Source organism: Thalassophryne amazonica, chromosome 15 (genome assembly GCF_902500255.1).
Source record: "Thalassophryne amazonica chromosome 15, fThaAma1.1, whole genome shotgun sequence".
NCBI classification, from domain to species: domain Eukaryota; kingdom Metazoa; phylum Chordata; class Actinopteri; order Batrachoidiformes; family Batrachoididae; genus Thalassophryne; species Thalassophryne amazonica.
Window position 1 is genome coordinate 77475608 of NC_047117.1, and position 60948 is coordinate 77536555.

Genomic DNA, 60948 nt, shown 5'->3' on the forward strand with positions numbered 1-60948 from the left:
GCTCCATACTGAGTGTGGTATTTGTCATCACGTGGATGGAAGCTGTCAGCATGGTAATGAAAGGAATCATCAAGGTGAGGCCGGTGCTTCACATTGGGCAGATTGAATGTAACACCACGAGAAGTTCTGTAGTTGTCAACAGGGTGACCATGAACAGCTCCAGATGTAGGGCAGCTACTATCTTGACAATGTAGTGGCAACGGTGACCTAGGCTTTGAGCCTTATAACTGAAAGGAGTCGCCATCTTCTGGTATTTCAGGAGCGCAGTCTGTGTAGTGAGGAAAGGATCCACCTGTATTACCTGCTGGTAATAGTGAAACATGCTGATTGTACAGCCTGCTCTCTGTAGACTGTCGCAAAGCTCTACAATAGGGTCGCATTGGCTGCATAGTGAGTGTGGAGACCCATCACCCACTGGCACCTGTGGCACTTTCACACTGACATGGGTCCTGATGACCACTGAATGGCATCAACTTACTAGTGTGTGCAGATATGGGTGGCGTCTTCTTCTCATTGCATCTGAGCTGTGACGTAGCATATGGTGATACTAGTACAGGAGAACTAGACATCATCTTTGTAAGGCATTGCACATCAAGTCTCAGTTGCTCATTTTGTTCACTCATGCTATAAAGACATTGGAGAACAGCAGTGGTAGTAGTCTGTCTGGCATGCTCATCAACTGGGCTGTGGTGCCTCCTACAGTAATTGACCTCGTAGTCCTGGAGGTAGTTGCGGTGGGTGGCTACGTCTGCATGGATGGGCCACATCTCCTTCCAGGTCTCTCTGTTCTGACCTGAGCATCTTGGACCGAAGTGGTTGTTTATATCTGGCTCGAAGGACCAGAATTATTTGGAAGAATGTGACGAATCACTAGGTGTGGCAGCAAACACTTCAGGGTATCGGGTCAGGGCACTAATTGCGAAGGTTCAGGTAAGAGTATGAAGAAGAAGATGCAGACTCTCTTTAGACAGTTGACTGTTTACATAGCCATATGTGTAATTTTGTGTGGTTCTGCAACAACAGAAAAGAAAATACAGAGTGATTAACAACTACAATCCAGCATAAACCTCAATCGGCCACAAAACACAAGTACACACAACTTATATCGGAACTGAAAGCTATTAATATTAGCATAAAGATATGATATGCAATACTGAATAAATGCACAATAATATTTAACAAGTTCATAGTGTACAAGCAAATAAACAGCGCACAGATGTACAACAGATTTAGCTAGCTTAGAGATGAGTCGGCAGAATGAATCAATTAACTCCCTGTATTGCACTCATAGTGACAACAAACTATCATAGAACATAACAACCTTGTAGAACTTTGTAACTTACATAGTCATGGACGCACACAACAAAGAAACATCCGTCCAACGTCACTATGATAAGAAAGTCAAATCTTGACGTAATCACTCTTGTCTGTATTGCTCTACATGTGCAGGCACAGAGGGAGTGATGCATTCACGTACACACGGAGGTGATGGACATCAGAGAATCAATTGAACGGTGCACAGCAGCACAGTCTTTTATACAACAGTGATAGAAGAGATATCCTGGTAACAGGACGTGCAGGAAGCGAGTCATGGAGAAGATAAGAAGGCCCAGACTGATCTGTCATACAAAAAGAGACAGTCTAAACTAGCAAATTAAACGTCTTCATAAAATATTATTCCTTTACAGTTGGTCATTCAGTCAAAATTAACTGGAGTTTTTAAAACAGGCAAATGGCTTCTTCATTCTAAACTGAACTGATGCAGTAAAGTTACCCTCCAAAGGGCCACTACTGAAAACCAAACATGGTCTTTCAGGTCAATAACAGACTCTATGTTAATGTGGTTCTGGAGAGTAGCTAAGGCCAACTCATTTTTAGTGGTCAGAAAACACTAGTTTCACATTTTTCTGACCTCTAATGACAGGCAGTAGGCTGCCAGTTGCTACAAGGGCACATTTCCTTACTAACAGCTCACAACACCAACATGTTAAGCTATAATACTTCATAACATACACTTTTCAGTGACAGATGCATTGCCTAGTGCTGTACATTTAGCTTGGCCAGTCATCTTTCTAGGTGACTTGTCTTTGTTATTTCACAATCAGAATCAAATTTATTGCCAAATAAGTTCTCACATACAAGGAATTTGATCTGGTGTCATTGGTGCATAAACAACAATAAAAAGAAAAAGGAAAATATTTCTGTAAGAGTAGTTGCATAAACAACAATAAAAAGGAAAAAATATACTCCTTTATAAGTAAAGGAGTCAAATAGACAAAACATATAACATATAAAGTGGAATGGGGCTGTGCAAAGGCATGCAGTTTAGTCCTGATGGACCTCAGGAAGGTTATGTGGGCTTGTCCCTCATCAGGGTGCCAAAAAGTTTGTGTCCTGGGATTGGCCACTATCTATCTGTTTGCCGTGACAGCCCTCAGTAACTCTACAGCAATGAGGCTGATTGCGCTCCTGCAAAGCCCCCCCCACCCCCGTTACGAACAAATACACAGCGATCAAGGATCACCTTCTCAAACCAGCAGGATCTTCTCTCTGCATGGCTGAAGGACAGCAAGTCCTGGACAGAATGCTGCAGCTCTTGAGAGGACACCAGCCGGACTTTTTGTGCGGCAACTCTCTCCTCAGATGCGTGCAGTGCTGGCCAACACCACAATCACGGACTGTCGGGTGCTGGCAGAGGAGGCTGATAAATTCTTCCTGGCCGGCCAGCACCACGGCATGACAGCAGCTGCACTCGCCCCATCATACGCAGCACTCACAAACCAGCTTCTGTACTGTATGAAAACATTCAGCTGGGCAAGCGAACTCAAACTAAACGCTAATGTTACAAAAACTGAGCAAACAATAAGAAAACGCCAAGAACAACAACAAAACAAAATACGTTCAAATTTTTTCGACAGTTCAAAAATCCTGACGAAGCACCAGCTGCAGGAATGAAGCCATGCAAGGTTAAACGATGCCTATGAAGTCAACAAAAGTCCAGATTTCTAGTTTCTTTTGGGCTTCGTTGTCCGTTAGTGATGTGTCAAAACTAAGGCCCGGTCACACGTTGGTTTTTAAAAAATGGGTGATGTGGTGCTATTTAAAAAAAAAAAAATCAGAAATTTAGAAATTCAGAATTTAAAACTCTATACTTGTATTTTTGGGAAAAGTCTCAGTTATTGTCCGAGTGTGTGTGTATGATTTGCGGGTGGGGGGAGAGGGGTTAGGGAGGCCCAACAACTTGAACATAGCTGCATATTTTTATTGATGTATTAAATATCATACTAGCGTGTTGCCCGTGGGGATCAACGGGCTCTCCATTGAGTTGTTGTTGTCCATTTGGCTGCTCCCATTTGGTTTGGGGTCGCCACAGTGGATACAGCCAGATCTGCATTGGTATTTGGCACAAGATTTACGTCGGATTCCCTTCCTGACACAACTCCAGTATAACCTGGAGAAACACACATTTTTCTGCCTTAAAATTCTTCACACAATACCCCATAATGACAATGTGAAAAAACTTTTAAGATTTTTGCAAATTTATAAAAAAAAACAAAAAACAAACAAACAAACAAAAAAAACAATGAAAAAAGCACATGTACATAAGTCTTCACACCCTTTGTCATGAAGCTCAAACTTGAGCTCAGGGGCATCCTGTTTCCACTTATCATCCTTGTGATGTTTCTGGAGTATAAGTGGAGTCCACCTGGGGCAAATTAATTTGATTTGATATGATATGGAAAGACATACACCTGCCTACATATGAGGTCCCACAGTTGACAGTGCATGTCAGAGCACAAACCAAGCATGAAGTCAAAGGAATTGTCTGTAGAACTCTAAGACGGGGTTGACTCGAGGCACAAATCTGGGGAAGGGTACAGAAACATTTCTGCTGCTTTGAAGGTCCCAATGGCCACAGTGGCCTCCATCATCTGTAAATGGGAGAACTTTGGATCCACCAGGACTCTTCCTAGAGCTGTCCGCCCGTCTAAACTGAGCAATCGGGTGAGAAGGGCCTTAGTCAGGGACGTGACCAAGAACCCAATGGTCACTCTGTCAGAGCTCCAGCATTCCTTTGTGGAGAACCTTCCAGAAGGACAACCATCTCTGCAACAACCCATCAATCAGACCTGGCCAGATGGAAGCCATTCCTTCATAAAATGCACATGGCAGCCCACCTGGAGTTTGCCAAAAGGTACCTGGAGAACTCTCAGACACAAGAAAAAAAAATTCTCTGGTCTGATGAGACCAGAGAATTCACATTCAGGGCCGTTTCAAGACATTTGGAGGCCCCCCACACCTCACCACCTCGAGCTGTATTTTGAGAATACACTTCTCACCTACTAACTTTATCACTCCAAATACACCTAACCTGAAGCTGCCTGATTTTTAATAAAAACCCCTTTAGTTTTACACACAGAAGCCCTGTGCCCTTGCGTTCGCAGGGCATCTGTGTATTCCGAGGGTGAACAAGAGGTCCGACTCTTTGGAACGATCTACCTGCAGTTATTAGGCAGTCTGACACGGTGGAGACTTTTAAATCAAGACTGAAGACCCACTTTTTTAGAGTGTCTTATCATTAATCTAATTTGTTTTTATGTTTGGTTTGTAATTTCTTTTTATTTTACTGTTTATCTTTTTATTGTTTTTTTATTTTAAATTACTTTGTGTTATGAATTGTGTGAAGCGCCTTGGGGCGACTTTGTCGTGAGTTGGCGCTATATAAATTAATAAATTGAAATAAAAAATGTTTATATATATATTTATATATATATATATATATATGTCACTGCAATGCAATATCTTGCTCACTAGCCCCACCATGTGGTGAAATATGCTTAATGTTAGTAATTTGGCTGGCTGTTGAGAATAAAGATGTTCAAGTGCTTTTGTGTCCCTCAAAACAGATTTTCATTTCTTCACGGCAGAAACATTGCAGATTTTGGGTGTAGGTGTGTAGCAGACAGCCTGAGAATGGCAATCTAAACACAAAATTAACCTGAGGTTTCTGTTAAGTCTATGATTTCATTGGCTGTTTCCTTCCACTAAGTCATAGTGCAGGTCATCAGTGAAATTACCATCAGAAGTGATCAGCAGGAATTGACCCTACTGAAACATTTAAAATGATCAATACTGAGTTCTAATGAGGCAGAATGGAATCCAGGTGCTGAGTATTACGACTGAACGGGTGAAGAAAACACACGGCATAAAGCAGAAAGTAAAAACATTGACACTTTGATCCACTTTCTTAAAATCCTCAAATCATGAAATTTAACCTTTTGGCTCATGTGCAGAGAAACACACTGTGAATCTCAGGGGATGATTAATGTGATAAAAGCCTAAAGTCTGATTAAACATTGTGTTTTTATGAATTATGTGCTGCTTTACATTGAATGCATCAAGACACGGTGCACAAGCTTCCAACTCAAACTTTATTTAAACAGGAAATCAGTCAAGAACACTTTTCCCACTTGTAGTGATGGTCTGGAATGAAGCTAAAGACTTCTCTTCCTCACTGATAACAATAATAATAATAATAGTAGTGAGGAAACTGTCTGTGTACACAAAATGCTGCTGAAAAGTCTCAACAAATAAATACAAAGCCATTGCTAACAAAATGCATCCATTCAAGAAAATATTTCAAAATAAAAAGCCTCATTCCTCAAAAATGAGGGATAACTGTGACCAGCAAAGAATATATATATATATATATATATATATATATATATATATATATATATATATATATATATATACACACACACACACACGTGTGTGTGTAAAAATTCTTCACTGTGATCCTAAATAACAATGAGGAATAAACAACATATTACAGCAGCAGCAGTGACTAAAGTAAAGCTATATCTTTGTGTGTGTGTGTGTGTGTGTGTGTGTGGGGGGGGCCTGTGGTTTTATTGACCAATTGTGAATTTAAAATTGTGTCTATGATGCTCACAAAACTGACTGCAACATTCGAAAGGCATGTGTTTTTTTTTTAAACTTTGAATTTACATTTCTGGTAAATGGCCACATCTCCAAAATGCTAATTTTATTTCAAAATGCCTATTTAAAAATAATAATAACAAAAACAGCGAAATAGCTAAAATAAACATATTCAAAAATGTGAAACAGGTTTCTAAAAAATTTAAACTGAATTTAAAAAATAAGTGTGTGCAAAGAAAACCAATACAGTACTTTAAAGCCTTACTCAGAAGAACTATGAATCCATTCTGTCATGTTACACAGGCTGCATGTACAAACCGATATCTAATTAAACGTAAACCTGAGTAAATGAGTGGGGAAATACAACAAACGCAGAAGCTTCCACACAAGTCCACTACGTGCTATAGTTAACTAAGAGCCAGTCGTGCCCTGTGGAGTGTATTAAAACACAAACATCAGGACTTAAAAACCTGAAACCTACAGGAGGTTTTGGGCCGATGCGTTAGACCACGCTCATCGCCAGCATCACCAAAAAACAAATGAGGGACAGTCTTTTGGAATAACTGTTCAACACCTCCAGCGGTATTCTGTTGTTGTAGCAGTTAGTGCATTTGTTTCTAAAAAAGGTTCCCAGGTCAAATTTAGGAGCACTAATACAAGGAAGGGCATCCAGCATAAAACTTGTTCCAAATCAAAATGCAAATTCAAACTGGCTCCACACAAAAAAAAAAAAAAAAATATATATATATATATATACACACACACACACACAAGACTTAATGCCAAGGTGCACTCTTAAGACCTTTTACATTTCCTTTAAGTTGTTACCCATCTGTCAACCTTTATCATGTTCATGCTACGATCTGACAACTGTCACAGGTGTGACTCGTAATGTCTTCCTGAAATTATTACTAATAATAACAATACCACTTCCCCATAGCCAATAATCAAGCTTTTTGTTCAGTCAAGTTAACCATACTAGTAATTATGCTTAAACCCTCCAATTAGCTCCTTACTAAGGATTGGATGCAAACGTTACTAAAGCAGTGCAGAATTTGACAGGACTGTTTTGGATTACTTCCTTTTTCCCTACTGTGTTTCCATGTCATTGATTGTCTTTATAAAGAGACGATCAAATGGGAAGTGAGCAGTTGTTGCAACATAACTAATGACCCCATATGAATTAGTGTAGACTGGATTTCTGATCAATCAATCAATCAATCAATTTTTTTATATAGCGCCAAATCACAACAAACAGTTGCCCCAAGGCGCTTTATATTGTAAGGCAAGGCCATACAATAATTATGTAAAACCCCAACGGTCAAAACGACCCCCTGTGAGCAAGCACTTGGCTACAGTGGGAAGGAAAAACTCCCTTTTAACAGGAAGAAACCTCCAGCAGAACCAGGCTCAGGGAGGGGCAGTCTTCTGCTGGGACTGGTTGGGGCTGAGGGAGAGAACCAGGAAAAAGACATGCTGTGGAGGGGAGCAGAGATCGATCACTAATGATTAAATGCAGAGTGGTGCATACAGAGCAAAAAGAGAAAGAAACAGTGCATCATGGGAACCCCCAGCAGTCTACGTCTATAGCAGCATAACTAAGGGATGGTTCAGGGTCACCTGATCCAGCCCTAACTATAAGCTTTAGCAAAAAGGAAAGTTTTAAGCCTAATCTTAAAAGTAGAGAGGGTGTCTGTCTCCCTGATCTGAATTGGGAGCTGGTTCCACAGGAGAGGAGCCTGAAAGCTGAAGGCTCTGCCTCCCATTCTACTCTTACAAACCCTAGGAACTACAAGTAAGCCTGCAGTCTGAGAGCGAATTAACAGGAAGCCAATGAAGAGAGGCCAATATGGGTGAGATATGCTCTCTCCTTCTAGTCCCCGTCAGTACTCTAGCTGCAGCATTTTGAATTAACTGAAGGCTTTTTAGGGAACTTTTAGGACAACCTGATAATAATGAATTACAATAGTCCAGCCTAGAGGAAATAAATGCATGAATTAGTTTTTCAGCATCACTCTGAGACAAGACCTTTCTGATTTTAGAGATATTGCGTAAATGCAGTCCTACATATTTGTTTAATATGCGCTTTGAATGACATATCCTGATCAAAAATGACTCCAAGATTTCTCACAGTATTACTAGAGGTCAGGGTAATGCCATCCAGAGTAAGGATCTGGTTAGACACCATGTTTCTAAGATTTGTGGGGCCAAGTACAATAACTTCAGTTTTATCTGAGTTTAAAAGCAGGAAATTAGAGGTCATCCATGTCTTTATGTCTGTAAGACAATCCTGCAGTTTAGCTAATTGGTGTGTGTCCTCTGGCTTCATGGATAGATAAAGCTGGGTATCATCTGCGTAACAATGAAAATTTAAGCAATGCCGTCTAATAATACTGCCTAAGGGAAGCATGTATAAAGTGAATAAAATTGGTCCTAGCACAGAACCTTGTGGAACTCCATAATTAACTTTAGTCTGTGAAGAAGATTCCCCATTTACATGAACAAATTGTAATCTATTAGACAAATATGATTCAAACCACCGCAGCGCAGTGCCTTTAATACCTATGGCATGATCAGGATTCATTGCCTTATTTCCCAACAGGTATGTGGCCTCTCAGTTTAGAAATTATATACGAGTGGCGCTGCGTGAGCAACTGACAAACAGATGTTGGCATACGGCCCTGTGACTCTTAACTGGAATAATCAGATTTAGAGAATAAATGAAGTTGCTCACACTTGAAGAATTTCTCCCGTGTTTATTTTTGTTTCATTTTACCAAACAAGTTCCTAACAATGTCATCTAGTGGCGAGGATGCAAACTGCATTATACCATCACTGGTCACAATATTGTTTCATGTTTTCACTTCTTTGGCGACAGGAATTTGTGCACACTTGTCCTTCTCTTGTCATAATCAATATATGTATGATCCTCCCATTTCATATAGATGAGGGTTCATAAACTAGTGAGCCTGCACAAGCAACCAGTAGACAGTGTACAGGGAAGCAATCAATTCCACTACTATTTTCTTCAGTTTTCTGGTCATTCTGCAAAACACAGAGCATGCATGTCCTTTTTACATTATCAACCTGGTGCTACAACATGGTGGCCTCCATGAGGGGGCGCATTCTCATGTAGATATAAAGTGTACAGGGAAGCAATCAATTCCACTACTATTTTCTTCAGTTTTCTGGTCATTCTGCAAAACACAGAGCATGCATGTCCTTTTAACATTATCAACCTGGTGCTACAACATGGTGGCCTCCATGAGGGGGCGCATTCTCATGTAGATATAAAGGGCTCATTGTGAGGTCATGAAAAAATAAGGGATTAATTCTTGCAGGTATACACTCATGAACAGACGGTTATAAATGCCATATCCCATTTCTGCACATAAACACTCCTAAATCCTTCACACTGCAGCTTTAAATGCATGAAATACAAGGCAAAGACTCCAAATACAAAAGAACAAATGAGGATAAATGGCAGAATGCTAAAGTGATACCTATATAGTCAGTCATATGTCAGGAAGGGCTGCAGGAATGACATTACACCAATATGGGAAGTATCCCAACTGGTTCCAAATGGTGCACTGAAATACAGAGCTGTGTCGGAAATTGAAAAGTGGACAGCAAGTGAAATGGGATTTCTGTGATTAATTTTGTGAGGGAGGCAGAGGATGGAAAGCTGAAAGATTGTGCCTGCTGTTACACGCAAACAACTGAACACAGCTTTGAGGAAAGTTGTTTGATATTAAAAAGGGAACTGAATGGAGCCATTTATAAAGGCTACTTCTGAAATGAACAAAATTTATAGACAGAAAACATTTTTCAGTGTTGTCACAGTAATCTGAAAGAGCTGCGGTTTCAGGTTCATTCAGTATGTGTTACTGCTGTTTGTTGAAATGCACTGGCTGTGTTCTTCATGACACACTGAATAAAAGTGGCCTCCCACTGCAGATTTTTGGCCCCAATTGCTTCCCCAATTCCAAAAATGAGGAAATCTGGCCTGATTTACTATCATAGCAGTGTGTCATATTATTATAAAAGAGGTTAATGCAGACTACACAAACCTGAACTCAGCCCCGTGACACGAGAGCTTCAGGGCATGTGCACAACGGTACTCATCACAGTCTGTGTGTAACGCTAAAATGCATTAATTAACATCTCAACGCTGTCCTGCTGAAGAGTGCAACATGCTTTTAATGTGATTATGGATGTATATTGTATTTGATTTAAAGAGGTGAATGAACAATGCGTCTCTGACCGCACAGCAGACACACACACACTGACTGCTCGTACCGCTCACGTCCTGATTTTTACTAAATATTACCCCCCGTTATCTGCACAGAATGCATCTAACTATTCAATGTTTTGGATCATGATGTGTCCCCACATCACAAATTCTTTGAACATGTCTCAAAATAACCTACAACACCACTTTTATCACCTATTAAAGCCTATTACACCCCATTTCAGGCTGTGATTGGAATTTTTTGTGCCACAAATTTTAATTGTGTTAAAAATCTGCAATGAGAACCCATCTTAAGAAAAGTGCTGTGGGTTTTTTTAAAACTACATTTTAAAAAACAGCTAATGGTCATAACCTGCAAACATAAATACAAGTATAAAATGTCATATCAAATATTTTAAAGGAAAATCAATGCAATCAGTTGCAAGTTTAGCGTGATGGCTTATATCCCATTATGGTGATTCTGCAATGATGTTGACTGAACAAAGTTAAGGAATATTCAGACAAAACCAGCTTTCCAAATGCTTCATCAAACTACAAATCAAGATGATTTTAGGCCCTGATTTTGCAGTTGCAGACAACTAAATGCACTTTGGGACCAAGTGACAGACAGGAGACACTTCACAGCTGAGTAAGTTGTTCTTCAGAAGCACATAATTGCAATAAGGCTCAATTTCCACTCATGTTTTTGATGCATTGACATGCATTCTGAATATGACTTGCTGACAACCTCATTTCAGAGGATAAATGTTTTGTGCATTTGTTATATCTACAAGGAAACTAACAAAACCTCCTGAACAGACTGACATGTTTTTGCAATGCAGCGATATGACAATGTCTGATTAGTGTTTTGTACATTTGATGAACTGGTTTCATAATTTGTGACTTACAGTAAGAGTGTGGGAATTAGAGATATATGTGTGGTTGTTTGGACGTTTTTTTTTTTTTTTGGCCAATCACTTCAATTTATAGCCACAAAATATTATCTCAAACCTGCTGTTGAATAATGTTTCACAAACCAGGAAGGATGTAATTTTTCCAATTTAAACTGCAAGTGCATTAAGTTGAGTATCTACAGGACTATAGTTAAATGCGCAAACTATGAGCAATATGTTGTGTAAAATTAAGCAACATCTTTGCAATTGACAGAGATATGCTTTTTTTTTTTTTTAAAAAGTCAGTTTTAATATTGCAATTTCTGTTGGCTTCTTAGTTCACTGTGTTCATGTGAAGATGAGCATTCTCCCTTTTCTTTACTACTTTAATTGATTTATGTCCATCTCAAGTAACCGAGGTAGGAGCTGATTGTTTTACCTTCTTATGGTTTATGCTTTTATACTTTCAGTGGCTGCTTTTATATTGTAGCACAACAGACAGCAGTTATTTATATTTGTGCTACCTTCGAAGTGTCCACATGTATCATAAAAGTTGCTCCAATTCAATTTTTTTGCCACTAGATGTCACAACAGCTTTATTTTTAGAACAAAGATTCTGCCACTCCTCCTCAACCCTTCCTTTTCAACAAGAAGGAATGGCAGCTGGAGCCCTTAAACAGGTCAAACAGCTCTCTTTATGGGAAAAGCCAGATGTATGTGGACTTTCGCCGAACCACGTCCTTAGCCAGATGCATTTTTAACCTCAAAATGTTACAGTTTGTCTTGTTTTTGACATATTTCTGCGACGTCACTGACATCCACACTCATGAAAAGAATTTAACAGCTAAGTGGTGAGTAGTGAGTACTACTGTTTGTTTATATATAGAAGAGTAATGGTTTCACAGGGCAGACCGCACATGTACGAAATGTGCACATGCTGACATCAGATGGACTAAACATGCATACAAAGCCAGACTGGGAATGTAAACCATGGACATAAAAAAATTATAATAATTACATTTTCTGCACAGGACACTTTGAAGCCTCTAATTCTTTACACAGAAAATAGTTGTTGGCTATAATATTAATATGTAAAATGCCATATAAGACAACTTAAAGGAAAATCCTTGTTTTTTTTTATGTCCCCTGCTACAAGGACATTTTCTTGTCAATGTTAATAAATAAAGCCAGAACTTCTCCATTCATAAATCTTACACAATGCATGCTGTATGGATTTCTACTCAGCCTGGGTCTCTTTCTTACATAAATAAAGATTCATCTTCTTAACAAGAAGAAGGTTGACCAGATACATAAACCACACAGGGAAAATATCAATGGAATGAAGATAAATTGCTGCCTCAGACCTTTCTAAAATGAACTGTTACACACAGCACCTCTTATTAAACCGATTGTCTTTTGGTGAAACATTGCACTCTTTCGCTCTTTCTTTAAAGCTTCTCAGCAAAGTATGTCTGTGTTTGTTTCTTGTTTCTGTAAATCTTCCCACCTCCAGCTCACATACACCCATTCTCCTCTGCATGTTGTTTGCCACCACTGGATCTTGCGTTATCTTTTCACTACGGTTTGCCTTTGACCCCCCTGTCACTCTGTTCACTACATTCCACTCTTCCTGTTATGGATTTACTCCCATCACTCCCAGAAGATGTTGGTAATATCAGAGTCCAAACTGAAGATCCAGAACAACAGTGGTGCAGCTATCAGGACGAACGCCCAGGACACACCCTTTACTGCCAGACGCAGCTTCATCGTCAATGCGTTGATAAAGCCCAAACTGGCCATCGCATGTCTCCTTTCCAGATCGTCTTCAAATATCTGTTTAGGAGGGAAAGTAATAACAAGGGTTACACGCAGATCAAAATCTGATACAAATAAATAACTTCTGCAGAAGCAGTTCAAGAGAAAATATTTGAACATCTTCGAAGTTTATCTCAAAATAGATAATGATCAAAGCGTAATGATTATTATTATACACAAAATAGCACTCTTTGGACAAAATCTGGATGAACATGAAGATAAATCAAGGCTTGGGTGGAATAATCAGCATCTCCCCAATCGGTCACATTCTCTCTCTCCTTCAGTGAGGCTGTCACAGGGCAACCTGATGAAAGCAGCTCATTAAAGTTTTCCAAGGAAATAAACATCATCAGGATGGTTCACAGTGGTAACCACAGGTAGAAGATAAGTGTCACTTCACACGCATGTTTGGACACTGCGAGTGACAAGTACAAGCTTGTCTCTGACAACACTGAAGTCAGTCCAATTAAGACGGCAACTGTGTCTTTCCTCTGGTGGCAACACATAAATACACCATTAAAGTGCAACCAAAAACAGATGATATTATACAACCCCTGGCAAAAATTATGGAATCACCCGCCTCGGAGGATGTTCATTCAGTTGTTTAATTTTGTAGAAAAAAGCAGATCACAGACATGACACAAAACTAAAGTCGTTTCAAATGGCAACTTTCTGGCTTTAAGAAACACTATAAGAAATCAGGAAAAAAAATTGTGGCAGTCAGTAACGGTTACTTTTTTAGACCAAGCAGAGGGGAAAAAAAAAAAAAAAAAATATGGAATCACTCAATTCTGAGGAAAAAATTATGGAATCATGAAAAACAAAAGAAAGCTCCAACACATCACTAGTATTTTGTTGCACCACCTCTGGCTTTTATAACAGCTTGCAGTCTCAGGCATGGACTTAATGAGTGACAAACAGTACTCTTCATCAATCTGGCTCCAACTTTCTCTGATTGCTGTTTCCAGATCAGCTTTGCAGGTTGGAGCCTTGTCATGGACCATTTTCTTCAACTTCCACCAAAGATTTTCAATTGGATTAAGATCCGGACTATTTGCAGGCCATGACATTGACCCTATGTGTCTTTTTGCAAGGAATGTTTTCACAGTTTTTGCTCTATGGCAAGATGCATTATCATCTTGAAAAATGATTTCATCATCCCCAAACATCCTTTCAACTGATGGGATAAGAAAAGTGTCCAAAATATCAACGTAAACTTGTGCATTTATTGATGATGTAATGACAGCCATCTCCCCAATGCTTTTACCTGACATGCAGCCCCATATCATCAATGACTGTGGACATTTACATTTCTCTTCAGGCAGTCATCTTATAAATCTCATTGGAACGGCACCAAACAAAGTTCCAGCATCATCACCTTGCCCAATGCAGATTCGAGATTCATCACTGAATATGACTTTCATCCAGTCATCCACAGTCCACGATTGCTTTTCCTTAGCCCATTGTAACCTTGTTTTTTCTGTTTAGGTGTTAATGATGGCTTTCGTTTAGCTTTTCTGTATGTAAATCCCATTTCCTTTAGGCGGTTTCTTACAGTTCGGTCACAGATGTTGACTCCAGTTTCCTCCCATTCGTTCCTCATTTGTTTTGTTGTGCATTTTCGATTTTTGAGACATATTGCTTTAAGTTTTCTGTCTTGACGCTGTGATGTCTACCTTGGTCTACCAGTATGTTTGCCTTTAACAACCTTCCCATGTTGTTTGTATTTGGTCCAGAGTTTAGACACAGCTGACTGTGAACAACCAACATCTTTTGCAACATTGCGTGATGATTTACCCTCTTTTAAGAGTTTGATAATCCTCTCCTTTGTTTCAAATGACATCTCTCGTGTTGGAGCCATGATTCATGTCAGTCCACTTGGTGCAACAGCTCTCCAAGGTATGATCACTCCTTTTTAGATGCAGACTAACGAGCAGATCTGATTCGATGCAGGTGTTAGTTTTGGGGATGAAAATGTACAGGGTGATTCCACAATTTATTCCTCAGAATTGAGTGATTCCATATTTTTTCCATCTGCTTGGTCTAAAAAAGTAACCGTTACTGACTGCCACAATTTTTATTCTTGATTTCTTATAGTGTTTCTTAAAGCCAGAAAGTTGCCATTTGAAATGACTTTAGTTTTGTGTGATGTCTGTGATCTGCTTTTTTTCTACAAAATTAAACAACTGAATGAACATCCTCCAAGGCCGGTGATTCCATAATTATTGCCAGGGGTTGTAATATGTCTATATTTTAATCCACTGTACCCGAAGATGTTACACCTCAGAAAATATTCACGGTTTTCGTTTCCATTTTTTTTACTTGCTGGAAATTCAGTTGTGTCAGCCTTCCTGACTTTTTAGTTTTATTAGGTAATAAGATCATCCAGACCTGGGTTTGGTTTCCTGGCTCGATGTAGTTGCGGGCGAAGAACTTGAGGACCTCGTCCAACAAGATAACAGGCAATGACATCTTCAACACCACGACCCACTGAGGCCATGACAGAGGACGTATCTGAAATATGACCTGAAAAGACAAGAAGCAGAAATTTGTTTATGTTTGTATAGCAGTTCTCTTTAAAACATTTGAATTTCTTCATTCATTCATTCACTTTCTGCCGCTTATCTGGGTTCAGGTTGTGGTGGCAGCAAATTAAATGGCTCGTCCCATGCTTCCCTTTCCTTATTCAAGTCCTATAACATTTTCCAGGAGATTCCAAGGTGTTCCCATGTGAGATGGCAAATATAATCTCTCTAATGTGTTACGGGGCTTCCGAGGGGCTTCCTTCCAGCTGGAAATGCCTGGAAGACCTCCCTAGGAAGATGACCAGGAGACATCCTCACCAGATGCCCGAATCACCTCAACTGGCTCCTTTCTATGCAAAGAAGCAGCAGCTCTACTCGAGTCTCTCTCTCAGATAGTCAAGCTTCTTAGCCTGTTGAATTTCTTGCATTTTCTTAATCCTGACTGGACTTTTATTGTTTTTGTGTTTCCAAAGTTGAATAAATCCCTTGGATGAGTCGAGAAAAAGCCTTGAAGATTAATAAGAAGTCTAGTTGCTTTAGAGGAAACCTCTTGATTTCTACAACCTGAATAACTGAAAACCTTCACCAGCAAACTATTATTACAACAATCTTTTTCTACATTAGGAGAAAGGTTGTAGGGTGAACAACTTATATGAATTTTTAGCAATTTTAGTGCAGATTGTAAACTAATTTCAGTGGAATATATAAAGCACAACAAACATGTTCATTGAGAACACACACACACAGTCTTACCGGCAGTGGCTCCACATATAGAATAAGAAAGTGCAGAGCCATAGATAAACAAATGGCCCCAACCAACCAGGGATTTGACCACGGAGGCATTTTCAGCAGGGACTGGTTCTCTGAAAGACTAGAGAGCAAACAAAAGTCACAACAAGCTATTCTATATTTAACATGTACACATTAAACATTTAATCCTGCTTAAGGGCCAGTGCAATTTCCTTCCTACTGTGAATAAACAGCCTCCAAAAACCCTGCTTCAATGAGTTCACAGACAGATGGAGATATAGCATAAAAAAAAAACAAAAGTAGCTTAACCCCAATTGTTTCTTTCCTCACACAAACTACTGTATAAGATGCTCAACCCAGTCTCACAGATTGTCGTGATTCAGCAGCACGACATAAACATTAATCTGTTGGTTCATATATTGTCATGAAAAGTGCACAATTTTTGTCATGGCAGCACAAATTAATTCTAATTCATTCCATGATGGCTGCATGTAATTAAAAGTGCGGGGGGGGGGGGGTCGTTATGGTTAGGGGAAGGAGCAGAGTTAGGTTATGGCTAAGGTTAGGGTTGTGGGTAGGAGTAGGGTTAGTAATAGTGAGTTAAAAAACCCCCGTCATGAAAATTTTAATCATTTCCTGACGGGAGGACGAAAAAAAAACAAAACAAAAAACGTGAGACTGGGCTGAATATCCTTGTGACTGCCAAACTATTTATTCACATCCAGTCGAGGAGAATCATATGTTGTGCAGTTAGTGTAGAAGTGGTTTTGTTATCACACTGTTCAACGGCGTTACACATCTCTATGGGTACCAGAACAGACAGGGCCATAGTCATTGGATGAGGGACTCAAAGACGGAGCACTGAAACCAGCAAACTCACCATGCCCCTCACTGCACTGCAGGTAATGGGACTGTGGAGAAAGCAGAATGCAAAATAAAATACCTTCTACCAATGAGTCTCATTCTTCACACTCAAACGGTGATGAACAGGAACATACTTGTACCTCATCTAAACTGTTTTCAAGTAGGTGCAATAAATCTCAGATTTATTTCAACAGAACAAGTCGTAAAACCCACTGAGACATTCTTATGTTTTGGACTACATACAGAATAGAAAAAAAAAAGCTAAAATGCAAATACTTTGTTTATAACGTTGACACACATATCAGCAGATAGTGAAAAGGTTTGCACAACTGCAACTTAGTTAAACCTATAAAGCTGGGGGTTTTTGTTTAAATGGACAGTCTTCACATTACTAATAAAATTACCTTAAGTCATGACTGTTCACAAAGTTACTCTGTGAATGTTAAGTTTCTGCTGAATTCTCTCTTCATTTTGAACTTGGCAGTTAGTTGTGCAGTATTGCCACTTTTACCACTCGACCTTATTAATGCAATGTTACAAATAAAGACATAAAATTAAAAAAAAACAAAACTTTCATTATGTGGTGTCAATAAATATAACAGAATTTACTGGTATTTGTTTTTACACACACACACACACACACACACCACACACACACACACACACACACACACACACACACACCCACACACACACACACACACACACACACACACACACACACACACACACACATAGTGTGCACAGTACTGGCATGGAAATACACAAGTGGCCTTGTCTGGAGTTCAGGCCTGGCCTGAAAAGAGCATTTGTGTAAATAATATTCAAAGTCATAAAAAAAACTGTCATGTAACAACTACTGATATGAGAGTCTGAAGTACTCATGTACTAAAGACATAATTCCCGTTGTCACTTTTATGGACATGCCTCTCGGAAGGTCACGTTCTATAACCATGACAAAGGTTGCAGCTCTGTGCTCCTTTATAAATAAATAATGATTCAGCAACTACTTTAATGAAAAACATGGCAACAAGTAAAAATCAATAGTTGTGAAGTTGCTTGTGGCAAAACCTTTGAGTACTTACATATTTTTTTACTACATATGATAAGTCATATGCAGAAAGTAAAACTGAAGTGACATTCATTACAAGATGATTTGTTAAAACATTTCAAAATGCACCTCCATTGTTTTGAATTTTATGTTTCATATAAAAGGCTATTTTTTTCCAGTCATACATTTCATCATCAAAGTTTTCATAAAAATAGTGTTTAACACTATTTTTATATCATCTTGTCTCATATCGTGAACCCAAGATCTTGTATCGTCTAGTCTTGTGAGCCAAGCGTATTGTCACATCCCACACATACACAGCACCAAAAATAACCACATATGAGTGATGAGGCGGCTTCATGATGTCGAGCTCCAGCATTACCAGTTGATAGAAGGAAACTTTTGGTCCATCGTGGGCTGCCATGAACCACCAGGCAGCAGCTCCAACAGTGGCTGCTCCAACGTAACCTACAGAGAAGCAGAGGTACAATTTGACAATGAACTGGACCTTTTGATAAAACCTTCTGAGAATATATATAAATAAAAGTCATTAAAAGGGTATAAAAATGATACATTTATAGCCATGCTCAACATCCCCAATTGCAGAAACTATTAGAGTTGCTTGACATACACGCTTAGATTTGCTTGCATTAAGTAATGAATGTGAATCAATATGGAATTTCATTTGCAACCTACAGCTTCAATTCAGGATCTCATTAACACAGATGCTGATAATGAACGATGAAGGACTACATCTGTCTGCTGTAGTAATAATTATAATCACAAATCATAATTATAGCTATTATCCATGTCTTAGGTTGATGACTCACATCCAATGATGAGGTAGCGACAAAACAGCCAGTTGGAGATTAGAGGCTCTTTGGGAGAGCGAGGGGGGCGGGACATGATGTCCAGGTCAGGAGGGTTGAATCCCAGTGCAGTTGCCGGGAAACCATCTGTGATCTAGGTTGACCCATAACAGCTGGACTGGAATCAATGCTTCAGGCATTCCCAGTGCAGCTGTCAGGAAAATACATAAGGAAAGAAAAGAAAAAAGGGGATATGGAAGAGAGGGAGGGGTGTAAGTCGTCCTATAAACATTGTGGACAACTGCAGTTTCTAGTATAATTTAAAAGTATACAAAAAATTACTGGATTATCAGATTATCAGTGACAACTAATAAAATACACTCAATCACCAGATAAATGACACATAAGTGATTCAGCGTTATATGATGTCATTTTGGGAAGCTCTACTTTGAATAAAATAAGGGGTTTGGACTGCATCTTGGTAGGCTGTTCCTATTTTTTGTACACTTCATTGACTTTTACAGGTATGTGTAGGAGCTGATTATTAAATTAAATATTGCAATATGTTGCGATGATATAGCAGCATATAGGTATTCGATAAGGCGCAAAAAGCTGTCCAATACAATATCATACCATAAAATCGCCAATTTATATCAGCACGTTTCAACCATTCCGAATTTTTGCAGGAAAGGCTGATGAATTGCATAAGATTTGGATTAACACAAAGGAAGATCAAAAAAAGCGCACATACAGAAATAATCTGACATATATGTGTTGGATTTTATTTTTAAAATTGTTATTTCAGTCCACACTCTGTGCTTACTAGTTAATTACCCCCTGCAGATCCTGAGCAGCCGGGAAAAGCTGCTCGGGATCTGGGTGACTGTGAGGAGGAAGCGTAGCCCTAAACAGAAGCCCGTGTACACCGCAACCCGTTCACATCTCTAACCGTTTTTCCCCACTCGACGACACACTACCCGCCGAGGATCAAACTCTGGTTATTGGCGACTCTGTTTTGAGGAAATGTAAGTTAGCGACACCAGCAACCCTAGTCAATTGCTTCCGGGGGCCAGAGCAGGCGACATTGAAGGAAATTTGAAACTGTGGCTAAGGCTAAGCGTAAATTTGGTAAGATTGTAATTCACATTGGCAGTAATGACCTACACCGGTTACGCCATCGGAGGTCACTAAATTAACATAAATCGGTGTGTAACTTTGCAAAAACAATGGTCGGGACTCTGTAGTTTTCTCGGGCCCCCTCCCAATCCAGACCGGGAGTGACATGTTAGCCGCATGTTCTCCTTGAATTGCTGGCTGTCTGAGTGGTGTCCAAAAAAATGAGGTGGGCTTCATAGATAATTGGCAAAGCTTCTGGGGAAAACCTGGTCTTGTTAGGAGAGACGGCATCCATCCCACTTTGGATGGAGCAGCTCTCATTTTCTAGAAATCTGGCCAATTTTCTTAGATCCTCCAAACCGTGACTATCCAGGGTTGGGACCAGGAAGCAGAGTTGTAGTCTTACACACCTCTCTGCAGCTTCTCTCCCCCTGCCATCCCCTCATTACCCACCATCCCCGTAGAGACGGTGCCTGCTCCCAGACCACCATAACCAGCAAAAATCTATTTAAGCTAAAATTCAAAAAGAAAAAATAATATAGCACATTCAACTGCACCACATACTAAAACAGTTAAATGTGTCTATTAAACATTAGGTCTCTCTCTTCTAAGTCCTGTTGGTAAATGATATAATAATTGATCAACATATGATTTATTCTGCCTTACAGAAACCTGTTACAGCAGATGAATATGTTATTTAAATGAGTCAACACCCCCGAGTCACACTAACTGCAGAATGCTCGTAGCACGGGCCGGGGCGGAGGATTAGCAGCAATCTTCCATTCCATCTTATTATTAATCAAAACCCAGACAGAGCTTTAATTCATTTGAAAGCTTGACTCTTAGTCTTGTCCATCCAAATTGGAAGTCCCAAAAACCAGTTTTATTTGTTATTATCTATCGTCCACCTGGTCGTTACTGTGAGTTCTCTGTGAATTTTCAGACCTTTTGTCTGACTTAGTGCTTAGCTCAGATAAGATAATTATAGTGGGCGATTTTAACATCCACACAGATGCTGAGAATGACAGCCTCAACACTGCATTTAATCTATTATTAGACTCTATTGGCTTTGCTCAAAAAGTAAATGAGTCCACCCACCACTTTAATCATATCTTAGATCTTGTTTCTGACTTATGGTATGGAAATAGAAGACTTAACAGTATTCCCTGAAAACTCCCTTCTGTCTGATCATTTCTTAATAACATTTACATTTACTCTGATGGACTACCCGCAGTGGGGAATAAGTTTTCATTACACTAGAAGTCTTTCAGAAGCGCGTGTAACTAGGTTTAAGGATATGATTCCTTCTTTATGTTCTCTAATGCCATATACCAACACAGTGCAGAGTAGCTACCTAAACTCTGTAAGTGAGATAGAGTATCTCGTCAATAGGTTTTACATCCTCATTGAAGACAACTTTGGATGTCTGGAAGCTCCTCTAAAAAAGAGAGCTTTAAATCAGAAGTGGTCTGACCTCAGCGTGGTATAACTCACAAACTACTGTAGCTTAAAGCAGATAACCCGTAAGTTGGAGAGGAAATGGCGTCTCACTAATTTTAGAAGATCTTCCACTTAGCCTGGAAAAAGAGTCTGTTGCTCTATAAAAAGCCCTCCGTAAGCTAGGACATCTTTCTAACTCATCACTAATTGAAGAAAATAAGACCCCAGGTTTCTTTCAGCACTGTAGCCAGGCTGACAAAGAGTCAGAAGCTCTATTGAGCTGAGTATTCCATTAACTTAACTAGTAATGACTTCATGACTTTCTTTGCTAACAAATTTTAACTATTCGAGAAAAAATTACTCATAACCATCCCAAAGACGTATCGTTATCTTTGGCTGCGTTCAGTGATGCCGGTATTTGGTTAGACTCTTTCTCTCCGATTGTTCTGTCTGAGTTATTTTCATTAGTTATTCATCCAAACCATCAACATGGTTTATTAGACCCCATTCCTACCAGGCTGCTCAAGGAAGCCCTACATGATTTAATGCTTCGATCTTAAATATGATCATCTATCTTTGTTATTTGGCTATGTCCCACAGGCTTTTAAGGTGGCAGTAATTAAACCATTACTTAAAAAGCATCACTTGACCCAGCTATCTTAGCTAATTATAGGCCCAATCTCCAACCTTCCTTTTCTCTCAAAATTCTTGAAAGGGTATTGTAAAACAGCTAACTGATCATCTGCAGAGGAATGGTCTATTTGAAGAGTTTCAGTCAGGTTTTTAGAATTCATCATAGTACAGAAACAGCATTAGTGAAGGTTCAAATGATCTTCTTATGGCCTCGGGACAGTGGACCTCATCTCTGTGCTTGTTCTGTTAGACCTCAGTGCTGCTTTTGGATACTGTTGACCATAAAATTTTATTACCGAGATTAGAGCATGCCATAGGTATTAAAGGCACTGCGCTGCGGTGGTTGGAGATCATATTTGTCTAATAGATTACAATTTGTTCATGTAAATGGGGAATCTTCTCACAGACTAAAGTTAATTATGGAGTTCCAACAAGGTTCTGTGCTAGGACCAATTTTATTCACTTTATACATGCTTACCTTAGGCAGTATTATTAGACAGTATTGCTTAAATTTTCATTGTTACGCAGATGATACCCAGCTTTATCTATCCATGAAGCCAGAGGAACACACCAATTAGCTAAACTGCAGGATTGGTCTTACAGACATAAAGACTGGACTGACCTCTAATTTCCTGCTTTTAAACTCAGATAAAACTGAAGTTATTGTACTTGGCCCCACAAATCTTAGAAACATGGTGTCTAACCAGATCCTTACTCTGGATGGCATTACCCTGACCTCTAGTAATACTGTGAGAAATCTTGGAGTCATTTTTGATCAGGATATGTCATTCAAGCGCATATTAAACAAATATGTAGGACTGCTTTTTTGCATTTACGCAATATCTCTAAAATCAGAAAGGTCTTGTCTCAGAGTGATGCTGAAAAACTAATTCATGCATTATTTCCTCTAGGCTGGACTATTGTAATTCATTATTATCAGGTTGTCCTAAAAGTTCCCTAAAAAGCCTTCAGTTAATTCAAAATGCTGCAGCTAGGGTACTGACGGGGACTAGAAGGAGAGAACATATCTCACCCATATTGGCCTCTCTTCATTGGCTTCCTGTTAATTCTAGAATAGAATTTAAAATTCTTTCTCTTACTATAAGGTTTTGAATAATCGGTCCCATCTTATCTTAGGGACCCTCGTAGTACCATATCACCCCAATAGAGCACTTCGCTCTCAGACTGCAGGCTTACTTGTAGTTCCTAGGGTTGTAAGAGTAGAATGGGAGGCAGAGCCTTCAGCTTTCAGGCTCCTCTCCTGTGGAACCAGCTCCCAATTCAGATCAGGGAGACAGACACCCTCTCTACTTTTAAGATTAGGCTTAAAACTTTCCTTTTTTGCTAAAGCTTATAGTTAGGGCTGGATCAGGTGACCCTGAACCATCCCTTAGTTATGCTGCTATAGACGTAGACTGCTGGGGGGTTCCCATGATGCACTGAGTGTTTCTTTCTCTTTTTGCTCTATATGCACAACTCTGCATTTAATCATTAGTGATCGATCTCTGCTCCCCTCCACCAGCATGTCTTTTTCCTGGTTCTCTCCCTCAGCCCCAACCAGTCCCAGCAGAAGACTGCCCCTCCCTGAGCTGGTTCTGCTGGAGGTTTCTTCTGTTAAAAGGGAGTTTTTCCTTCCCACTGTAGCCAAGTGCTTGCTCACAGGGGGTCGTTTTGACCGTTGGGGTTTTACATAATTATTGTATGGCCTTGCCTTACAATATAAAGCGCCTTGGGGCAACTGTTTGTTGTGATTTGGCGCTATATAAAAAATTGATTGATTGATTGATTGATTGACTATATTTATTTGCCAGAGGGAGGTGGTCTTTCGGTATCCACTCCTGTTAGCGTAATGTTTTTGCTTTTTGTTTTTCCTCTTACTAACCAGACCACTTCTCCAATGTTGGATGATATGAGGTATCTGATGAACTGTTTCATGTTGTTATAAATGGCTCTGCCCTCCTCCACAGCAGCTACAATAGTTGAGAAGTTGTCATCAGCCAGGATCATTTCAGAGGCCGACTTGGCCACAGCTGTGCCGCTGCCCATAGCAATACCGATCTCCGCCTTTTTGAGTGCTGGTGCATCATTCACCCCATCACCTGTCTAAATCAGAGAGAGAGAAAGGGATAAGACACAGTTAGCAATGGGCACAACATTAAATAAATCAACCAGAGTATCTGTGTTACTCTTTAAGAGTCGACATGCACCAGACACACAGCACTTTTTGCTGTTTAGACGGTGGACTCAAGAGGTTTTCTGTCAAGTTAGCGGATCCTCCGCCAACCTGTCAGAGCGCTCCAGCAGACACCAAAGTTTCCTGAGGTGAAGCAGTGACAGTAAGTTTTGCAGTTTTTCCACAATTGTTTAAGTCATTATGTGAACAAACAGGATGTACATTTGTTGTAAACTTATTTAAAGTGTACCTAATTACTACAAATACGCTATTCTTAATTTTAAACCAAGTTTTGGTGGTCTATGGCACTATCATTTTCTGTTTCCAAGAAAATGGCACTGTACCAGAACTGTATCTGACCACACCTTTTTTTTTTTTAAACCAACACACAGATTACCACAATTCTACTTGCAATTTAGATTTCTGAGGCACTGGGCATGAAAACCACAACTGTTTCAGGTGAAAATAACAAATAACACTTATGTTCTGCCGTGTGGAGGATAGGATCCTTTGTGTTATTTACTAGCACTTTATACACAAACACACACACGGTTATTAGTCAAAAGTGGCACACTCACCATAGCAGTGATGTCACTCAAGCTCTGCAGATACTCCACAATACGGCTCTTGTGTGCTGGTTCCACTCGGGCAAAACATCTTGCTGTCTGGCAGGCTTGACGCTGAAGGTGAGGGGGCAATTCATCAAACTCTCGGCCAGTCAGGCCCCTGGTGACAGCTTCGCCCTCCTGCTCCTCTTCCTCCTCTGTGATGATGCCCACACGGCGACAGATAGACAAGGCCGTCCCCTTATTGTCACCTGGAGTGGAGAATCAACATATTATCAGCACTACAACAAAACACGCCCTCATCACAGAGAGCATGTTACCCTGATGCTGATAGTAACACATTCATACCTGTGATCATGATGACTCGTATCCCGGCCTGACGACACATTCGGACGGCACTCAGCACCTCTTTCCTTGGGGGGTCCAACATCCCGACACAACCGACAAATGTCAGGTCAGACTGGGGACAGTCAGGAGTTGGTGAGAAGGTGAAGGAGACTAGCTTTCATTCTGTAGTTTCTTCAACATACACCATCAACATTTAGGGCCACTGGGAAAGCCCAACATGTTCTGCTGACTGTCCAAGTTTTCACAGCAGTACATCCATAAGAACTGTATTACATATACAGTATTATCATGCCAGGACAAGGAGAATTAATGTGAACAACTTACAGTATATCAACATAATGAACGCCATTCTCACCTCATAGTCAGAAAAAGCAGCCAGGTTCTCAAGGTTAAGGCTGTGGATATCAGGGGGCGTATCTCTAGTTGCCATGGCAAGGCACCGCAGAGTGTCACGGCCTGAACCCCACTCCCGTACAGTGGACAGGAGCTGCTCCCGGAGTCCTGGACTCAAAGGTAAACGAATAGATCCACTGACTCGGATGTAATTACAGCGTTCCAAAACGCTTTCTGGTGCTCCCTGAGGAAAAATTGAAGGAAGTAAGTTATAACGTGGACATCTGAAGAAGACATATTAGAGAGATGAGAAAAGAAAAGATTGAGGACCGTAGCGGCACATAGTTACTGATGCAAAGGACAGAGGAGCACGGTGCAAAGAGTGAAGCATGTGGTCCTGGTCCAGGGTGTCTCCTAGAGACTTTGCTTGTTTATGACCAATTTGGGGCAGTTAAACCAACTAAATGAGCAAATGCAGACTATTTTCTACTCATTCCCAAAATAAAAAATAAACAAATAAATAATTAAAATACAAAAGGGCTGACAAAAGTTGTAGCATGTGTCTCTGACCTTGACAAACATCTTCGCTCCAGTGAGAGAGTGGCTCATTTTATTGGCTGAACAGAAGACAGACATAGACTTTCTGTCTCTGGAGAACTCCAGAGTCAGCTCCTTCCTCATCAGCTGCTTAATCACCTGATGACAACAAGAAAATGACAATTATAATGCCATCTTCATTCTAGAGGATTTGTAGCAACAAAAAAAAATAAATAAATACATAAAACAAAGATGATGATATCAAACTGGAGCCAATTAATAGAAATAAATAAAAAATACCCTTTTCACAAAGAAAATCATTTGGCAAGTTGAATAAGTCCCTCATACTACTGTAATAATAACAAGAGCAACCTGGCATATCCCCTGCTCGTATGTTAAACTGGTGCATGGTTTAATAGTAGAGGTGATAATGAAGTGTGAGAATTATTTCTATATCAAAAGACTGGTGCTTTAAAGATAGTATATGGTGCATTTGTACAGCAAAAAATTGCCACTTTAGCCCCATTTTAAAAAAAGGATACTTCTTCTAGCCCCCACCAACACAGCAACAAGTAATGTTTCAGTTAGATAAGGTGTTCTTTAGAAACAAAAAATAAGATGCCATCTATAGTGGCCATATTGGATCATGGACGATGGCCATTTTCAAAAAGAACCTTCCTCTATCCTCCCCCAATACACCACCAAGAAAGATTTCATCAAACAAGGGGTTCATTAGTTACTGTGCCGAAACAAAGCATACAGACTGACACTTGGACGTGGTGAAAAAATAATGCACCAAATTCATTGAGTGGGGGTAAAATTTTGCTAATTTTTTTTTTAACCAAATAACAGAATCCTCAGTTTATTACTGATAAAACAAATCTACTGCAGCAGCTGACAAACTGCACCACAGAAGTCAACTTTAGGGAAAATACAGAGGTCATAGTAATGTGCAACCAAGATAAGTATTTTTGAAGTCTCACTCCAGAACTCTGCTTTGCCAAACTTACAGAGCAGCACGCTGTAGCTCGCTCAGCACAACTGAGTCCACTCAGATCTGTGTCAAACACGTTCATTTTCTCCACCAGACAGCAGAGGGCGGTCTCTGTTGCTTCACCGACCTTCTCATACACGCCCTTGGCCTACGCAAAACAACCATCGTCATTGACCAATAAACTTTTATGAGAACATTTAAATCTAACTGCTTATTGATTATAAATGTAAGTAAATAGGCATTTAATGAAATGCACATTCAAACTTGACATCATGTGACAGCCATAAATGGAAATCTACCAGGGCTTGATCTGTAGCAGCAGCCATGTTTATTTATTTATTACCTCATTGTAGTCTAGTGATGAGTCACTGCACAACGCACAAATAGAGGCCATTTCCACCAGGCCTTCATACTGACTGCACTTCACCACTGAGCCATCTTTGTAACTGGAGAAAAGCAGATCAAAGCATAGAACATGAATTGAAAAAGAGAAGCAAAATGAGTGACTCACTGTTAACACTCTGTGGGCACTTATGTCAGAGTTAATCAATTCAAAACTTCATGAATTAAGATTTGGTACTACAACAGACATTTAAAAAAACAAAAAAGATTTGCAATTTCCTGATGCGTATGTCATTGGATGAGGATGCAGAAACTGCAGGATTGTCACAAAGTTAATTTAAACACATGCTTAAACAGTGTGTATACAATCAAACAAAACACAGTTTCTAAAATTTAAAGAAACTGAGTTGATAGACTTCCTACAATTTTAAGTGGAGGTTAAGGGTAAACTGTCAAGGGTTATAAGGTTAAAAGGCACTCACACTTCGCCTTCAGGAGCATAAGTAGATCCAGTCACTGTGAACTCATTCAATCTGCAACGATCCCCCGACACACTGTCCACAACAAATATCTAAACGTGGATACACACACACACACACACACTGCAGCAGTTAATTAGCTTAATAATGTTAGAAAATCACAACCGAGATTAGTGCCACATTCAGCGCAACACTCACTGTTTAAGTCAACTGACGTGCCGTGTAATATTTGGGTATAACTGACCGGTGTCAAACGTGAAAATTTACAACTTCACATTTTAAGACACAGCATATGCTTTACTGACAGTGAGGATAGGCAGCGTTCTTTAGGAGAAAAAAAAAAAAAGACTCGGGCTCAAGTCCCTTCACACAGAGAGGTTTGACCACTGAATATATGAACGGCATTTTGTTCCCATGAATCACTGATCCAGTGTATAAACACTGCAAAAAAAGACACAAAAACATGTGCGCACTCATGCACATGCAGGCCAACACACACACACACACACACACACACACACACACACACACACACACACACACACACACACACACACACACACACACACACACACACACACACACACACACACACACACACACACACACAATTCACAAATATCACTTGTTACAGCATAGCATCTTGTATTGCAAATCATGAATAATTTGGTAAATTAAAAGCAAACAAACATCTTCATGGACAAAAAAGGCTAAACAACGATTTGAAGGAGCTAATTGACGCTGCCAATTCTTCTTACACACTATATATATATATATATATATATATATATATATACACACACACACACACATATATATATATAAAATGACACGGGTCCATTTTCACCGTTACATAAAACAAATAATGTAAGTTTTTCCATTCTTTCAATGGTACGACTATTTCATGAAAGCTGGAACGTACCATTAAAGGTTGAATGGTAAATTCCAGCTTTCACCAAATCAAATATTCGTACTATTGAAATCATAAACATCCATTATTTGTATACTACAACCTGCGTAACTAATAGCACGTGTATAAGCAAACATGCTTTTTCTGTTGTCAGCTCAAGACAATGGAGTTAATGAAAATGTGTACCAAAAACACATTTCAAATTTGAAACTTTTATTTATTTATTTTAATCAACAGCAGCAAGTCTTTCCTAACAAAATGGTCTCAAACAGTTTTCAATAATCGACCAAAATAGCAAATCTGTGGATTGTCTGGGATGACATCACAGGAAAGAGATTGATTTTTTTAGACCTTTTCACCATTTGCACATCGCAGGTTAAACTAGAACAGCAGCGCATACTTCTACCATTCACACGAAAATATTCCCCACCACTTTATCTAGACTTTAAAATATGCATAAAAGACAAACTGTTATGTGTCGGACGCAGCTCGGAGAACCGACCAGCGTTTGAAGGACCCAGTATGAAATAAGCAGAGCACGGTACAAAGGCTAACTGAATTTAATACATAACAGTGATACAAAATACAACAAAAGAAAGTGCGGTCTGGCGTGGTGCGCTCCCAGCAGCGCTAACGGTCCGGAGCCAGAAGCTGTTCGGACCCAAGGACCCCGCCGACACCCCCCAGGTGGCCGCAACAAACCGAGTCTGTGAAAGAAGGAACCATTATGTGAGTCCACACTCTACACACAGAGAGAACACTTAAAGGTGTACAAACAGCAAACACTTCCTGGCTTGATTACTAATCAGCTTCCCAACTTGCAGGCATGGAACATCCAGTTCACAAAACTCCACTGCAGTGGAAGCCGATACATGACTAACATACAGCTCAATATAATAAAGGTGTGAGGGACACCACATTTACTGACTGTATAAATGTTAGTCACAAATTCTAACGTACCTCAGGAAGTGTGCTGACGAGCGTGAGACCTCACCCCCTCCTCTTTCACAGACCGTGCATCAAACCCTGGACGTTCTCTGCATCCACTGATGATGAGATGGCTCCCGAGACGACGATCTCACCCGTCTGGTCACAAGGTCGAGTCTCTGGCCAATACACACTGTATACTCCAGTCTTAAATGCCACCATGTTCCAATCCATATAGATGCACCTCAGCTGTGAGTCCTGACGAGCCGCAGGTGATCAGGGTGAGGTCCTGATAACCTCAGCAACACAGCCACTCAGAGTCCCAAATGCAAGCCACCTGGAAGGAGAAACAAAGGACAGAAACAAAAAGGCAGCCAGGCCCCCCCAGCCATATAACACAAACTACTTATTTATGATTTAATGAGCAGTTCCTTCACTTAAAAAAAAAAACACACACACACACAAACCAAAGTGAATTACATGTTAATTTGGAGTGACGACTTGATTCTTCTCAGCTGTGTTATTAATCAGGGTCATCGTAAATATGTTATCAATCACACAGTGTCAGCCTCTTTAATGACGTCACATACACCCACCCTTCAGTTTAAGATCATCTCTTTAATCACATCTTACCCTGCAGACTGACATCTGGTTGGTGGTCAGTGTTCCCGTTTTGTCTGAGCAGATAACTGATGTACAGCCGAGTGTCTCCACTGATGGAAGGCTGCGAACTATGGCGTTCTTCCTGGCCATCCGCCTGGTGCCCAGAGCCAGACAGGTTGTAATGACTGCTGGGAGGCCTGAGGAAACACACCAAAAACATTTTTAACCAAGGTTCAGTGAAGCTTACTAGAATTCACAGAGTGTTTCAGCTTCACACTAATTATTTGTACAGTTAAACGTTGTACAGAAATCCAGGTTTGATTCTTCAGCTGATGAGATGGTCATCTAAAGCAGCAGGATTGTATGGCCTTGACTCAAATACACATTCAAGGCTAAAAACTTAAAATGAGTAGAATGAATAAGTCATTAACTTTTCTTCACTGCATTCTGACAACTGGGTGTGATATGTGAACGAACAATTTTTTTAAAGCACTGTAGTAATAATTATCACATCATTTAAATAATTAAAATGTGTAGAAAATGGCCTTAGTTTCAGCAAGGTTACATAGGAAAATTTTATTTTTAAGAAACGGTTTTGGTGAATGACAATCCGGGATCTCAAAAAATAAAATAAAACAATACACAGAGACTGAGAAAAAAAAAATCACTTAGTAACACAAATAGTAAACATAATAGATGAGATTTTTCATCCAGACCTTCTGGTATGGCGGCCACAGCCAGTGCGACGGCGATTTTGAAATAGTAAACTGCTCCTCTGAGCCAACTGCCGCCATGGACGGGGTCATTAAAATGTCCCACGTTGATCGCCCACACTGCCACACAGATCACACTGATGACCTAGAGGGTTAACGGACATTAACGTCAACAGTCAGGTACAAAAGCATTTGGATCATTTTTCTAATTTTGCAACACTGGCACAAATGGGTCTCAGGGCCAGTGCAGGACTAAGAACAGAAGAATGGCTCTGTAGTCTACAACAAACACTGCTCTGAACACACATTATACCATCAGATTGCAGAAGTGAAGCAGAGCAGATCCTGATGAGAACTTGGCTGTTTGACCACTTAGGAACAGCAAGGACTGGAAGCATGCTTTTCCACGTTGAACTGGATTTGTGTTATAAAGGGCATCTGGTGTAAAACGTGCGCTAAACTTGGAGCCCTGCCACCAGTGACACAATGGTACTGAAATGAAACCACCATGATGCACTTGAAGTGAAGACTTTAGGTCTTTTATTATTATTTTTAAATGGAGGCATGGTGTACAAAATGGCAGTAATTCCTAATGACTGACACAATATTCATGCTGAACCATTTAAATTAAAGTTCAAAGTGCACACTACATACACATCTTTACAGTTCATTTCAACTCCCCACTGTGATGATGTACAGAGACAAATCTACCAAAACTGTGTCCCTGTCCAAATACGTAGGGACCTGACTGCATATAAGTATTTCGTTTTACATTTGCTTTGATACTTCCAAAAAGTCTCAAATAACAGCAAATACAACATTACCCAAAACACATGTATACAGTGTTTCTTGCCTTGAAAGCTGTTCTCCAACTGGTCCAGTTTCTGCTGGAGCGGTGTCCTTTCAGGATCAGTGGAGGCCATCTCATCTCGGATTTTACCAATCTCAGTTTGCACCCCTGTTGCCACAACAACTCCGGTGGCTCGGCCTGCTGCAATGTTGGTGCCCTGGATGACAAAATAATTAAATCAATAAAAAAATAAGAACCAGGAGAAGCCTTTATCATAATACTGTGATATAGTGAAACCACAGGAAGTAGACAAAAAGGCAATGTTTGCAAGAACATGCAAGATCTTAAGAAATGAGACCATAATTGTGTTGTACACACAACGTAGAGAGACACAAACTTGCCTATTCACCCAATGAGTTAAGTGAACCAGAGTGATATCACAAACCTTTTATTGTATCTTTATATTTGTCCAAACAAGCATAAAGATACATATAAAATTTACAATAATAATAATAATAATAATAATGATCTTAAAAGTAGAAGTAGTTTTTAAGAGAACACAAAACATCTGGAATAATGCAATCAATAAGTCATTCATTTTTGAGTTTTCTGGTTCTGTTATGTTGATTGCATCTGAGTACGATAAGAGTTATGAAATGTGAAATAGATAAAAAGCACAGAAATAGGTCTCACTTGAACCCCTGTGTGATATTGCGGGATTTGACCACATTGGCGACAGCCGGCACCAACATGGCAGAGAATCCTCGGGCGGAGTGTGGGAGTTTCAGCACAAACCATTCAGCCCGGCTCGCTAAACTTAAAAGTATACTAGCCGTCACCTAGTGGTCGTGCTGGTTTAAAACATGGTGCTTTAAAATGGTTTCCGCTGAAACCACCATCCTTCGAATGGTTTGTGCTGACACTCCCACACTCTGCCCGGGGATTAGTCTCTCCCCACAAAGAGTGTCACTTCTAACGAAAAATGGTTTTCGGCTGTAATCACCGAAGCAGTCGAGAAAAGCGCAGTTTTTTCGGTTGGGAGATGTTGTGTCAGTAAGTGTTAGCCTACACAGCTAATCAGAGTAGGTGCATTCTCTTGCCTGCACAACCGCCTCAACATGTGTTGTGACTTGTTTATGACAAATCACAACACATGTCCGCTTTCCCACCGCATCGTCACTTATGCTTTGCATTTTCACTTTGTTTGCATATAATTTGCCCAAAACATCAGAGAAAGTGCCGTATTTCTGCTGGGGACAGACGAGGGTTGTCTCCAGATGTAGAAAAATTGCGTCATATTTTACCCCTTTAGCGCCCGCCCTCAAACGAGACTGGGCTGCCCAGCATGTAGGTGTTTGTGACTCACAGAGAACAGCATGTTCTTCTTGTCCTGGTTGACAGCTCTGGGATCTGGTACAGGGTCTGTGTGCTTGATCACCGACACCGACTCCCCTGTCAGAATAGACTGGTCCACCCTCAGAGTGGTGGAACAGATGGATGTCAGCCTGATGTCAGCTGGTACTTTATCACCAACTGGGAAGACAGAGCAGAAATAATTACTGCACAGAGCTTGGGTTTAAATACATTTTGTGATTATACGCAAATCTCCACATTTAATTTTATCTTGCCTAAGAAAAAAGAAATAAATTAGTAAGACATGACTGCAAAAACAGTACATGCTCCAAAAGCCCAAGCAGGCACTGTAAACTCTATGCTTCCAGTGACGCCAGTTGCACAGTCAAACCACTTAAATCTGTGAATCCATCTTTCGCACAGAGGACCAGTTTTGGTCTCGTTTCTCAGGTGTAAAGCAGTAGCAAAGATAAAATGGTAAATTTTTACAGCGCTTTTCCATCCATTTAATATACTTCAAGTGCTTTACATTCATACATGCACACAAGGCGCTCAACTCCATCCCAGGAGCAGCACGTGAATAAAGGACCTCAATGGCACCACAGTGAGTTTCCTATCTGATGGGAAATTAACCCTTTGGTTATAACAAACCCGTCTCTCAATCCTGCAGGCCAGCACCTCCCCCAAATGTGTGAATGTGATCCCACAAGTGTCAATTTTAAAATCAATATTTTCCTTTCTTGTAAAACACTTTCCAAATTGTTTCAACAAAGCAGATAAATCACAACAATTATCACCATCATTTTTCATAATGGCTTGAGTACTGTGTAACAAGACTCAATTTTTTTCTCATTCCAGAGAAATACACACATTTTGTCCAGATAGTGTGTCCTAATGCCAACCACACAGTTTAGAGCTTGAAGAGACTGGACACAGAAGCACAGAGAGAGAGCGAAAGACCAGCAGTAGATATCAACACTTCAGATTCATGGAACAGCTCTTGAGCAAAAACAGTAGAAAATATTATTATCCTGATATGTTCCGCCCACTAAAACAAAAACAGATGCAGGATGTGCAAGCAAATGATGCCATTAACCGGAAAGATAATGACGAGGCACATCACCCTAGCTTGAAAGCTTTCTCTGTAGAAATGAGATAATGGAGTCAACCAGATCTGGCAACATTTTCCTGGACGGACTGCCTCCTTGGTAACCAGATTGAACTGCAACTTTTCTAATTAATACAAGGTTGTAATTGTTTCTTTTATTTCTGCTACTTGTCTAACACGTCTGTTAGTTTTTAAGTGCAACAGCTATGAATTGTAGCTCATTATTTTACTCCTGTGTAGGAGTGGTTAGTGTTTTTTGTTAGCAGTTAGCTTGTGCTAGCTTCTGCTACACATTTGGATTTTCTGGTGCACAACTTACATTACACTCTACATTAATCTTGCACGATGTTGACAGAAAGAGTGTCCCTCTTAGACAGCCATGTCCATAAGTTAGAACAGCTTCTGAGTTCAGTGGAATTAGACAAAATGGGTACTCCAGATGAGCTTAGCGTAGGGCTGGCTAGCGCTTCCATTAGCGCTAGCTTAGCTCCTCCAGCTAAAGAAGTTGGTTTTCAGACTGTTGTGTGGTGAAAGAAGTTATGCAGGGCTTGGTGTCTGGTTGTGGTGTCCGGATCACAGTCGCCACAGTCAATTGTGAACCCTTTTTCAGCCTTGGACACGCCTGTTGATAGCCCTCCAAGCCCACAGGTGACTTCAACCCTTATCTCCAGGCCAAGATGCTATGCATTAATGATAGGGGATTCTATCACCTGCAAAGTGAGATTACTGTTGCCAACTGACATTATAGTATTACTGCGGCCAGAGCACCCGACACTGCCTTTCACCTTAGGGTGCCGACACTGACACGAGATATAGCCAAAGAGTTATTCATGTTGGTGCCAATGATATTAGGATAAGACACTCAGAGGTCAGAAAAATGGACAGAGAGGACTTGTGCCTCACGAGATGTGTGTCATCATCAATTAATAGTCTCTGGTCATCGAATAGGTGGCTGGCACAATTTTGACAACAGCAAGACTTTAGTTTCATTGATAACTGGCCTTCCTTCTGGGGTCACTATGGCTTGCTCATGCCAGACGGCCTTCACCCTACTGGGGATGGGGCTGCAATCTTATCTGCAAACAGGGAAGGGAAGGACTTTACAGCAGGCCATAGAGCAGTTGAAATTAAGAGAACACACAGGGTTTACATTAAATGTGAGCTAGGAATCCATTAGCTTAGTGCGAAAATTGGCACAGAAAATCCACTATGGTGACAGTGCAGTTTATGCTGTCCTCCCTTTAAATGAAGCCTGCCCACTGGCGTACACATTTAGTCAAGTCCCTTGTGATACAAAGCAAGGCGGGGGAATTGCTCTAATTCATAAATCTGGGTTTAGCTTACTGGCCGTTGGGGGTCTAAAATATAATTCGTTTTAACATCCGAGTGTCTGCTCTGTCCAGGATACCACTTACAGCCAAGGTCAGAAGAATAAAAATCAACCATGCTATTTTGTCACCGTATATATGCCCCAGGCCAATATTCTGAATTCTTAGATGAATTTGGTGAGTTCAGCTCTAATTTGGCAACTTGTGCAGATAACATTCAGATTGTTGGTGGCTTCAACATCCATATGAATAATCCTTCTGACCCCCTCTACAAATCATTCATGGACATTATAGATATATTAGGAGTCGAGTAATGTATTCAGGGCTTGACACACGTTAGTGGAAATACCCCGGTCCTTGTTTGCGGTATCGCTGCCACAAATACTGACAACATGCCTCTTTCGTCAGTGGTCTCAGATCACTCACATATTAAGTTTATAGTCTTGTTGCCTTGTTTACTGGAACGAAAACCTTATTTATCATCATGGCAACACATCACCTCATCAGCTACAATTGAACTTGGAGCCAGGCTGCCTGATATCTTAGCGTCACTTTCAGAAAATGACCATTCAGCAGATAGTCTTGTGGAGAGCTTTAACTCAGCGTTCACAACCACACTCGACATGATTGCTTCACTTACATTAAAATCGCGGTCCCCAAAACACATTGGGTGTGGTTCAATGATTACTTACATGGCCTTAAACATAAGTTTCGAGGTTTAGAATGAAAATAGCATAGTTCAAAACTATTCCACCTCATCTGGCACAATGCTAGACTATAAGCATGTGCTACTGACTACAAAGCTGGTCTATTACTCTGATCTAACAAAAACAAGCATAACTCAATCTTCCTGTGTGACACGATGGCAACACTTATGAATGGACGATCACCTGTAACTCACTCTCCATTTACAGCTCAAGATTTCTTAGATTACTCTGAGAAAAAAAAAAAATAGATGACATTGGGTTACATATATCCCAGCATGTCTTAGTCCGGCCACTACACCATTTTATTTAGGTGGGTGCCATCACTGATGCATCACTGAGATTTAGCAAATTTAATAGTATCTCACTGGGTGCGCTGGTGAAACTTGTAACTTCTGCTAAAAGCATAACCTGCTTATTTGACCCTACACCAACTTAACTGTTTAAGGACCTGTAACCCACTCTTCAGTCTATTGTGTTGGAAATTATTAATTTGTCACTAACCTCCAGATCTGTTCCTAAAGGTTTCAAATCTGCAGTGATTAAACCATTACTAAAGAAACCTAACCTTGACCCTAGTCTACCAAAAAATATAGGCCGATATCAAACCTATGATGCTTGCGTGGTCATCTCAACAATTGCACCTTGTTTTTTTTGTGCTTTTGTGATTTCCTGTTTTCTGTTTCTTCAGCTTTGTAAAACTTTATAAAAACCTTGTAACTGTTAGAATGGCCTAAGCAGTGGTTCATCCCTCTCAGTCTGGTCTGCTTGAGGTTTCTTCTTCAATATCATCAGAGGAAGTTTTTCCTCAACACTGCCACCTCTGTGCTTGCTCTAGGGGTTGGTAAGGTAGACCTTACTCGTTTAAGTGCCATGAGGCAGCTCTGTTGTGATCTGGTGCTATATAAATAAAATAAATTGAAATTGAGTTGAAACCATGTCTTTCAAATGTAAAGACTCCACTGCATGACCTTGTTGCCTTCAACTGTAGAGTGCCAAAAGCAACTGAAATTGGATTACTGTCCACAGAGGCTTGTCCTAGATCTAAGCTGAAGCTACATCCACAAACCAATGTGTAGACAATCAGCTGCACTTCAACTCAATTTCATTTACAGTGTTAAATCACTGCATAAGTCATCTAAAGGTACTACTACTCTGGAGCAAGGTTTAAACCTTACACATCCCATGAGCAAACACATTGGTGACAGTTGTAAGGAAAAACTTAGAGGTTTCTTTTTTTATTTTATTTTGATTATACAAAGAAACCACAAGCAAACCAGGCCCAGTGGGATGACCATCTGCTATGTCCATAGTAAGAAAATAGTACAAAAGCAAATAAATTAATAAAATAGAGGGGGGGAAAACCCCCAAAAACGTCAGTGCACACAGTTACAGACATATTGCAGCTAAACAACTATATATAGTGTTCACAATGGCAGCTGTCCTAGATCTCAGTTCTCAACCCAACCCTGATGCATCGGTCAGGTTCTGGTCATGAAATAATTCCCTCATTCCATTTGGTTCATTATTTGTGTCCTCTACCTAGATTGCATGCAAACACTAACAAAAACAGTCTGATCTTGATTGAAGTCAAGCGAGATTTAGTTTTACATACCAAGCAGATGGCGGTTTGCTGGAGTTCAACTAACTCCTTAGGGGTGCTGCTACAAGTTTGTGGGCAGAGTTCACAAAATGGACACTTTATAAACCTTAAATTTCTGCAGAAGTCTCCAGTGTCTTCCCATGAGAGAGAGAACATGATAAATCTGCTGATATCACATACTATGTTCAATAGTGACACTCGGACATTGAAACCAGGATCCAGCCACTCACAAAGTCAAGGAGCACTTAGCACTTTTCACCACAGTTACCAGATCTATGGGGACTAAAGCAGTCATGGTAGCCAGCTTTGTCAGTCATCGCAATGAAATCACCCATGATCAGTAGAGTGTCATCTCTGGGGCAGTCATCAATCACTGAATGAAGCTATGATTAAATAGTCTCCCTCACCTCAGTGGGAGTACAGAGATGATAGTTAAGACACCCAAAGAATGCCTAAGTCTCAGTATATGCTCATGACAGGATATCAGGCAAAAAACAGAAGTAGCAAGTCTACCACATTAACTGCCACTACCTGAGTATCTCACCAAGTGGTGTGACTAAACCAAAATAATGTGTATCCACCCACTACAGTGCAGAGTTTTCCAAACTCCCTCAGCACCAGTGGAAAGTGATCATCCTTGCTGACAGAAAAGACGCTCCAGGTACCCATCCACAAGAGCCAGCTTAGGTTTGCACCTGGATGCCATTGTACAGTGAAGACCCGTGCACACCGCACCAATAACCACCCTTCAGAGACAAAAATCTCTGTGCTCCAAGGCCCCCACCACCATCTCCTCCATAATCCATGACACACTATGATGGAAGGCAGCAACAGAGTTATTCTCATGAACAGCAGGACAGGAACTCTTCTGGTGCCAGGTTTTACAGAGGGTGTTACAATCCTGCCACAACCCCCTCAAAAGGTAACCGTCTGCAGCCTGGAGGACCACCTGCAGTATCAGATTCAGTTTAACATCTTGCCCAGGACATTCTGAAAACTAAAGCAAAACTACAGTCAAATAATCACACTGTTTCTCTACTTACCGCAACATTTTAGAGAAAATTTGCATGTTTTGATTTAAGTGTCTCTGTTTTAGTAAAGGAAATTGCGACAGGATTCTTTGGAAAAGTAGAGCAGTTCGTAAACTGTTTAGACGTGTTTATGTGAGAAAGAAAATCCCAGAGAGTGGATGAGAAAAGTGCTGGAGAGAGAGGCGTTACTGACATAATGGCCTTTTTGGTTTCTCTCACAACTATGTGATCTATTTTAGTACTCAAAAGAATTCTTTGATGTTGCTGTAAAAGTATTTCATTATTGTACTTCCATGTGCATATTACTACTTTAATTCAATACTATTTTGAGAATTGTGACTTCCGTCTTTTGCATAATTTTCTCAGATATTAATACAAAGACAATAATAATAATAACAATAATAATAATAAATCATGTATTCAAAATATGAGACATTTGAAAAATATCAGATTTTATGGATTAAACATGAACTTTATGGGACTATACAGTGGGCAGCAGTGGGTGCACTTGTTTCCAGAGGTGAAAGTTCCCAGTTCAAGGCCACTCTTACCCAGTCTCCATGTACCGTGGAGTAGTGCCAGGAAGGACTTCTGGAGTAAAACTTGTGCCAAATCAACATGCAGATCCATATCGGTTCCGCTGTGGCAACCCCAAATGAAAAAACAACAACAACAACAAAAAAAACCAAACAAAACCAAAAACAAAACAAAACAGAGAAGTTGAAAGAACTTACCAACAGTTATTACTGGATGAGTCCAAGTTAAAGAATTGGGTTTTAAACCTGCAACAGTATTTTTTCAAATACTCCATGGGCATACAAACATTTATTTCTGCTAGAATGAACGCAACAAACTTTTATGGTACTTCTTACTTTCATGGTAAAGGCACCAAAAAAGTTAAAATCATTTTGTTGTGTTCCGTTCATTAGAAATAAAACTGTTTGCATGCTAACCGGATGTGAAAAACATACAGTTGCTGGTTTCTATGCCAATTTGGTAACTTAGACTCACCCAAGAGAAGTGAAGAAGCTGGCATTCAGATCAATATTCTTGTTAGACTAAGGGAAGCACAACATTAGGAGATTTCTGTTTTTCTGGTCCTTCAGATTTCTGCTTTTGGACCCTGGGGTTAAAATATGTACTGAGGTGTTGGCAGAGGTATGTGATCTCAGAGCATTTCATGTTTTAAAATATTTTACTTTTCAGGTACAAAAATGAGCAGTAAAGGGAAAGACTGTACAGAGGTGTCTTGAAGTTTACTATGCAGTAACTGGAGTTCTTACTGATTTTCAAGATGTTTCACCATTATCCCAATGATTTCTTCAGCTTAAAAGGGCAGTACCCCAATTCCACAGAGCACCGTTCCTCCCCGTTTCATCATGAAAAGCAAACAGTGGTGCGTTTTTAAACATCACAGTAACTCCTTGATCCATCTTTTCTCAGTCTTGAACAAACTTGGTATATGCAGTAGTTACAGCCATAATTGGCACCAGTTCTGAAATTGGGGTCAAATTTTCAAGATGTTCAAAAATTTCACCCCACTTCACCAAATTGGCATCATTACACAGTCACTTTCGGGCGTTTGTAGTCTTAACAGCTTCAATCATGTTCAAACATCTTTAAACGGGGTAGTCCTAGAGAAAATGTTTGATTGTGTTTGAACTAAAAGCAGCATTTGTTGCGGTTCTGGCTGAGAACGCAGCCAGGTGCAGCTTTACTATCCTTTTCGAGTGTGTTGCCAGGTATCCACTTTATAAGCTAACCAATTGCCAGATCTGCACTTTACGAGCCAGCATGATAAGAGGCAAGCCAAAGGAAGCTGATTCATCCTGTTTTTGCACTTTTTCTGGATCGTGGGGGGTTGAACCCCTGCTTGATATCACAGGATTTGACCATTTCTGGGGACAGCCTGCACAAACACAGCATCACTTCTAATGGAAAAAATGGTGTACTTTTTTCTTTTTGGCTGTAATCACCAAAGCAGTCCCGAAAAGTGCAGTTTTTTCGGTTCCTAGTGGAGAAGGGAAGACTAGGCAAATGGGAGAAGTCGTGTTGGTAAGTCTGAGTGCGATTTATACACATTGACAGAGTAGCTGCGGTCTCACATCGACACCTGCACAACTACCTCACCATGTTTGAGCTCTGGGTCATAACCAAACCACAACACATCTCCACTTTCCACAGCATCTTCAGTTATTCTTTACATTTTCGCTTTGTTTGCTGCATAATTTGTACAAACACTCAGAGAAAGTGCCATGTTTCTAATGGGGACAGACGAGTGACTGGGCGATAATGGGGTTGTCCCCGAAAGTACATTTATTGCGTTATATGCTCTTTCATTTTAACCCTTTAGCGCTGACCCTCAAACAAGGCTACGGTACACAAATAATGGATGTTTGAGTTCAATGGTACAAATATTTCATGAGGTGAAAGATGGAATGTACCATTCAATTCAGTTTTGCCTCGTGGAATGGTACATTCCACCTTTCACCGATTTAAATATTCGTTCCATTGAAAGAATATAAAAACATTCATTATTTGTCATATATAACGGATAAAATAGATCCTTGTCATTTGATATTTTATTAATTTACAAACTGAAAAGGGATTTACATTTTGGTGTGGTGCTTTGACATCAACAGTCCAACACAAACTTTATTTTATTTATTTTTTTATGATTATTATTTTTCTTCCCCTGTCTACATATATAGTAATGGTAAATGCAGACTGGCAGAACTATTTATGTACATATATACACATATATGCAATTTGTTCTTCCAAGACAAATAGTATGTAGTGCATGAGTGAATGTGGTGTGCGTGCATGACGTTCATCTGCCCTTCCTGATCAGCGTCACTCACTCACTCATCTTCAACCGCTTTTCTGGGTTCGGGTCGCGGGGGCAACACATCCAGCAGGGGACCCCAGACTTCCCTTTCCCGTGCCACATTGACCACCTCTGACTGGGGGATCCCAAAGCGTATAACATTTTATTTAAAGCTAACAGATAACGTCTATCAGAAAGGGCTGACCACCAAAACAACATGAGGACAGACAAGAATGAAAGACAAGTGGTGCCAGTGATAACTGTGAAGTGATGAAAAGTGAGACACCAAGGAGACGGAACCCCAACAATACAACATACCAGGACAAACAACCACACATGAACAAGCAGTGACAGCGACAGTCTGTTGTCTAGTTAATGAGCATCCATACCTTAATCCAGGACACCAGAGTCTTGATCCCCTTGAGAACACCCAAAACCGAATTGTGATGATGGCCACAAACACCTAACCAGCCACACACAGAGACCCAGATCACAGCTAAATATCTGATCACTACTGTGGCTGGTGTGTTGGGTCAAGACAAAAGTACAGAACCTTACCATACAACGTGGACCACTCCGGCATATGAGGAGCCATACACGTGATTGCATGCAACTGATGAAAAGGGCTCTAGGATGCAGGGCCCCAGGAGAAACAAGGAGAAAAAGGATAGTAGAAGGGCCCAGGGGCCAGGAAGAGCACTCACCAGGGTCACCAGGGCAGCCCGACGAACTGCCAGGGGAACAGCTCAGGCAGAGCAAAAACACAAACCCCCCCCCCCCCCCCCCCACGGAGGCACAGGAAGCAACCCCACACAATGGGAAGCACACAGGGCACCAGCGTAGGCCCACAAAAGGGGGCGCCCCAGAACCACAGCACCCGGGCCATGGCCCCCCAAGGGAGGACCCAGCGGCGACAGGCACGAGGCAGCAAAGAGCCGGCATGACCGAACACCAAGACCAGGCAAGGACCACCAAGCCAGACAAGGGGCGGGACCAAAACCCCTGAGACAGGATGCACATGAGACTCCCCCAACAAAAAACGCACCCCAGCCCCTCATCCACGCCCCCCCCCACACAAAAACCATGGCCTCCATCCCCCCAGCAGCAGTCCACCCCCCCCCGCCATCACATGTGCCCCACCGCAACACTTGCCTCCTCAACAGGCCACAGCACCCTGCACCCCACAAGCGCCAGAGTATGGCCCCGAGACCACAGCAGAACAGGACAGACAGCACCCCCCCCACACACCAATGCCCCAGACATCCCCAGCCATCCGGGGCCGACGCCACATGCCACACTTACCCTACCTTATTATAATGAATCTCCCTTGATGTGTGCGACCCCCTAAGTGAACAAGGATAAAGTGCTCCATTAAAAGCAGGGCAGGAACAGCAGGTGGCAGACTGCCGTGGGAGGCTGCGGCACACTGCTGAACCACAGCCTGCCCTGCAAACCCACCACCACCTAGTGAACCCAACTTCAAATTAGTGAGTGTATTTACTAAATGTGTAGAAATAAAGTGTATGCATTAAAATGGCAGGGCAGGAGCAGCAGATGGTAGCTGCTGTGGGAGGCTGCAGTGCACTGCTGCCACAGACTGTGCTGCAAAACCATCACCAACACCTGACCGCAAACCTATATGAACCCTATAATGTGCTCCGTAAAACCCAATATAATATGCATGCAAGTACTGAGCTAGTGAAGTGCATTAAAAGGGTGTGACACATGAGGCCTAACCCAAGCAGCTGGCAGAAGGGAGAGGCACGGTGAAGGGAGTGGACCACACATCCCGGCCACATCGGACCCCATGGCCCACCCTCAGACCCAAGGGAGGTGCCAAGGTAACCACGAGATGGGGATGCAGCAGGCAGTCCTGGAGGAGCACCGGAAGTCCAGGGGGAGAACAAACCAACAGGGAGACAGGGGGCCAGGCAACCGGAGAAGGATGAGCCACCGCAGGACAGTCCCCCAACCAGAGAAGGCATGAGTTGAGGCTCAAGAGTGGCAGGGGCAACAGACGAGCCAGAGGGAGACAGGCGGACTCCACAAACCCAGAGGGAGAGGCAGGGGCATGGAAGGCCACACGTGCGCTGAACTCCGGGGAGACGCAAGGCACTGGACCCCAGCTTGCCGACGGCAGAGGGGGCAAAAATCCCACATGAAAAGGAAGTACGTTAGCTCAATTATCCCACGACCACCCTCACACCCCAATAGGACCAGCAGCCCCACGGTGTGGTGCCGGGGCCCCCCCAAGCAGGCCAAACTGCTGCCCAGCACCCCACCAGGCATGAAGGCGCACCCATGCCACGCAAGGGATGAATTGGAAGGGAGCGCGGGCCAGCACCCGACCCATCCCCTGGAAGCGCGCAGAGCAACCAGGCAGCACCAGAAAGCAACACCCCCCTGTTCAGGCAAACAAATGTCAAATATTACCAGCAGGAGTTACACTGTATTACTCACTGCATGAAGGATGGGAATAAACAGCACTAATTACATGTGCACAACAGCAATGTGTCATATTAAACGTGGCCCCCAACAGTGTCCTGTTCCAACTGTCAAGAGTTCTCATGCATTTTGAAAACAGATCCTCTGTTATGAAGAAAAGTGCACTGGATTACTAACACACATACATATATTCCTAACCCAGTTTCCTCTTTGCTCAGCCTTAAATAGCAGTGGATATCTGGAGAATTCAACAGTTCTTACTACGCCAAGATAATGCGTGTGTTCAAATACATATTACAGTGTTCAGAAAAACCCAGCTAGTCTGTATCTGTTGATCCAAATCACTTCAACGTTGTTTATTCAGAAGCTAAACATGTTTCATTTTAGCTGTTAAAAGCAGGAGAAACCAGCTCACCAGCCAGACATGGTGAAACACGTCCAGCCACACTGGACAACAAAAGGCGCAGCTGAACAGATGATGTCAACCATCTTACAAATAAAATCTCACACTCACACACATAAATCAGAATAATAGTAGACCTAGACAGTATTTTCTGGAGTATACTAAGTTGCACATTTTTTTCTGTATTATCAGCTCATTATTTTTTTTTTAATAACATTTTTGTATGTTGGCATTTTGTTTCATGCTTTGATTGCTGGGAAAGCCCTATACAAGTAGTAATCGTAATAATATACAAATAATGAATGTTCAGTGGCACGTATATTTCATATATATTTATGTCTAACCTTATGAAATATGTACAAATATTTCATTGAACCATTGAAAAAAATGGAAAAACATTATTTGTTTTCTATAACGGTGAAAATAGATGCTTGTCATATTTTATTAATTTATAAACAACAGAAAAAGGACAATTTTGGTGTTCCTCAATGGTGCTTAAGAATCCAACGTGAACTTTAAACAGGAGCCCAGAATTGTTCTCAGTAGTCTGTGATGCCATCCACTGACTTTGTCTACAGATTGCCGTCTGCTTTCGTCACTCCAGCAAAAAATTGCATTTGAAATTTATCAAGCTTTTCATCCTAACAGCTCTTCTTGCCTCCAGAAGTCTTACGTCGTATTTTTGTGTTAGAAGAATTAGCAGTGCTAATTAGCTCCTTCAAATCATCTATATTTAGATAAACGCCAACCCCTGTAGTGTGAGCACTCGCGGTGGTCAGGGTGTGCAATAGCACATTTAATATAGCACCAAAATTGCACGCTAAAAAAAGAACTATTGCATGGTCAATGAAACACAACAGCAAATGGTATGAATAATCCATGTCACGTGACATACACGCCACCAATCAAATGACAAGGATCCACTTAGCCGTTATATAATAATAACTATTTGTATAGTGAGGAAAATATAGTTCTCAAAAACTTGGTCCTCAAAATATTTTGGAATACATGCTAATCTTTGCATTGCATTTTCAGTTACCATTTAAACATTTTCCATTAAGGCCTTGTGAGTCTCATTTTTCTTTCCGTTTCATGATGATAGCAGACAGGCAAAATACCAGAAATGGAATGAAAAACATGTTGATAAAATTCCAGGAATAACCAAGCGAATGCACCACAATGCTATTTAATCCATGTCAAATAAGTGGATGCACTGTACGTCAAACAAGCTAAAGTAATGGTGCTTATGATTGCCAGCACTTGAATTTTTGTGTAGTTATCTTATGCACACATAGGACTCTTGTGCACTAAGCACACCCGTCCCAGCTTTGAGAACAAAAGACCGAAAAGCTTAGATGTTGCTTCACTCTCTACACAACACACCGTTAATCCACTAAATCTTTATGCAGAAAATAGTAGTTGGCTACGATATTAATGCAAAAAATTTCAGTGAAGACCTTCAGTGAGTCACTACTTGGACAATAAGAAGGAATTTTCTATTTACCAGCAACTTCCACAATGTCTCCAGGAACAATGTCTCTGGCTCTGACTCTCTGGACACTTTTTTTGTCCTGTCGGTACACTTTTCCCATCTCTGGCTCGTACTCCTTCAGAGCCTCAATAGCATTTTCAGCGTTACGTTCCTGAAGCACACAGAAACATAGTCAAACATGTAAGAAGAAAAATAGTATGTAAAAGATGTAAATTAGATTAGACAGAACTTTATAGAGCCCTTGGAAAAAAGGGCTTCCTCAGGGAATTTGAGGTTCTAGCAGCTTTGTATAGCAGCACACAGGGTAAGAAGCACACAATACAATGTAAACACCACAATGCGGTATTCAATAAATATTTTTTTTTGCAATTGTTATTGAAAAAGTTAACTTAAACGTTTTCACCACTTCAATGCTATTTTATCAAACAGCTACAGGAAGTACAGCCTCAAATATATTTTGACTTAACGAGGCATGCACATTCCCGACATAATTTGATTGATTTTAATTTCTTAGTATTCTTTGTAAACATCCCCTGAAATTTTCAGAATGTGCTCATGAGTTGCAACTGCCACTTGATCCATAAAGATGCCAAAGTTGTAGGAGCAGTGCAAAGAACCAACACGTGACTAGAAAAATAAGCATGACTTCGTGAAGAGAAACTGTGTGTGTGCTTCTTGAGTCTAACCTTTCACAGAAATCATACTTTGGGGAAATCTGCAAGATATGAAATGACTTTTAAAGACATACAACCCCTGGCAAAAATTATGGAATCATCGGCCTCGGAGGATGTTCATTCAGTTGTTTAATTTTGTAGAAAAAAAGCAGATCACAGACATGACACAAAACTAAAGTAATTTCAAATGGCAACTTTCTGGCTTTAAGAAACACTATAAGAAATCAAGAAAAAAAATTGTGGCAGTCAGTAACGGTTACTTTTTTAGACCAAGCAGAGGGAAAAAAATATGGAATCACTCAATTCTGAGGAATAAATTATGGAATCACCATGTAAATTTTATTCCCCAAAACTAACACCTGCATCAAATCGTATCTGCTCGTTAGTCTGCATCTAAAAAGGAGTGATCACACCTTGGAGAGCTGTTGCACCAAGTGGACTGACATGAATCATGGCTCCAACACGAGAGATGTCAATTGAAACAAAGGAGAGGATTATCAAACTCTTAAAAGAGGGTAAATCATCACGCAATGTTGCAAAAGATGTTGGTTGTTCACAGTCAGCTGTGTCTAAACTCTGGACCAAATACAACAACATGGGAAGGTTGTTAAAGGCAAACATACTGGTAGACCAAGGAAGACATCAAAGTGTCAAAACAGAAAACTTAAAGCAATATGTCTCAAAAATCGAAAATGCACAACAAAACAAATGAGGAACGAATGGGAGGAAACTGGAGTCAACGTCTGTGACCGAACTGTAAGAAACCGCCTAAAGGAAATGGGATTTACATACAGAAAAGCTAAACGAAAGCCATCATTAACACCTAAACAGAAAAAAACAAGGTTACAATGGGCTAAGGAAAAGCAATCGTGGACTGTGGATGACTGGATCAAAGTCATATTCAGTGATGAATCTCGAATCTGCATTGGGCAAGGTGATGATGCTGGAACTTTTGTTTGGTGCCGTTCCAATGAGATTTATAAAGATGACTGCCTGAAGAGAACATGTAAATTTCCACAGTCATTGATGATATGAGGCTGCATGTCAGGTAAAGGCACTGGGGAGATGGCTGTCATTACATCATCAATAAATGCACAAGTTTACATTGATATTTTGGACACTTTTCTTATCCCATCAATTCAAAGGATGTTTGGGGATGATGAAATCATTTTTCAAGATGATAATGCATCTTGACATAGAGCAAAAACTGTGAAAACATTCCTTGCAAAAAGACACATAGGGTCAATGTCATGGCCTGCAAATAGTCCGGATCTTAATCCAATTGAAAATCTTTGGTGGAAGTTGAAGAAAATGATCCATGACAAGGCTCCAACCTGCAAAGCTGATGTGGCAACAGCAATCAGAGAAAGTTGGAGCCAGATTGATGAAGAGTACTGTTTGTCACTCATTAACTCCATGCCTCAGAGACTGCAAGCTGTCATAAAAGCCAGAGGTGGTGCAACAAAATACTAGTGATGTGTTGGAGCGTTTTGTTTTTCATGATTCCATAATTTTTTCCTCAGAATTGAGTGATTCCATATTTTTGTCCGTCTGCTTGGTCTAAAAAAGTAACCGTTACTGACTGCCACAATTTTTTTTTCCTGATTTCTTATAGTGTTTCTTAAAGCCAGAAAGTTGCCATTTGAAATGACTTTAGTTTTGTGTCATGTCTGTGATCTGCTTTTTTTTTCTACAAAATTAAACAACTGAATGAACATCCTCCGAGGCCGGTGATTCCATAATTTTTGCCAGGGGTTGTACTTAGATAGGACATGTTTGCACATTTTGAATTAATGAGTGCTCTTTAGTTTTGTTGTGCATTTTGTTGGCAAAATTATACCATCATTTTGAGAGCCCATTTAATGCCTATTGCTTTGTGAAAAAAAAAAAAAAACACTATTTCAAATATATATATTTTTACTGCTGTTGGTGTGCAAAGGTGTGTAGTCATGCAGATTAGGCATTTTATTAATAAATGTACCTCAGCAATGGGACAAACCTTCAGGAAAAGTGTTGAATGCAACTGAATCAATAATGTAAAGAGTGAATGTTGCTGTGCTGTTTCTGGTATCTCTCTTGTGGACACTGGACCACCTTCAGATTTGTGATGGGAGCCAGAACAGAGCTGGAATGCAACAGATGTGCCTTAAGGTGCACATCTCCTGTAAAGATTGCCATTCTCACAGTATTGGGCCTAGCTAGAATGTAAGACCAGATACTGTTGGGGTAGGTAGAAGCAATGTGACAATTAGAAGTATGTCTATCCAGTGATGCTAACTGTCTTTATCATGCCATTTTAGAAATAACTGAAGCTTATAACATGCAACTCTTAGACTGCTTCACAGAACAAGAATCAACAAACCTTCCAACCACAAGTCATATATACACAGTACTTACCTGCCATACGCCTACAATGGCATTGGCGATGAGGATAAGGAGGATGACAAATGGTTCAACGAACGCTGTGATTGTCCCCTCTCCTTCTTCAAACCAGGCTAGAATCTATGAGAAACAAGAGTTACAGGCAGAAAGGTAAAAAGTCATGTACTAGACAATGTGCAGTCTTGTGAAAGTCAGCTTTCACTGTTTTTCTATCTCATATGTGCAGGTTTGTTATTTTTGCATTCATATATTTGTGCTGTGTGTTTGTAGCAGGTCAATCTGACTTAAATAATGCCTATTTGTAGAAATATACAGTTATAATAGTTGTATTATTTCTTGTGTAAAACCTCAAAAGAAACAATATATTTTTAAAAAATGTTTTTTTTTTTTTTTTGGTTTTGTTTGTATTTGGTACGGCAATAGTCACACTTGCGTGTTAGCCAGAAATTGCTGAGACAATTCCAATTAATTTCAGTGTAAATAATTTGCTACATACTGTAGGTGGATTGGTAGATATCTTCCATATGAGGCCATTTATTTACACGACTAATCTGTGTAGATGGTTTTTGCTATGTCCCACAGTGGCCAGATTTAACATGGTAAAAATTGACACACAAATTTTATAGATACGGCAGGGCTGAGCAAACCATGACCGGCCTCATGACAACAGACAACACACACATAACACACAACACACATAAGCCGGCCCGGTACATGAACACATCTAAAAAGCACACACAAAGTAAAACTAGGGAGAGAAAAACGTTCATAGGTGCTGCGTTAAACCACACAGCAGCAATGCAGGAAAAAAACCCATTAGCACACACACAAAAAAAAAAACAATGATCACACACACAGACGAGAGACGACGACCGAGATTTGAAAAGTCCAGTTATCAGACAGAACACTCTGGAGGCAGCCTTTAAGCGCCGTCAACGGCCTTGTTTGTCCATCCTGGAGGGAAAAGGGGCCCAGCCCTGCATAGATCATCTACCTTTATCATGTAATCAGATCTTGTAAAATCCTGCTCTATCACGGTATAAGCTGTTCCAAAACTAGATTGATGTAATTTTTAGTCAGTTGTAAGTTACACCATGCGGCAAAAATGTGTGTTGCCAATTTACTAGTCTGACCACAGAATAAGGCCACGCTAAGATCATGTAAGTGGACACAGACTCCACATATCTGTTGCAACTATTAATGTGTTGAGTTGTGGGAGTGATTGTATTTGCTTGTGCTTTTGCAGAAAGTTGTGTTTCCTTACAAAGGAGATGCATGCAGCCAACAGCAAGATTCGGACCAAAAGATCTTCAAACTGTTCCAAGATCAGCTCCCAAAGTGATTTCCCTATGGGGGTGCATCAAGGACACAGTGAGTGTGGTTCTATCTAAAGTGTGTTCTCATGATCAATTTACAAATGGTCAATGAACTGTTTTGTCTATACAAAACAGAATGGAAGCTTTAAAACTTTAAAATGTGTATTTGCTTAGACCTACAGCCTCAAACTCAAAGACATCAAATTTAGATGGACAAAAAAGAAAACACTAAATTGTACACAAGCTTTAATAAATGTAAATGATAAACAACAAAAAGATCCACTGCAACACATACCTGTAACCAATTTATAAACAAAAATCAACTTTATTCATTGATTAATCCATTTACATTATTCACTATTCAAATGTTAGAGCATATATAGATTAAAGAGGAAGCCTGCCATGGCTCCATTCTCAAATGTTGGACACAGGGTTTAATTTTCATGTTTTTTTATTGAGTTTATTTGTTGTTGAGTGGTCGTGTTTACATCCAACAAACAGACAAGGGAAGAAATGTACTCAGCTTGACAGAGGTGTATAGTAAATAGTACTTCTATCAACAAAGCGTTACAGAAATTGGTGGGATAGACCGCTAGAGCGATAATCATAACTCACCTTCTTCAGCTGGTAACTCTGAGAGCAAAGGCAGAATTCAGAAGAAAAGCAAAGAAGATGAGAAAAAGAAAACTTTACTGAAAAAACTTCAACCTTTTTTCTCAGTTCCATTACGAGGAACATGTACTTAGGTAGTCAGAACAGACTGATGGAAGTGACTTTTGTTGACTAGCTGTTACAAAGACTAGTTATTACAAAGATCCAATTTCATGCACAGTGGGATATAATCATATTTAATGCACCACAACATATAGCCAATCTGCTCTCATGGAATTTTAGAAATAGGCAAAAGAGTTACTACAAATTATAAGATCCCCATGACCTGATCCTGGATAAGCGGTTGAAGATGAGTGAGTGACATTATAAGATTATGTAGTTTATACCTCTGCCAACAAAGTTGGATGGAGGTTGTGTTTTCACCCCTGTTTGTTTGTGAACAACCTTTTACAGAGGATTCATATCCTGATAGGCAAGAACTGATTCAATTTTCAAGGTCATAGGTCAAAGTCAGGACAAATCCCTATCCTGTATCATTAAATGAATTTTTAGAAATTTATAATTCTGTCAAAAAAGATTGAATTTCTTTCACATTTGAGAGTCATGTAGGACAGTATCATTTATCAACTGACAAAGTTTGATCCGGATCTGATCCGGATTGTGGATTTTGTGGACATTTAAATTCAACACTGAAAACCCCATTTAATGTATATTTTACATTATATCTTTAAGAAACACACCCCAATCACTCATGTTTGAAAGTGAGGTGTAGACTGGCACTCACTATCACTTGACAAAGTTTGATCCAGATCTGATCTGCATTGTGGATTTTGTGGACATTTGAATTTAATATTGAAAAGCCCATTTGGTGTACATTTTCCATTATATCTCAATCAAAAGTGCCTCAATCACTCTCATGTTTCTATTACGGATTTACCAACACCACTAAAATTGGATGGAGGCTCCAGTTTTGTGTTTGTTTGCCTATCTTCCACTTATCAGTCAGAAACCAAGTGCCAAAAATCAATGACAAACTGTGCATAGCAGAGATAACTAATGTTTGTGAAGTGATCTGAAAAAGAATTCAGAAACAGAAAAAGATGAGAAAAAAAAACCCTCTGACACCAAAAAACCCTTTGATTCAAGTGCATAAACTAAATACACACTCCTGACATTTGATCACATCTACTTTAGCTTATGAAAAGTCACTTCTTAAGGATGCTGATCTTGAAAATTTTTTCCAAGGTGAAAATTTGTGGAATTGCAAACTAGTGTTGGTGGAGGTTTGTGCTCTATGAGGGTGGTGCTCTAGTTAAGTATTAGATCAAAGTATAATACAAATAGTAAATACTGCAGTCATACCATTGGGTCCCCATTTCTCCTTGTTCTTCTTCAGCTGCTCACAGCTCAGACCTGTAGACTCATTTACACTGAAGAAGGCCAGAACCTCTTCCACTGTCTTGGTGTGAGCATTATCCATCACTACAGAGAAAAGAAAAAATAAGTGAGGCCTATACAGGCCCGAGGGCTGGGGCTTAACCCCAGATTTTGTAGTGCGGAGTAAATTAGTCTCAGATTTCCCCTGGATTACAGTTTACTTCCCCAGCCAAGTCCCGTAACCACTTACAGCTCGATGGACAGAGACAATGCAGGTGAAATGTCTTGTCTGAGGACACAACTGGCAGCATAACCAGAAATCACACCTAGATCTACAAACTGGTAGCCAAACTCCTTATCTCAGAAATACCTACTGTAGTCTGGATAGGAAAACAAAAATAATAAATAACTAGTTAGACTAATTAAATGATAAGAATAACTAAATGCTGCACCTAAAACTTTTGCACAGAGCTTCAGGAGGAAAACATTTGCTAGAACATGCCTAATTTCCTCACTTATATTAGCACTGTTATTATTTCTTTTTAAGCATTTCTGAAAGTCGTTCTTAAAAGTTAAGGTCAGCTGTGTGTGGGGCTGATAACACAATGAATAATGTAAAATAATGTAGTACACTTGCTCAACTGTGAACTGTGTTTCATATTAAGAAAACTGCAATTACAGAAGTTAAAAAATGCACACAACACCGGAAAATATCTGATGTGTTAACAGTGTTCACCACAACAGATGCACATATGCACAGCTTTCAGTTAGCTACCTTTTATGTTACAAATTCCCGACTGAAGATAAATTTAGTAATAATAAAATACTCTGAGCCACAAAAGGGGAACTGTACAGAGAATGATTGGGAATCACTGGATTAATCTACCGAATATTTTTGCGATTAATCAATTCATCTAACAAATAGTTTGGATTTTGGCATTTTACCAGTAACTCCTACCAATAACGTTCAACCCTGCATTCAAATATTTTGTCATAAAAAGTGTTTCGTGCATTTTAAATGAACGTACAAAAAAATGAGAAGACAGACTGTAGTTAAAAAAAAAACAAACAAACAAAAAAAACCCACAAACATTTAAGAAAACATTGCACACAGCTTTGCCTCTTTCTGAGACACAAAAAATACAGAAAATAAAATCCGAACAGAATTCATTGGGTTGCAACTATGTATTTTCGGTATCAATTTAAGGTGACCATTTCTGGATTAATTTTTTTTTTTTTTTTTGGGGGGGGGGGGGGGGGGTTTACACAAAATGAAACGAAAAAATAAATAAATAATGTAAAAAAAATATCAATATTTTACAAAGTCCAAGATGACGTCCTCAAATGCCTTGTTTTTATATCCATAAATAGAAGCTATTCAGAACCACAAAAGAGTCACGTTTAAGAAATTAAAATCAGAGAATTTGGACATAAAAAAGACTCATAACAGTTACAATAACTGATTACCAAATAGTTGGTGATCAATTTTAATAAATCAATTAACAAGCAATGAATTGTCACAAGTCCAATGTCATGCCATGTCTTCATAAATCTACACAGACAAAGGGAAACTGTCTCTCAGAGAAGATGAAATAATGAGTCAGCACCTGGAATCTTCACTAATAATGAAACCTAAGCACACTGTTGCAGGATTAGTTAGCTGGGGAATCAACTCCATATCTAGGCAACTACACAATCTTGCACCCACAGAGACAGGCCCGAGAGCAATAAATTGCAATACCACAGGGTGTTTGGCTCATTTCAAAAGATCATCTATAATGCAAAAATAATAACAATGGAAAAGCCTGTGTTGTCATTATAAGCTCTGCATTCAACAAAGTGCTGCTCCAGTTTGGTGCATTTCAAAGTAGAATGGGTTCTACTTATTAACATAAATCAATACGTATGTATATTTATATAAATATATAATGGCCAAATGGCCTCTGTGTGCGTGTGTATGGCTTTGATCACACAGAAACCAGGGAGAGGTGACATTTGCCGTTTGGTATGCTTATGTATTTTGGGTCAAGGATGAACAGTATCAAAATGGAACGTTCTATAGGACTAATATTTTTGGAGAAACTATGGATATTAGACAATGTTGTTAATTACATTCTGGACTAACATGCCACTCCAGCAGGGGGCGATAAATCATATTTATATTAAAAGCATGAGTGTGTGTGTGTGAGTTTATTTAGTAAGTTCAATGTAAGTACATAATATAATTGTAAATAAGTTAAAAATACATGGATGACACAAGAAAGTAAAAACACTTATTTTCATTGTGGTCCATTTAAAAATCAAATGAGAAAAGAGAAGTAATAATAAAATATAATAATAGTGTGCATATGATAACAAGAACCTAAACAAATTCTAAATACATTAAGACAGTAAATTAACATTAAAAAATTACATAACAGGAAACTGCTACATACACACAACCCTAACCCTAGGTTTTGAGCCTGAAATTCATCAACTGCCACATGTACAGCTTCAACGCCATGTTGTTCCCATTTCTTATTAGATGCCAAACTGTGCAAAGAAGTACTGTATCAATAGTGTCTTTGTAAAGACTATACTGTGTCATATAGTGAAATGATTTATTATAGATTTAAATATTACTGCACATTGATATGTACTGTACATGAGCAATGATATTACTGCAGAGATTAAAAGTTTCCGTGTTTATTAGAGTTCAGTGTAGTGATGTATAGTAGTGTAGTGATGGCCTTGGAAAAGAAACAGTCGATGAATCTAGATGTGCATGCTTTGACAGACCTGTAGCACCTAACAGAGGGGAAACAGTTCAAACAGGTGGTGAGTGGGCTCTGCGGTGGCTCTGATGGTGTGAGTGGCTCTGCTAAGGTAGCAGGAGCTGAGGACATGTTCCGGGGGGCAGTAAGCAGCAAATGATTTTTTTTGTCATATTCTTAGCTCTCTGCAGAGGTTTCTGCTGCTGAGCAACTAGACTACCATGCTGTCATGTATGCTCTTGATCGCTGTACGATAAAAGGTCACCAGCAGCTTTCTTTCCAGGTTGTTGTCGCTGCTGAACCTTTTTAATCATCACTACAGGGTTGGCAGTCCAGGAGAGGTCATCTCAGATGATAGTTCAGAGAAACTTGAAGGTGTGAACCTTCTCCACACAGTCCTACTTTATGAACAGTTAGACTGGTTCTCCGCACTGTTTCCTCAGGAAGTCCAGGAGGTGTCCTTCTTTTTGCATGGTGGCCAGTGTCAAGTTTTTCACCAAGCACCAAACTATCAGTCTGTGGACTTCATCCCTGTAGGATGATTGATCACCCCCTGAGATGAACCAAACCACTGTGGTACCATTCATAAACTTAGTGATTGTGTTGGTGGAGTGGGTTGGTGTGCAGCGAGTAGAAGACTGTTCCCAGCACACTACCTTAAGGCACACCAGCACTGAGTGTGGTGTTGGAGGAGAGTTGGGAAAGAACATAAATGTTCTACTTTAAAGTTATCTGATTTAGGGTGCACTTCACTGCATGGCTTATACAACCCTTGGCAATAATTATGGAATCACCGGCCTTGGAGGATGTTCATTCAGTTGTTTAATTTTGTAGAAAAAAAGCAGATCACAGACATGACACAAAACTAAAGTCATTTCAAATGGCAACTTTCTGGCTTTAAGAAACACTATAAGAAATCAGGAAAAAAAAATTGTGGCAGTCAGTAACGGTTACTTTTTTAGACCAAGCAGAGGGAAAAAAATATGGACTCACTCAATTCTGAGGAATAATTTATGGAATCACCCTGTAAATTTTCATCCCCAAAACTAACACCTGCATCAAATCAGATCTGCTCATTAGTCTGCATCTAAAAAGGAGTGATCACACCTTGGAGAGCTGTTGCACCAAGTGGACTGACATGAATCATGGTTCCAACACGAGAGATGTCAATTGAAACAAAGGAGAGGATTATCAAACTCTTAAAAGAGGGTAAATCATCACGCAGTGTTGCAAAAGATGTTGGTTGTTCACAGTCTGCTGTGTCTAAACTCTGGACCAAATACAAACAACACGGGAAGGTTGTTAAAGGCAAACATACTGGTAGACCAAGGAAAACATCAAAGCGTCAAGACAGAAAACTTAAAGCAATATGTCTCAAAAATCGAAAATGCACAACAAAACAAATGAGGAACGAATGGGAGGAAACTGGAGTCAACGTCTGTGACCGAACTGTAAGAAACCGCCTAAAGGAAATGGGATTTACATACAGAAAATCTAAACGAAAGCCATCATTAACACCTAAACAGAAAAAAACAAGGTTACAATGGGCTAAGGAAAAGCAATCGTGGACTGTGGATGACTGGATCAAAGTCATATTCAGTGATGAATCTCGAATCTGCATTGGGCAAGGTGATGATGCTGGAACTTTTGTTTGGTGCCGTTCCAATGAGTTTTATAAAGATGACTGCCTGAAGAGAACATGTAAATTTCCACAGTCATTGATGATATGGGGCTGCATGTCAGGCAGGCACTGGGGAGATGGCTGTCATTACATCATCAATAAATGCACACATTTACGTTGATATTTTGGACACTTTTCTTATCCCATCAATTGAAAGGATGTTTGGGGATGATGAAATCATTTTTCAAGATGATAATGCATCTTGCCATAGAGCGAAAACTGTGAAAACATTCCTTGCAAAAAGACACATAGGGTCAATGTCATGGCCTGCAAATAGTCCGGATCTTAATCCAATTGAAAATGTTTGGTGGAAGTTGAAGAAAATGGTCCATGACAAGGCTCCAACCTGCAAAGCTGATGTGGCAACAGCAATCAGAGAAAGCTGGAGCCAGATTGATGAAGAGTACTGTTTGTCACTCATTAAGTCCATGCCTCAGAGACTGCAAGCTGTTATAAAAGCCAGAGGTGGTGCAACAAAATACTAGTGATGTGTTGGAGCGTTCTTTTGTTTTTCATGATTCCATAATTTTTTCCTCAGAATTGAGTGATTCCATATTTTTTTCCTCTGCTTGGTCTAAAAAAGTAACCGTTACTGACTGCCACAATTATTTTTCCTGATTTCTTATAGTGTTTCTTAAAGCCAGAAAGTTGCCATTTGAAATGACTTTAGTTTTGTGTCATGTCTGTGATCTGCTTTTTTTCTACAAAATTTAACAACTGAATGAACATCCTCCAAGGCCGGTGATTCCATAATTTTTGCCAGGGGTTGTAGTTCACAAAGTTCCTCATATTTTTCCAAACTCCACTGAAAATGCAGACAATTTTAATCTTGTCTTAAATATGGAATCTTAAAATATGGAATAAAGATAAAAGTGTAATCAAACACCACTTGAGAATATTTTAACCTTTTCACATACAGAGAGCACATTACCAAGCATCTGTGTAGAACCAAGCAGACTCAATACTTTGTCAGTTTGGTTACATGTCGATGCACAACTCATTGCATATTTGGTAAATGTACATGCAAGAAAAACAAGCTTCAATGCACAGTTGCATGTAGTTTCAGTTGGATGACCTCTCAAGATCACCACAGGTCAAATAGGGTTCCAAAATGATGAAATAATATAAATTGTGTTATATTTAAACAACATTTTGATAATAAAACTATTTTACTGTCACAACCACATATTACAGTTTAACGCAGCAATCGGAAAGGTCAATGACCTCTCAAGGTCACCATAGGTCAAGTACATCCTAGAAAGTTGATAATTAGAATTCAAAATATTCAAATCTACAACATTGGACAATTCTGTAAGCATTTTGTGGATTTTGAATGAGCTCAGATTGCTCAAAGTGGGATTTCTAGTGGGATCAACCAGTACAAAGTTCGATGACGTCTCAAGGTCACCAGAGGACAGATAGTTTGGCAAATGGCAGATTTAAAATCAGCACACCCAAACTGACAAAGTAAGACCATTTGCCAACTTTTTTTTTTAATCACATTTGCCTGTAGGTGTCAACATTAGACACCAGTCTATTGAGCTTCCACCATCTGATCCTTTGTTGAGCTCTCAGTCTGGACTTCTCTTCACCCCTGAAGTCATCCAACAAATAGTCCATGGGCTAAGCAGGTTTTCGGTACCACTTAAGGGGGAAAAAAACGACACTTAGAATCCAGCCTCAGTGTGTCATGGCCTACACAAAAATCCCAGGCCATCCCAGGGTGGTAGCTGTAGCCAGGTAGGGATCAATGAAGAATTACACAGAGGTCAAACTGTAAAAATGCTCCAATCATGTTGAAAACTATATCACATTATTTGTCTGATCATTATGATTCCAAAAAGGAATAGTTTGGACTATCTATGACGGAATGTTCTGAAGTTATGGGTCAAAAAAGCAAAAATGGTGACAAAGTCCGCGAAAGGGAGTTACGTTCTAAAAATAACCCGCGATAGGCAAAATCTGCGAAGTAGTCAGCGTTGTTTTTTTACAATTATTATTGATGTTTTAAGACTGTAAAACCCCTCACTACACACTTTATACACTTTTCTCAAACAGGCATTAACATTTTCTCACGTTTCTCTCCTGTGTAAACACAAAGTTCAAACCTTAGTAGAAAAAAAAAAAATAGAACGTTTTCCTATAAATAATTATGATGGCTTTTAGAACTAACAAACTTAATTTTAACGATCGACCTATGAGGTTGGACACGTAAGAAATTATTAATAGTGACTCACCAGTATTTCACAGTTCCTCTGATTGCGCCTCTTCGTCGTGGCACCGCTCCGCTGTCCGGATTGGCTGATTACTCGGGTGGTATGAAAAATATTACCCGTCCACGAAAAGGGTGTATTGCTATTTATTCTTTAGTGTTTTATCCAATCATATTGGCATATTATTTATAGGTATATGATAATCATTCATACACTTAAGAATATTCATGTTCTGAGTTCATAAAAAACTTTTGTGATCAAAAACATTGATTTGAATCTCAATTTTGAGGCTGTTCTGTAAATACTTTTCAAATCAACAATAAATTGCATCTTCTGATCAATCCATGTCAATTTCAGACTTAAAATAATGTACTGATTTAAGGCCCAGCCATTTCGGATTAAACCACGCCCACTTCCGGTTTAGGCCCCGCCCACTATGAGTACAGATAATTTAGATGGTTGAACAGACAGTGGTGTACTTGCTCATCCCTAATAACAGCAGTCACATTTACTAAACTTTTGATTACATATTTTGCTGTTACTCACCCTCAGATGAATCTAACAGGAAATGGCACGAAGATCTAAAAAAAACAAAACAAACAAAAATAAAAATGTTAACCAATCGGGGGGGCTCGCTTTAAACGAAAATCAGTGTAGTTGTATGGAGCTATCTTAGAGGCTAGCATGTTAATCCCTCGAAAATGAGCACGTTTCTTACCGGATCCGTCGCTCTATCTCTTGGAATAATCCAGAAAACACTAAAGCACCATGCGACTTTTGGACAATAATCCCTCACATCAATGAAAATACAGTCGACAACCGCTCATTAATGGGCAAAAATGTCTGCGTGCTAAATATGTTGTTGCAAAAGCAAACAGTTGGTTCATCCAGTCACCACGATATTTTTTGCTATTTTTTTTTTAAATAGCGTTGGCCATTAATATTTGGCCAAATTACAAACCGATCTCCGTATGAGACGATCCATACCGTTGTGTGATATGTGCGTGTATTCCACCAGAATATCTATTCTGACATAACTAATATTGTTAAGTATTTAGCAAAAGAAGAGCACATCCAAATGGCTTATATCTCATAATGTTACGAATGATTCCGAAGCGCGTTACCTTTGATGCTGAAGCTCCGGTGTCGCGGACTGAGATGACCCTTGTACCAGATTCGTATACTCGCTCTCTGCGCATGCGCGAGCTGTCTGCGCATGCGCAAAACCAGGGAAGCTTGTTTCTGTACTCAATTTACCCTTTCTGTGCGCGAAAAGGACTGAATATAGAGAAAAATAACCCGCCTGAAAATTGATTTTGGTCCGCACACAGAAAGGGTAAACTCAGTACAGAACAAACTCTCCATTTTTCGCGGATGCGCAGATACAAATATATAAATCTGGTACGGGTGTAATCTCAGTACGCGACACTGGTGTAAAAAAAAGAAAGAAAAAAGCAACACTGTATCGAAACATGGATTGTTTTGCCACAAATCTGAATCTTGCTCCGCCTTCAAGCAAACACGTAGAGGAACCACAAGGCGGCCATCTTACTACACCCAAGAGTTGAACTAAAATTCGACCCTTTCAAGTAAAATGATTTCGAATCCAATAAAAATTTGAATTACCAATTTAAGTTTATAATGGAACACATCAGTGAGAGGATAATGTTAATTTAGCCCCACTACTTGTTTGTTAGACACAAAATAGTTATGGGGGATTTTCTGTCCTGTGTGCCCATGAGTGTGTGCGCACACACACGTGAGAGAGTGAACAACATGAGAGTTTTGATCTGATTTGGACCAAATATACACCTGGTTCAAATGACACAATTCAGACTAAAAGTTCTACACCACTCTTAGC

General features: G+C 40.0%; 1 protein-coding gene across 1 annotated transcript; it reads right to left on the bottom strand.

The window, feature by feature from the left end:
- Nucleotides 1–9600: 9600 nt before the first annotated feature.
- LOC117525490 (sarcoplasmic/endoplasmic reticulum calcium ATPase 2-like) lies at nucleotides 9601–60323 on the bottom strand. Its single transcript, XM_034187347.1, is given in 28 exon segments — nucleotides 9601–12900; nucleotides 15274–15408; nucleotides 16161–16278; nucleotides 16937–17002; nucleotides 17004–17068; nucleotides 18455–18540; nucleotides 18903–19035; nucleotides 19037–19110; nucleotides 23957–24173; nucleotides 24822–25060; nucleotides 25158–25269; nucleotides 25513–25734; nucleotides 26061–26186; nucleotides 27038–27169; nucleotides 27365–27467; nucleotides 27846–27934; nucleotides 30313–30479; nucleotides 30999–31140; nucleotides 31693–31711; nucleotides 31869–32002; nucleotides 33152–33318; nucleotides 46092–46230; nucleotides 49151–49255; nucleotides 50400–50482; nucleotides 51067–51084; nucleotides 52426–52545; nucleotides 59634–59668; nucleotides 60212–60323. Coding segments are annotated over 26 exon segments (3192 nt in total). The 5' UTR covers nucleotides 52544–52545; nucleotides 59634–59668; nucleotides 60212–60323; the 3' UTR covers nucleotides 9601–12717.
- Nucleotides 60324–60948: the final 625 nt, after the last annotated feature.